The sequence below is a fragment of the Macrotis lagotis genome, chromosome 3, assembly GCF_037893015.1.
Source record: "Macrotis lagotis isolate mMagLag1 chromosome 3, bilby.v1.9.chrom.fasta, whole genome shotgun sequence".
Taxonomy (NCBI): Eukaryota; Metazoa; Chordata; class Mammalia; order Peramelemorphia; family Peramelidae; genus Macrotis; species Macrotis lagotis.
Genome location: NC_133660.1, coordinates 66,902,295 through 66,974,383, shown reverse-complemented (window position 1 = coordinate 66,974,383; position 72,089 = coordinate 66,902,295). Strand labels below are relative to the sequence as shown.

General features: G+C 34.8%; 1 pseudogene; it reads left to right on the top strand.

The window, feature by feature from the left end:
• The first annotated feature begins 21,259 nt into the window (after nt 1–21,259).
• LOC141519130 (cysteine desulfurase pseudogene) lies at nt 21,260–61,092 on the top strand (annotated as a pseudogene).
• Nucleotides 61,093–72,089: the final 10,997 nt, after the last annotated feature.

Genomic DNA, 72,089 nt, shown 5'->3' with positions numbered 1-72,089 from the left:
CTTAGCTGCATTACAAGCTCTCTTGATTTTTGGAATATTGCATTTCAGGTTCTTTGATCCTTTAATGTTGATGGTACCAGATCCTGTGTAATCCTTACTATGGCTCCTTGGTATATAAATTTTGTCTTTTTGGCTGCTTGCAGGATTTTCTCTTTTATCTGATAGTTCTGGAATTTGTCTACAATATTCCTTGATGGTTTCATTTTGGGATCCCTTTCCTGAGGGGATCAATGTATTATTTCAATAACTATTTCACCCTCTGGTTCCATGATATCAGGGCACTTTTCTATCACTAAATCCTGTAATATTGAGTCCTGGCTTTTTTTCCTCTTCAATGTTTTCAGTAAGATCAATAATTTTTAGGTTATCTCTTCTTGATCTATGCTTACATCAGTGCTTTTGCTGATGAGGTACTTTACATTTTCTTCTGTTTTTTTTCAATTCTTTTGGTTTTGTTTAACAGATTCTTGTTGTTTCATGAAGTCATTAGTTTCCACAGACTCCATTCTTTGTTTTTTTTAGGGTAGAATTTTCTTCATTTACCTTTTACAACTCCTTTTCTAATTGGTCAATTCTATTTTTGTAAGTTTTCCATTTGACCAACTGAGGATTTGAAAGAATGATTTTCTTTTTGCATTTTTCCAATTGTCTTTTCTAGGTATTTGTTTTCTTGTTGTAAGCTGTTAATCTTCTCTTGGGTTTCTTTTCCCAAATTTTCCAGTTGATTTTTTAAACTCCTTCCTGATTTCTTCAAGGAAGTCTTTATGTTCTGGAGACCAAATCATATTCTCCTCAGAAGTTCTGTGTCTCCCTGAGTTAAGGTCTTTTCTTTCTAGGAATTTTTCTATGGACCTCCCTTTCTGCTAGTCTTTCTTCATTTTCCTAAGAACTTCTGTGAGGGGAGGGGCTGTTTCACAGAGGTTTAGTGTTGGGATTCCTAGAGGCTTTACTCACTGGGTTTAGTAACTCCTCTTGGGTCAGCCAGTAGTGGGTGCTAGAGGCTTTGCTTGTTGGGAGCCAGGGTCTCTAAGCTGTTTGACACAGTCACAGCAAGAAGACTCAAGGCAGTCACACTGCCTGATGGAACAATATTTCCTTTTTCAATATATACAGGGATTTCATGCATACCAATATTTATAGGTTTATTTTTGATTACAATATTTACTCACCCTAATACTGGAATGACTATAAAGGAGGGATTTCAGAAAAATTTCTTGAATAAAACAGATTGTAAACTCTATTCAAATTTAAGAGGACTGCCTCTCTCTGAGGCATACAAAAGGCTTCAACATTATGAAATCTCTGGAAAACCCAGCACTGGGAATTACAAGGAGCTGTCAGAATATATACAGGGAAAACAGATACAAGATGGGTCAGATAGAATTCCAGGCAATTTAATAGTTTTTCCCCCCTTACCATACACAGAAATATATGAAAAAGATGGTGAGAAAATAGTTAGTACAGGTGACCGATATGTGAACTCCAGCAGCCTTAGTTTCATGGGAAAGAATAAAAAAGTCACAGAAACTGTGGCTTCTGCCAACAAGGCCTGAAAGAAAAATTGGTTATTGTAAGAGTTAATGGATGGGTGGACAAGCATAAAGACCCTCACTATAGATTGTTAAGGAAGTGTATCTAAAAACATTAGTTAACAAAAAATATAAAAATCTTTCCATTAAAAGAATTGTTTAATTAATAATTTTAAATGAATTAACAGTTATACAATGTAGTAATAAATAAGGTAACAGGTTAAAGTCATCATGGTCTGAGTAGGAATAAGAAATCAATTAACTATATGATTATTACTTAAACTTTTAATCACATGATTGAAACTTGTAACCATATGAACTATATGACTGATGATGAAAATTGTACACTCTTGTAACCAAGGAAATGATCTCAGCTTGCTTGCTTGAAACATACATGATCCTTAGACTATAAAAATAAATCCAAGCAGCTGTCAGTCAACCTGCTCCTGCCTTTACCCACTTGTTGACTCAACTCATTTCTCCGACTCAATCCCTCCTGTCTGGTTCCAAGGACCCTGGCGGAGGCTGGACCCCCTCATTTGCTCACTGAGTTTAATATCTTCTCCTGGCCAGTAGGGGTGCTAGAGGCTGGAACTTACCCTCCAATCCTTCTGGTAAGTCCCAGACCATCAGTCCCACTGCCATGCTTCTACTCACTGGTTGTTTCTCACAGCAGTTCCTACAAAGAACACTTCTGGGGCTGATCTTAGGCTAGTCGTGTTCTCACCCTGCCCCTCTAGCTGTCTGCTCTCTGCACTTGGCACACCCATGATCCCTGAAGACAGACCTTGAGGTAGGTGTTGTTCTCCTAGCTTCTCTTTCTGGGTCTTGTTGATCAGAATTCCATTAAGAGGTTTTTTAATATTATATTTGAGGGAATCACAGGGACTGGCTTCTTTCTGCCATCTTGGTTGGAAGTACTATAACATCATCTAGATAGATGGTATTATAAAGAAGATTTTTTTAAATAGTGATATAAAATGTAGAATCATTGAAAGCCCTTGGCAATTGTTCGAAGACAAACTAGCCCAGTTTTTTCCTTGTTCACCTCTGTCCATTAATCACTTGACCAAATGAATTATTTAGAGCGATTAATCATCCTTCTACCTGTCAATTAAGCAATCAGCAATCATTTATTAAGCGTTTATGTTTTTGTTAGGCATTTTGCTAAGTGATTCAAATTACAAAGAAAGAAAAAACAATTCCCGATACTCTTATCTATCTGTGGATCTGTTTACACACAAAGAGATAGTGGTATAGATAAATAGATATTTACATTGAGAGAGAGAGAATAAGACAGACAGAGAAAGAAAGAGACAGAAACACACAGAGAAGACATTAGAGCAGCAGCAGAAAGATCAGATAATAGGCATTATTAAGGTATGAGGTTTTACAGACTAGGAAAAGAAAATCTGGTGGAATGGGGATATGTAAAAAAAAATTCAGAGCTCTTGTGATGAGAGTAGAATTTCAAACTTTTGGATATTGGAGAAAGTAGGCTATTAGAAGATAGTAAATATCCAAGCAGCAATGAAGAACATTTTTGGTATAGAGGCTTGTGAGCATTTGAGAGGCACATACACCACAATCATTAAGATATGCTAGTGGAGACTTAAAAGTGCCCGAGAAGAATAGGGACTATAGTTATCCTTTCTCTTGGCCTCATGAATCGGACAAGTTAGATGCAGTGCTCATCAATAAAAAGTTGAAAGGGATGTGATCAGATCCTCATGAGGTGAAGTCAGATTTTAGTTAAGACAAGAAACTGGTTGGAATATTGTTTGAAAAGTTAAAAGATGTAAGGGAATTTGTTAGTGATAGAAGTTCCAGAAGGAGCAATGGGATGAGCTAACACAGATGAACTAGATAGGAGTGGTCATGAGTAGGTTTAGGAATGATTAGTATAGTAATAAGAGGCCATGCTAGAATAGCACTTGCACTTAATGTGGAGAGATTAGGTAATCAGGATTGGAGAAGCTACTGTATTCTCCTTGGGCAAAATTTAAAATCAATATCCTTTAATTCAAAATAGAATTTTGAACATGGATTGGTAAGTGTCTTTGTGAATTCTTATTAGACTTTCCTTAATGAAGGGTTCAGTCTTCACTTATCTGATCATGTGGCATCAAGGAATTCTGAAAAAAATCTAGCTTAATGTGTGTGTGTGTGTGTGTGTGTGTGTGTGTGTGTGTGTGTTTGTATACTGCATTTTTTTAGATGGGGAATGGCTAAAATAATATCTTTTGTAACTGTAATGTTAACTATTAGTAGGAAAACTTGATGAATGTCACCAACAACAGGAAATCCTTCTATCATTTCTCATGCATTACATAGATCAACTTCAATATATGTCAAGGGCCAGCTCCTCTGAGTGATTTACACATATTTTTGGTGACCTTTGCCACCAGAGCTATGCATGCATTCTTGCTCATTAAATGGATTTGTTGGCTCACCAGTGAACTCTGACCTCATGCATTTTGTGGTGTCAAAGAGGTGCTTGTAGACTTCCAAGGATAAATATTGAAAATTTAACCCAGGAAGCTATGCAGCAGGGTTTCATCTAATTTGTCAAATCTGAGAGCAGTTTTGTTATAAAAGTTATAATAGAATAAAACAAAAGACTTTTCATGTTGGGCATCTCTATTGGACCTGACTCTCATCAATGTTCAGTTCCAAGCACATTTATTATAACTGGAACCTAGAACAGGAACAACCTGGAGGGGAATTAGTCTTGAAAGGAAAGACACTGTTTGGATATCCTGTGGGTCAAAGAAGAGTGCTCTACAAAGACAGCAGGCATTGGAGGTAAATAATTTATAATTTTTTTTCCATCAGGTCTAAAACAGAAAGCATTAATATGGGACAGGGACAGTCTAAGGATAGAGGACATTATTTGAAAGTGCTAAAGCAGATAGTTAAAGAAAGAGGCTTGTTAATAACAACAAAACAATTGGAAGAATTATCGAATGTGTACCAAAATGTGGTCCTTGGTTTCCAGAAGAAGGAGTAGTAAGTACTGAAAAATGGGAAACTGTGGGGAAGCAGATGAGTGAACATTTTAAACAGGAAGGTCAGGAGGCATTTCCTATGGGAGTCTTTTCATTGTGGAATATTTTTAAAATCTTCCTGACCCAACCTGGAGATATTCCTTTGGCTCAGAGGATAGTAAAAGTTGATGTAGATGTTCAAACTATTCAGTAGGAAGCAAAAAAAAAAACAGTGGTAGCTTTTACTTCCAACACCACCTCCTCTTAACTTTAATAACCTACCTTCTGTTCCTTTATGGTCTAAAGAAGAAAATGCTAACAAAGATAAGGGACATATGAATATTGTTCCAAGAGCTGCTCAAAAGGGAGTGGATAAAAGAGAGGAGATTCCATGAAAGATGGAATCTTCACATGAGAGATCTGATTCAAAGAATCCAGGGAATGTTTTGAGAGATTATGATAATCTAAATTTTAATACATTTAAAGAATTAAAATCAGAAATAAGCACATATGGCAAGACCAGCCCATATGTTTTAACTATAATAGAAATACTAGTCAGACAAATATTAGTCCCAGAAGATTGGACTACGACAGCAAGAACTGCTCTTACACCAGATTACTTACTTTGAAAAACTGAATTTTTTGAGAATTATACTAGTCAAGCTAAAAGAAATGAAGCAGCAGGGTTAATAATAACATTTGAAATGCTCACTAGCACTAGTCCATGGGTAGGAGTAAATAAACAAACTGGGTACAGCTTACAAGCATATCAGCAAATATCCATTGCTGAAAAACAGGCATGGCAGAAGTTGCCTGAAAAGGAAGAAGGCAATACTTCATTTACAAAAATAAAACAGAAGTGTACCCTTGGGGCGGGTAAGTGGTGTAGTGGATAAAGCACCAGCCTTGGAGTCAGGAGTGCCTGGGTTCAAATCCAGTCTCAGACACTTAATAATTACCTAGATGTGTGGCCTTGGGCAAGCCACTTAACCCCATTTGCTCTGCAAAAAAACCCTAAAAAAAGTGTACCCTCAACCCTGGGTTAATAATTGATGAAGTCTTTTTCATTGCTGATACTTCAGGTTCCTTCTACATGACCATGCCTTTCTCTTCATGTTGCATATCTTTATTAAAAAATATTTCTGCAAGTGTTAGTTGTTTATCATTAATGTTAAAAATTTCATGGTATATAAGGCATGATTTATGCTCCTCTTTTGTTTCCCTTTTGTCCCTATATAAATATAGTAGCAAATTATTTTGGTCAATGGATAGTTGTATCAATTTCCTTTGTCAAGAAACTATCTCTGTGTTTAAGTCTGAAATGGAAAATGAAAAATTTTGGTGTATGCTTTAAAGGTGCATTGTTTAAGGAGTAATTGCACTATGTCAAATGTTCTATATTGTGAATCAACAACAAATATAGAGAGGAAGCTTATTTTCCCTACTCAATTAGTTGTGACAATCAGATAAGTTTTTTTATAGGGGAAAAAATAAATAAATTTTCATCAAGGATTCCCTTAATGTTTTCATGGACCATTCTTATAAAGATTTTATAATTATAACTAATGTTTATTATTTATAATAATTTAACAATATTTATAATTCTAAATATAATATTTGTATAGTACTTCAAGGTTTCCAAAATGCTTAACATACTTTATCTCATCTGATCTTCACAACCATCTGTGGATTAAATGATAAATATAGTTTTTACAAGGCAGTAGAGTTAAGTGACTTGCCGAGGTCACACAGTTAGGTCTCTGAGGCCAGATTTGAACTCAGGTCCTCCTGACTCCAGGACTAATGCTGTATCCACTGAGCCACCTAGCTACCCCTACAACCTGTGAATTAAGCATTATTATTATTATTATTTCACTTTACAGATTGATTACAGATTAATATGAGACCAAGAGATATTAATACATAGTCTCATACAGCTACAAAGTGTTTAAAAGAGGATTCAAACTCAGATTTTTCCTGATTTTTTCCCCCTGTCCATTATCCTATCTACCTTACTGCCTAAATGCTAGGTGAGACAGAAGATGTTCTTTTATGAATGTCACAATGCCTCCTCATATCAATCATCCTTGCCTAACAACAGCTAGTACCTTTAAATCAGAATGCTCTGTTCTTCCCTGAATCAACAAAAAAAATTTATTAGCTGCATACTTTTTATCAAACACTATGCCAAGAGCTAATGATATAAATATACAAATAATACTTTCCTTGCCCTTGAGAATTTTGCATTTTGCTGAGAATCACAATCCTTGAGCTCAGACTTACAGAGAACTAGGGATGCCAAGAGGAACTGAGGAAGAAGAGTGTTCTAGACATGGGAGACAACCTATGCAAATACATAGAAACAAGCAATAGAGTATTTTATGTAATGAATAGCAAATAGAACAGTTGGCAGTAATATGGAATGTGAGTAATATAAAATAAACCAGGAAAGCAAATCTAGAGCTGGACTGCAAAGGGTGATCCCTCTTGGACCATCTGGGAGAAAGTGATGAGTGACTGAGAATACTATTGTAGATGTGTGTATTTTGTTTAAACATTTATTTGCATTTTATGTTACTTCATACTACTAATGCTTTACATGGCCACTTTTAGTGATTTTAGTTAAGTCTCTAAGTTTACCATTGAAAGAGGAAAAAGAAAGCTTTTCTCATGTGAGAAGAGATTTATAGTATTTTATTGGGATTAGGATGAAGGCATCAAAAAGAGAACTTTATTTTTGAAAATGATATTATTCCAGATATCTTTGACCCTAAAGAGAAAGAGAAGATGGGTCTCTAGCAGAAAGTAGCAGAGAGACAGGGTTGGTGGTGTTTATGGGATTGAAGTAGTTGTCATTTTCTCACATCTCTCCCCATTGAGTTTTCATGTCTACTCATTGTCTCAGTTCCAATCCAATCCTAATACACATTCCTCTGATTGTAGTATTGAATTTATTGAGATTTTTATTATTCTAGGCTCCATGTCTCCCTATCTGGCTTCACCAAACCTTTCCTCAACATCACTGAAACCTAAGAAAATGCAAGTTTCTTTGTATGTCCATGATTAATCTTCATCATTGTAGAGAGGTGTTCCAAACTCTGTGATCCTGGGTTGCAACAACCCAGGGTTACATTCAAGAGGCATTTTTGGACTGATTTATATATTCCTGCTGAACTAAAAAATTTCTTTTCATATTCCAATTGTTTTACAATTCTTTTTGTTTTTAGGTTTTTTTGCAAGCCAAATGGGGTTAAGTGGCTTGTCCAAGGCCACACAGCTAGGTAATTATTAAGTGTCTGAGACCAGATTTGAACCCAGGTACTCCTGACTCCAAGGCTGGTGCTTTATCCACTAGGCCACCTAGCTGCCCCATGTTTTAAAATTCTTATGAAAACCTTTTTCAAACCAAAAAGGAATTTTTATTTTGTGAGATACAGTTTCCATACTTTCTCATGGCCAGTCCCTGAATCATCTGAGATGTCTGGTGCCTGGCAGAAATTTATCATGCAAAAAAGCCAGCATATGTCTTATGTGCTATATTCTTTTTTATTATTAAGAAAAAAGCAACATTTAAAAAACAGTCTGTTCAAAAAATCAACCTTTTTTTTGAAATACCCTCAAAATACTATCCCAGAATGCTTTTAGAGGTATGTGATTTCCAGTATGATTTTCTCCTATATAGTTACGTTTCCCCTCTTAAAAGTCATTACTAATTTTTTTTCACAAAGAACATTGTGAACTAAAACATTTAAATGCAACATTTCAACCATTATTATTAATGAGAAGAGATCAGTATAAAAACATTAATTTCATATATGCTTATAGGCTCCATCTGTCAGGGTCTTGGTACTTTTGGCACATACATACCTGAGGAGGGGCTCAGCAGGTGTTTAGCTCACAGCTTACTGAGCTCTTGAAAATAGCATCATCACTATTCAAACCCAATAGTATATGCAGCAGGCAAAGACTCCCAGTAACTTGCCATCCAGTCTCCTGCAAAATTTCTGAGAATTCAACGCCTTTGCCATGCCAAATAAACATTCAATCCTTTTGCCAGACCAGAGAAGGATGATAGTGAGGGAGAGCACTAATTTGGAATATAAACTTAAAACACTGTGGAAGAAGATAATGGAATTACAAGATTGATATCTCCTAATAAATATGTAAAAACTTTCATATTTCCATATTACTGATATGGGAAGGATTGAGAGAATCCCTTCTTACACTGTAGATCAACAACTTCCATACCTTCATATATTTCTGCTTCCCTTTTTTACCTTTCAGTTACTCTTTGAAATTTACTCTACAATCATTGACCCTATTTCAACCCATCCCCTTTCCTACCCTCAATTTCCCCAGGGGAAAGCTCATTAGTAGAAAATTCACCAGCTTTGGTATCTACATCTTATTAGAACCCTCAATTACCTCTGCCTATAGATTGAGGGACTGTAGGGCAAAGAAAAAACAAAGCAAAACAAACAAAATCAAAACAAAAACAGAAAACCTCCTCCTTCATTCTCTATTGAAAGACTTTGCAGAAGCCTAGAGAATTCTTCATTTCCCCATAACTACATTCTTTGGATTTCAGTCCATGATAAATAATTATGCCCTTGGATCTGTTGCCTTCTCTTTACCTCCTCTTCTTTTAGTTTTATTTTCCTGTCCTTCTTCATATCTGGCCACTGGACCCAGATGGCTCTGAAAGAGAAAGTGAGGCTGGTGATTTAGCCCAGCACCCCACACTAAATCCAGTTCATGTGCTTGTCATGGCATCACCTCCCTGATATTGTAGTCTTCTTTAAAAAAGAATAACAAGAACATCTTTTCCTTTGTTGTCTTCCTCATTAGATGCTAAGCTTCCTGAGGGCAGGCACTGTCTTTTTCTTAGTTGCATCTCTAATGCTAAGCACAATGCCTGACACAGGTTAACAATGTTTATTGTGTTGAATTATACCTTTGTGGTTATTGTTTATTATTTTTATAAATTTTCATAGAGAATTTATCCAATATCCTGGAGGTCTTCTTATGCTTCTTTTTTGACGATTGAAACATACCAAAATATGACATATGAAATGAACTGTTGGAAAAATGGTAGTGACTTGCTCAACAGAGGTGTATCATAACTTCAAATTGTTAAAACTGGTAATAATTATATTCAAACTTTTCTTTTTATTATTATGTCTGTTATGATGATTTGTGAACAGTGACTTTTCATTTTACTATTTAATTATTTTGGGTTGCCACTAATTGCAAATTTATCTGGTAAATGTCACGTGTGATCAGTCATTTCTGTCTCTCCTTCTACCTGAAACTCCCTATTGCCTGAGACACAATGACATTGAAATTAGCTCACTTAATAACCCTACAATGGCTCTTAAGTGTTCAAGTGAAAAAAAAAAGAGAGTATCAATGCAGCAAATTATTGTCTTATTTTAAGATTGGCCACAGCCACTCTAACTAACTTTCAGCAGCCACACTCCAATCAGCAGCCATCAGCAATTGAGGGAAGAACTCTCCACCAGCAAAGATTACAACTCTTAGAGACTCAGATGTTAGCATTTTTAGCAATAAAGTATTTTTAATTAAAATATATAAATTTCTTTAGATATCATATTATTGTTTACTTAATAGACTACAGCATAATGTAAATATACCTTTTATATGCACGAGGAAACCAAAAAAATTGGGTGACTCATTTTATTGCGATATTTGCTTTATTGCAGTAAATTAGAACTGAACCTGCAATATCTCCAAGGTATGCCTGTAAACAGTTCTGAAATAATATGACTTCATAGGAACACAGACTAAGAACTTCAAGGGATCTTAAAGGTCATCTAGTGCACTTTCATTTAGCAGACAAGGAAACTGAATCAGAAAGAGTTTAAGTGACTCTTTCAAATATTATACAAGTCATTAGTGAGTAAGGTAAGATTTTAACTCAGATCTTCCATTTCTATAGTTAGTGTTAGCTTATTGGAATCAAGTGCTAATCTACCTTTTTCAAATGTTTTTCCCTCTTTCATTAGGCATTTAAAAGAACTAGGAGAAGGTTTCCAGTTCATTGAGAAGATCTATAAAGAATTTATGAAAATAAATGAACAATAGTTACAAATATTATAATATTGTGAGGATATATTTCCACTATCTTCCTCCACAAGAGTTTCAAGAAAGTTTATGGTTCAGACTAGTCCTATGCCTCGCTCTCATTTCTTTCTGCTTGGCAACGAAGTTGAGTGTTTACTGACAAGGGCATTTTCTGACTTCTGATACTTCTCATTGTGTTAGCTATTTTCTACTGTTCAATTCTTATTGGACATAATAACAGTTTATTAGACTATATATTTTTGGCACCATATCTTTATCTCTAATCAAATTCTAATCAAATTCACACGGTTGAATTTGCTGGCAAATATTACATTTTGGGTAATTGAAGAAATTTGAAGAAAAAATAGCAGGATAATAGAAAGGAAAAGTTTTTTTAAAAATGGAAAGAAAAAACCACAGGAAGAAAAATTGTGTTTTTTCAACCATACAGAGATCCCTTTTCTTTAAATATATTTTAAAGTCTTCATTTCTGAAAGAGAGGGGCAGATGGAAATATTGAGATTGATTAAAAATGATGATTGATAAATGAATATTTTTTTAGCCCATTTGTAAACCCAAGGTCATGTACATTGCTTTAAAATAATTTAAAAAGACTTCTTTCCCCAACTTGTTTCTTTCTTTCCTTTTTTAAAATAATTGTTGACATTTTTGGTTTTCTGGCTCAGCTAACATGAGAGAGAAAATACCATTAGTTCTCTTGAGCAATAGTTTTGCTATTGTCCCCACAACTCATTCTTGTCCTGCTTCCATAATTCTTACATGGACCAGTGAGGGATAACCCTTCCTCCTTCATGACAGCTATATATTTTACCAGGCAGGATAATGTTTTAGTCAAAGCTAAGAGTGCTCTAGAGATGCTCATCAAGCTAATTGTTCTAAGAACTTAATGGATTTTTCTCTTTGATTTTCAAATCTCAAAGAAACTCGACTCACAGATTTTCCAATAATGGGAAAAGGTAAAAATTAACAATGGAGGTATGAAAAGTGCTGGTACTGTAGAGGGACTTTATTGGGTCTTAATTAAGACTTGTAATCTGCATCTGATTTATTTTCAGTATGTAATCTATCTTACTAACCTGTTAAAATGATTTTTTTGCTTTTTTTTATACATCTCATTGCTTTAAAACATTCCTAATTTCACCTGAGAGAAGCTATTCCTTCTGTATTTTCTAGATTTTTTTTGTTTTGGTCATTTTGATAATTTGGTGAAAACTATGCAGTCCTTACATAAAAGAACACTTTTAAAAATGCATAAAATAAAAATGTATAGGGTGCAAAAAGAATTATTATTATTATTATTATTAATATGTTTTTGCAAGGCAATGGGATTAAGTGGCTTGCCCAAGGCCACACAGCTAGGTAATTATTAAGTGTCTGAGGCTGGATTTGAACTTAGGTACACCTGACTCCAGGGCCCGTGTTCTATCCACTATGCAACCTAGCTGCCCCCAAAAAGAATTATTTTGAAAATTTCTTTATCAAATATTATTTAAGTATTTGGGCAATAGGTTAAAAACCCTTGCTTAACATTTATGCTGATTGCAAGCCTGTTTCCCTATGTCTAAGTAAATGATCTCCATCACTTGATGATCTCTGATCATATGGTGATTTCTGATAATCAGGCTCACTTGATTTGGTCTATCATCATGTCTTTCTAACTGAGTGGGACCAATTAGAACTTTTTTGTTTGTATAGTTTTTAGGAATTTCAAATTCATGCCATACGAGCTCTGATTGGAAAAACTGGAGAGGGTTAACTTGGAGAAGTGAAGACTTAGGAAGAATGTGATTTTTTTTACAGCTTAGTGAACTTTTGTCACTACATAGAAAACTATTAGACTTGAGAATGCTATATAAATTTCATTAAAATTATTATTATGAGTAAAAAAATTAGAAACATTTTATTATCTTCTTCATGAATAGATTTTAATACAGTAGAAAATCATCTTGTTGGGTGAGAATGCCTGAATGTCTGAAGGGTTTTGTTGATTCTTATATTGTTATCATTCTCATACTTTATTGTTAAGCCTTCAGAGAAGTGATAAAAGTAGCCATTGAGTAAACAATTGTCCAGTGGCTCTCTGCTAAAAGAGAATGTCATTGTTCCCACTGCTAAGTCATCTCTTGCTTTGGAAAATTCCAATTGTCAAATTGATTTGTGGTATTCATGTACTAACAATCAAATGTATCATCTGATGGCAGAAAATTACTAATTTTTGGATTTACTCCAAGCTACATCTGTCTCAATAGAAGACAGTTGTTTTAGTTTCACAATTAATATCCTTAAATTTGAAGAGCTTATATTGGAAGAAGGTAGAGTTAGAAAATAAATATTTGTTTTAGAGGCCAAAATAATAATATATATATGAATAAATTTGATTTTTCACAGCCTCTTCTTAGAGAATATTTAGTATTTCAAATGCCATTTCAATTTGAACTGTGCTTTTTTGGAAGTGACTTGGAATTCGGACAACCTAAGTTTTACTTTCTACTCTGTTACATTCAATTATGCAATCTTTATCTTATATTTCCCTCTCTGAGGTTAAGTTTTCTCATTCAAAATTTAATTCACATTTATTAACTTAATAATTATTATGTTATATACAAGGCATTATTTTAGATATTAGAAATCTAAATGTTAAGAATATGACAATGTCCCTACCCATAAAATAATAGGAGGAAACAGCATATGCATAGATAAATATAATGCCAGGTATAATATTATGATGGCAAAGGAGAGATGCAGAGAAAGTTCTCTGGGAAAATTTTGGGAGGAAAGAAATTCTTCATCTGGGCTTCCAGTGCTAAAGTTATAGACATCATATAAATCTTTCTCCCCTTTATATTTTCCACTTAGTCAAAGTGAAAAATTTGTGATCTCCATTCATAGACCCTAAGTTTTTCTATTTCCATTCCTTTCCTGTGCTCATCTTTATGTTTGTGATATTTCTACATTTTGAAATATGATTCATCCTCTAAAATATACTGCAGATTCTAAACTTCTCTCTGAAGCCCTTTCTGTTTCCTTGTAAGGATTGTTTCATTCTTTGTACTTTTACCCCAAACATCTAGCACAGAGGTGACTAGGCCCTTAATAAATACTTTTTGACTCACTGAAAATTGATCTCTCTCATGTATTTGTCATGAATAATTTTGAATTTTTATTACTCATTTTCTGATGCATCTATGTTTTTGATAAATTTATAATTTCATTCAAAATATTCATAAAGCTGACATGTCAGAGACCATTTAACATTTCCCCCCAAGATGCAATAGGCACTTAATATTTGTTGAATTTGCTGTTGAATTAAAATAGAGTTCTTGAATGGAAACAGAGCTAATGACAGGACTGGAACACACGAAAGATTATGAAAATCTTTGATGCTAACCCATTTTAGTATATAAATCATTTAAAATGGTTTTCAAACCTGTTTCAGAATAGTATGTTTTTTAAACAAAGACTTTCTCTCTCCTGAAAGAATAGCATCCTCTTGGAGAATTAGTTCTTCTGGTTTGTTTGATTATACTGTTGCTAAAAGATAATAAAATGCAGAAAGAATAACTCCTTACTGTATACTGTGTAGTAGGCAACTAAAGTTCAGATAGATTTATCAATTCACATAATGAAGGGAAAGTGATAAGGACTAGTTTCTCTTTGCTTGGTATTAGGTGCACTAGAAGATTTTTTTTTTTATTTCTAGCAGTCATTGCCCAGTTAATCAATAATTCTAAAACCAAAGCTACGACTTATATTCTTCTAACATGCAGATCCTCTTTGAGAGTAGTTTCCTTTACAGCTTTGTTTATTTATTAGTTCAGTAAGGTACCATTCTTCTGGATTATCATTCAAATGTTGGTGAATTTTGAGTCATTCTTCCATTTTTCCAAAACTTTGATATTTGAAAATTCATTCTGCAAAACTTCAAGTAGTACATTTCTCATAGTAAAACTAAATTCAATTTATTAAAGGAAAGCATTTTTTTTCTCCATGGGAACAAAAACAATCAATAAGGTACTTAAGATAATTCCTGTAGTTAGCCTCACAATGTTCTCAAACACTCTTTTGTATGTGAAGCTAAATTTAATATTGCTTTAGTCAGGAAAATTGGCAGTGTGTCATAGGAAAATGAAGGGAAAAAAATTAGTCTCCTTGTTTTAAAATAATGGTTTCTACCACACATATGTCTTGTCTATAGCAACTTCAGATTACTAGTTCAATACTTAGTATTTTTAATTCAATTGAATTCAGGAGCTATTTATTAAGTGTCTTTTATATCCAAGGTATCTGGGTGATATTGGGTCAGGAAAAGGAAAGAAAAGATATAGTTAGTTTAAAATAGAGCTTTCTGATGTCTTCAGGGACTAAATCCCAAAGTCCTATAAATACTTAAGGAGCCATGGTTCAAATATCCTGTGGAGATCAGAGACATCTACTTATCTCTCAAAGTTTCACTTGGAATATGTAGCCCACTTTTTACTATCTACCTTATTCTTTACTTATCACTTAAAACTAAAAATAAATAGCTGAAGTTTGCCTTGTGAAATTAGGTGATGCTGGAATTACTCTATTACTTCAAAATCCAAGAATTATCAGAATTAGAAGGGGCCTCAGAATCCATAAAGTGCACCTAAGGACTGAATAAGAACCATTAATAGAACAACTCTCAGTACTTGCTTGAGAAGTAGTCATCTAAACTTCCAAGGCAACTAAGACATATAGTGGTTAGATCTGAGTTCAAATATTACCACAGGCATCTGTGGTTGACTTTATTTAAGTGACTGGGCAAATCAATTAACACTTTCTGCTTCAATTTCCTCAAATGTAAATGTGGAGATCATAAAGATGCAGGACGCTTAGGAAGCCTATGGAGCGGGCCCCACATTGGGTCACCATTATGAAGCCGAGAGAATAGACTCATGGGAAGGGGCTTAAGGATCAATATGGGTTCATTTTGTGTGAAGAAATCACAGGATTCAGAAACCTGGAGAAGAGGGTGGGTCCAACATTTCTAGGGGGCCTAGCCCTGTTCCTGTGCAGGATTGTGATGATCCAATAAGATAATATTTGCAATGCCTGGCACATAGTAGAAGCTTAACAATACTTATTCACTCCTTTCTTTCCCAGTTACTAGGAATATTTTATCTCTAGAAGCAACCCATTTCACTTTATGGATGCTCCAATTGAGTAGCATGTGCTAAATGCTTACCATGTGTAAGCCAATGTGCTAAGCTCTGGGGGGTGGGGATACAAAGAAAGGCAAAAAGACAGTTTTGGTATACAGTATAATTGGGCAGAAACTACAACTCTGTATTAAAGTTTATATAGAAAAACCAACTTAGAGATAACTAACTGAGGAAATTTAACAGTAAGGAAGATCTTAAAAGACTTCTTGAAGAAGGTCAAGAAGAACAAACAATGCCCAGTGGCATTCTTCATGGTAGCATAAAAATCTAAACCAAGCTAACTCAAAATAAAACCCAGAAACCAAATGAATACAAGTTGATTAGAGAATGACCAAACAAATTGTAGTATATAAAATACCATAGTTTTTGTAATTAGAAATGACAAATGCAGAAAATATAAAGGGGAGAATTATTTGAAGTGTTGCCAAATGGACAAAGCAGAAGAAAGAGAAAAATAAACAGACTATAATAGTATAAATAATAACAACACTAAAAAGCAATTGAACAACAATGATCCATAATGAAAATAAGGTATAGATAAACTCTGAAGAACTAGTTGGGAAACAAACCTTCCCTTCATTTGAGAGATTGGGATCTTCACTACCAGATATTGTTTTGTGTCAGTTGTCTCTTCTTAAATGTAGTTTAAAATTTATTATGAGAAATGATTGCTAGCTGTATTATAAGAACAAAGGGTAACAATGAAACTATTTAAAAATCATATCCTCATAACTAAAAATAGATAAAGTATAATAAAAGCAGAGTACAGTAAGATGATAATCTACATTATTCTGACCACCATGCTCAGAAAAGCCTACTTTTTCATCTGTGCTTTGGGTTGCCATACCAGTGATGACTTTTTTTGCTCTTGCAGTCCAAAGTGCCCCTGTCATCCAAACTTTTCCATAGAAATTGTCATGTAGTCACATATTCCCCATGCTGTGCTTATGCAATTAATTATTTGAACATTTACAGGAATTTCCCCTATTCAATTCTATGTTGCTAGACTTGGTTCAATCTTTTGTAGTATTTCCTAATATACAAAACAGACTAGAATGTTGTCTGCAGGCTATATGTTAGCTGCTGAAATATTGTACATTTAGTTTTAAAAGAATTTCAGTGTGACAGAAGATAAATACATTTGAGCAAGGTTGTGAGAAGTTTGAGAAAAAACAAATTATGACTGATCATACACAAAACGATCACATTTCAGCATTGTTGATATGATCATTTCAGTGTCTTTAATGATGGATGGGGAAGGCTACACAGTGGATTTGACTTCAGCTACTTGTATTAATTTTGAAGATAAACACAATGATCTGCTCAGTGATGCAAATTCAATTCTTTTGCCAAAATTAGGCAAAGTCTATAGGGGAATGGGAAAAAAACTTTTGACTTAAGAACTAACAACCTTAACAGAACTTTAGAATCAGAATATGAGAGCTGAATAAAATCTGAGACATCAATTTAGCCAACTTCATCATTTTACAGATTAAGAAACTGAGAATCAGGGTAAATCTTTATATCAAAGTAGTACAGCTATTTAGTGTCTGTCATACCTAAAACCAATTCCATGGAGTGATCTCTCCTTTATAACAGAGGACATGACTTCAACATATTCTCATGCTTTACCAAGAACACTGTTTTTTCCAGTTTCTTTAAGTTTATATGGGAAAGTCAATAGAACTGAGATTCTATGAAATTCTGTCCAGTATAAGCTTAGTTACAGAATCTGAATCTTATAGCCACAACAGATCCCTCAGAGGTCATCTAATAAAAACCCCTCATTCTACAGATTAGGACACTGAGTTTAGAGTGGACCAGTGACCTTTCTAAGGTCACACAGTGAGTTAGTGAGCAAAATCTAGGTCTCTTCAAACCAGTGTCCTTTCTTTTACCACTTGGTATTTTTTGTAGATTTTCCAAAGAATCATGAAAGTTCCTTTAAGACTCATAGAAAAAACAGAGCACATTCTCCTTGTTAGTCAGGGGTCTTTGTTAGAAAAGAATTGTAAATACAAAAAGACACTTGGAAAAACACTCTGAAAGAGTACTTTACTATTAGGAACAAGAGAACATTGTGAGCAGTGAGAAAAAAGGAATAGCTTTTAAACTCAAAGTACTTGCAAATTTTTTTTTCTGATTCTGCAATTTTCAATAGACAAACCTTTCTTTCATTTCCTGCCTCCAATGTTTCTGTTTCTTTCCTCTATAAGGATTCAACCTTCAAAGAATAACCCAATACACTGGACTGTATTAGTACAACCCCATGGGAAATTGTCTTCAGTTGAGTAATAGCAGCTCCCTCATCTCAGAACCCAAAGTCCACCCTCACCCCCACCTTAGAACAGAAAGGAGTCATTTAAAGTAATAGTTAATAAATAACTTTAAAATTGAAATTATTGATACAGAGAAAAGATGTAGAGAATTGTGAATGTAAAAATTGGGTGGAGATATAAAATGACTACCACCTACCTACTCTTGATATGTAAATTGATATGTACCTTGGAAAAGTTATAGAGAATTATGATTGTAACAGAAACAGAATTTGTAATCTTAAAGGCTGTTAATCTTGTCAAATTGGATGGAGATCCCCATTCTTTTTTTTAAATTTTTTTAGTTGATTTTTGAATTTTACAATTTTTCCCCAATCTCACTTTCCTCTCCACACCCCAATATAAGGCAGTCTTTACATTTTTTCCATGCTATACAGTGATCACAATTGAATGTGTTGAGAGAGAAATCATATCCTTAACACATATTATATATATATATATATATATATATATATATATATATATATATATATGAGATAATAAAATTACATAAGATACATTCTTAAAAAATTAAATTCAAGGTAATCTTTGGTCTTTGTTTAAACTCCAAAATTCTTTCTTTGGATGTAGATGGTATTATCCATTGCAGATACCCTAAAATTGTCCTTGATTGTTGCACTGATGAAATGAGCAAGTCCATTAAGGTTGACCATCATCCCCATGTAGCTTTTTAATCAATGAGAAATTTTTTTTTTATCCCAGAAACTGGACTCTTTGGGTTTATCAAACACCAGATTACTATAATCATTTTCTGCTATCTCTACTGCACCTAGTTATTCTACTGGTCCAACACTCTATTACTTAGCCAATTTGAGACAGTTTTGTTGACTGATGTTTTATAACATAATTTTAGGTCTTTTAGGGCTAAACAACCTTCTTTTGTAATTTTTTACATTAAGTCCCTGGAAATTTTTGAGTTTTTATTTCTCCAATTGAATTTACATATAATTTTTCATACTTACTAAAGTAATTTTTTGAAAATTTGATTGGTAGGGCACTAAACAAGTACTTTAGGTATAATTGTCATTTTTATTATACTAGCTCACCCTTTCCATGAGCAGCTGATATTTGTCCAGTTTTTTAAATCTGTTTTCATTTGTGAGAGAAGTGTTTTATAGTTTACAGAGAGCATCTGAGTCTGTCTTTGCAGGTAGACTCTCAAGTATTTTATATTGCCTGAAGTTACTTTGATTGGGATTTCTCTTTCTAGCTCCTGCTGCTGTACCTTGCTAGTAATATATAGAAATCCTGAGGATTTTTGAGGGTTTATTTTATATCCTGTGACTTTGTTAAAGTTGCTAATTGCTTCTTGTACCTTTTTTAGATGATATTTTAAAATTCTCTAGGTATGTTATCATGCCATCTTCAAAGAGTGAGGGTTTTGTCTCTTCCTTCCCAATTCTATTCCTTCAATTTCGTTTTCTTCTCTTATTGCTGAAGCTAACATTTCTAAAACAATTTTGAATAGTAGTGGCAACAACTGGCACCCTTGTTTGACCTCTAATCTTATTGGGAATGCCTTTAGCTTCTCCCCATTGCATATAATGCTTGTTTATGGTTTCAAATAGATAGAGCTTATTATTCTAAGGAACAATCCATTTATTCCTATGCTCTCTTGTGTTTTTATTAGGAATGGGTGCTATATTTTGTCAAAGGCTTTTTCAGCATCTATTGATATAATCATATAATTTCTGGTAGGTTTGTTATTGATATAGTAAATCATATTAACATTTTCCTAATATTGAACTAACCTTGCATTCTTGGGATAAATCCTATTTAATCATAGTGTCTTATCCTACTGATAACTTCCTGTAATCACTTCGTTAAGATTTTATTTAACATTTTTTGCATCTATGCTCATTAGGGAGATAGGTTTATAATTTTCCTTTTCTGTTTTGACTCTTCCTGGTTTAAGTATCAGCACCGTATTGGTGTCACAGAAAGACTTAGGTGGAATTCCATCCTCACCTATTTTTCCAAAGAATTTATATAGAATTGGAACCAATTGTTCCTTACATGCTTGATAGGATTCACTTGTGAATCCATGTAGCCCTGGAGATTTTTTCTTAGGGAGTTCTTTAATGACTTGTTGAATTTCCTTTTCTGAGATAGGGTTTTTTTTAAATATTTAATTTGCTCTTTATTTACTCTGGGCAACTTATATTTTTTGTAACTATTCATCCATTTCACTTAGATTATCAAATTTATTAGCACACAGCTGGGCAAAATAATTCTGCATTGCTAATTTAATTTCTTCCTCATTGGTGGTGAGTTCAACTTTTTCATTTATGATATTGGTAATATGGTTTTTCTACTTTCTTTTTTTAATTAAGTTAACCAGAGGTTTATCAAGTTTATTGGTTTTTTATAAAACCAACTCTTGGTTTTATTTATTAGTTCATTAGTTTTCTTGCTTTTGATTTTATTAATTTCTCCTTTAATTTTTAGAATTTCTAATTTGGTAGCTTTTGCAACTCTTTTTCCATTTGGTCAATTATATTTTTGATGAAATTTTCCATTTTCCCAATTGCAGTTTTGAGAGAATTATTTTCATTTTGTATTTGTCCACTTGAGGGTTTGAGAGAATTATTTTTTTTTTTTGTATTTGGCCAATTGTATTTTTCAAGGATTTGTTTTAATGTTGTGAGATGTTTCTTTTGGGTTTCCTTTCCCAATTTTTCCACTTGATTTTTGAACTATTTTTTGATTTCTTCTAGGAAGTTTTTATGGATTGGAGACCAATTAATATTCTTCTCAGAAGTTCTAGTTCTCTCTGGGTTAGTATCTGTTACTTGAAAGTAGTTTTCAATGGACCCCCTTTCTGCTGGTCTTTCTTCATTTTCTTAGGATCATTTGTTGGGAGAGGTACTGGCTCACAGGGATTTGGTTTTGAAATCTCTAGTAGTTCCAAGTGGGCTGGTCAATAGGTAGTGCTGGTGGCTTTCTCTGCAGTGTCTGTGATCTTGATTTGAAGCCCTCTTTGTAGACCTTGAGTGGGTGGGGTGGGAGGAGCAGCAGGGTCTGAATTATCTTTGAACTATATGGACTGGGCCTTGGAGTGAGGTCGTTAATCTTCCTATTCTGCTTAGGGAGCTCTCCTGCCCACACCTGAGTCTGGGATGGTGGTAGGGGAGCTGTTTTACTGTGGTTTATTCTGTGAAGAGGGCTCTGATGAAAGTATGGAGCTCTTGGCCCCGAGGCAAGTGGATCAATATCTAGCAATACGCTATATCTCTCTGTACTGGAACTCACCCTCAGCTGCACTGGGGCTCCCAGTCTGCTCCTCCCACAGCCAAAGACTCTGTGGCCACGGTCAGTCCTCTGGCTTCACCTTGCCCTAACTGGCTCTCCTGAGACAGACCTTGAGTTAGATGTTCTTCTCCTAGCTTCTCTTTCTGGGTTTTGTCAATCAAATTTCTGTTAAGATGTTTCATATTTTTTTATGTTTTTTTGCAAGGGAAATGGGGTGAAGTGGCTTGCCCAAGGCCACACAGCTAGGTTATTATTAAGTGTCTGAGACCAGATTTGAACCCAGGTACTCCTGACTTCAATAGTGTTCCATGATAAACATATACCACAGTTTGCTAAGCCATTCCCCAACTGAAGGACATTTATGTGATATCCTTCTTTGCCACCGCAAACAGGGCTGCTGTGAATATTTTTGTACAAGTGATGTTTTTACCCATTTTCATCATCTCTTCAGGGTATAGACCCAGTAGTGTTAATGTTGGGTCAAAGGGTATGCTCATGAAAACTATAATTTTAATGACTGGAATTAACATGTATTTGCTTTGAAGGGGTGGTAAGGGAAATATCACAAATATCACCCCTGCTGGGATACATCTGTGGATTCATGCACAACATAATGATATAAATATTATTTTGTAAAATTTAATAACTCATGTTGTTAAATGACTTTGAGTGGAATATTCCCCTCTTAAGAGTTAACATTCCTAGTGAAGTCCTCTCAGGGTTAAAAGTCATTAAAACAAAGACAGACTATTACTCTTAGACTATTCTTAGAAGAGAGGGAGAGGCCTTGCATTCTCAGTTAGACAACCTCCCAGTTCTGCTAGGGAGTGAAACAGTGGACTATTTCCAGAATGACCTTGCATTGATTCTGTTAGGGAGGGAAATAGTGGAATACTTGCAGAGAAGAGACCCTGCTGTCTTAGTTAGCCACCTATTTGATAATAGACTGTGAGAGCAGTAACCTAGCTTCTCTGGTTGGATAAGTACTAACCTAAGAAGATAGTAGAGTTCCTTAGAAGACCTTGCATACTCAGACATTAATTCCTTTAGCAGAAGGTCATTAGAAATCTTCTTTGACCCTCGCCATCTAGATGGTGAAATAATATTTTATGAAAACTTTTTATTCTTCTCTTTGCTTCTGGGTAGATTTTTTGCATAAAGATTGTAACTTTGAAAACCTTAACCAATCAAGTTGGAAGAAAGGGGGCTAGGGAGGGGGAAATCATGCTGAGCTATATAATCTTGCTTCACCTTGGAACATCTCCTTGATCTTTACTATCTTTGTGAGACTTGGATTATGCCTTTTTCTCAAGAAAAGCCAAAATAAACATTGCTATTTCTCAGAGGAATCTCTATATTTTTTAAAGTGGATTTTTATCCCACACAACTGCCCAACATCAAATATGTTAAAATCAAAAGACAATATGCCAATGAAGCCATTTAACCCTATTTGGTTTGAGTTTAAATGCTGCAGATAGAGGAAGTGACCTAGTCTCAACTGGGGTGGGATTATCTTAATATAATCCCTTCCACCACTCATTGTAAAGGATTTTCTGTATGACTTCATAAGGGAACATGCCCTTGTGCCCCTCTCTGCTCTCCAATAGCAAATTTCCATGATCATTCTGGGTGCATCATAATTAGATATGAGAGTGAGCCATTGGAACTTTATCCTCTAAATTTTAACTAATTGGCAATTATTTTTGTCTTGGCCTTTTAACATAGGATGTGACTTTTTACCAGAAGTTCCTTTAAGAAAAAGAAATATCACTCTGTTTATGTCAGGATAATACCTAATTGGTGTATCTTTTTAACTGTTTTAAAGGTGAGATCCATTCTTCATCTAGAATTTTTGTACCTTCTAAACATAACCAATGCAAAATAGAAAATTTTCTTGCAAATTACCTTATGGACATGTGCAGTTTTAAAATGCTTTTTCAGTAGAATTGTTTATACTATTTTGAACCTTTGTTTACAACTTATGTGGCATCCATCAATGAATTTGTGTTACATTGGAAATCATGTTCTTATAAAAGGTATTTTGATACTGGCTTAGGATAATAAAGTATAGATCCTTTATAGACCTTCTGGTTTTTTCCTAATTATTGGACCTCTGTTAAATAACTTTTCTGTTACAATATTTCTGAGTTTTTTTTGCTTGCTCAATATTTTTCCCTTTGAAGTTTGTTTCTCTAGCTATACATCTCTGAGACCAACCTCTGCAGGATGCCAACCAGCTTTGTTAACTGATCTGTTCTCTGGATCCTGTCTCAATGAAGTCCAGGCTGTAATGCATTCATCTCCAAATGGACTCTGAAAGCCCCAGAAGAATCTGGGTCCTGAATAATTTTAAGGGGGGAATGATTCAGAGAATAGATGTAGAGAATTGTGAATGTAGAAATTGGGTGGAGATATAAATTGACTACCATCTTCTCTTGAGATGTAATTTGACTACCATGGAAAAGATATAGAGAATTATTATTATAATAGAAGCAAAATTTTTAATTTTAAATGCTGCTAATCTTGTCAAATTGGGTGGAGATCCCCATTCTTGATGTAAGTTGACTACCATTTATTCATTGTTTAATGTAAAATCCATATACTGATTTCCTTAAGGTTCACCTTCTACCCAATTCTGGGTCCAGTAAGGGAAAGGGAGTTCACCTTTTGCCCTCTAGATAAGAGACAAGACATAAAAACCTGGACTGGTCTCCTGCTCAGGGTTGGCCAGTCTTCTCTGACTTGCTGGTCCAGCCAAGTCCAGCTTGACTGCACTTTTATCTCTATCTTTCTTTACCTACTATTTTTCTTATGTGTTTTAACTTCTTTTAATAAATTTTCATTTTCTTTCCAGCCTTGCTTTCCCGAGTCTGAATAATGATTCCTCACAGGCATATCCAAACTCAAATAGCCAATGTCTATATTAAAAATGTTTTTTAGGATATTGTTTTATTAGCACAGTTCATGGAAGAGTATGAGTCCAGGTGTGTGTTTGTGTGTGTATGTGTGTGTGTGTGTGTGTATTTAACGACTAAAAATTGTCCACAATTCCAAATGGTTTTCATCAATAAATTCAAATATCCAAAATTCATGATTTTGTAATTACTTTCTTTGCTAGTAATCTTCTAACAATTATTTTAATAGTTAAGTAATTTGATACCCATAGAGTAATAAAAAAAGGGAACATATAAATGTTTAGTAAAATAGTAGCAGTACCATGTTTCTTTGGTTTCTTTCAGTCCCTTTTTCTTTTGGATATTTATGAAATATTTTGTTACTATTTTTATATAGTAACTGTTTTTCTGATTTTTTTCCCCTTCCTATTTCATTTTGTAGGTCTTTGACTCACAATATAACTATTTCTTTAAAAAGTATATGACATCTATCACTTTTACCTCTTGTTGTTCAGTCAGGACATCATTTGGGGATTTCTTGGCAAAGATATTGGAGTATTTTGACATTCCATTCTATAGTGCATTTTATAGATGAGGAAACTGAGGGAAAGTAGGTTAAGTGATTGATTCACGATCACACAACTATTGTCTGAAGCCAGATTTAAATCCAGGTCTTCCTGGCTCCAGGTCCAATAGTTCTATTTATTATGTCACCTAGTTGGCCCCTCATTTTATCATTTAAGTGAAACTGTTTTTTCCAAAGTTGCTGATGAATCTTCAACATACCATATCTTATTGTCTCTTCTCAATTGTTCTTGAATTTTCTGCTAGTTTTAGTACTGCTCATCACATTAATCTCAGGTAGTATTTCCCCATTGAGTTTTCATAAAACTATTCTATCTTGGTTCTCCTCTTCTGCATCTGATGCTTTTTAGTCTTATTTTCTGGCTCCTAATTGATATTGTATTACTTAACTGTGGGTTTCAAAAAATTCTATTTGAACCCTCTCTTCTCCCCTTCTCTGTCTCTGTCTTTGTCTCTATCTCTTGTCTTTTTCTCTTTCTCTGTCTCAATCTATTCTTCCTTTCCCTTTCTGTGGCTGTGTCTCTCTTCTTTATCTCCTCTCTTTTCCTCTCCTCTGTCTCTCTTTCCCCCTTTTCCCCCTTTCTCTTTCCCCCTACCTCCCTCTCTCACTGTCTCTCTCTCTCTGTCTCTCTCTCTCTCTCTCTCTCTCTCTCTCTCTCCTCCTCCTCCTCTCTCACTTTCCTTCTTCATTTATTTTTCCTCTTCCTCCCCACCCTCCTCTGCTTTTTTCTCTTCCTTTGTCTGTCTCTCTCTTTTGGTCCTCTCTCACTTTACCAGCTCCCATGGATTTAATTTCCATCTTTATGTTAATGATTTGCAGATCTATTTAACTGACTTGATCTCTTCTCTGAACCTAAATCCCATATATAGCAATCAGAAATTTCAAATGGAGAAGTCTAGGCTAAAATATAAATCCTGTTTTGGGGTGGCTAGATGGGGAAGTGGATAGAGCACCAGCCCTGGAGTCTAGAGTACCTGAGTCCAATCTGGGCTCAGATACTTAATAATTACTTAGCTGTGTGGCCTTGGGCAAGCCACTTAACCATATTTGCCTTGCAAAAACCTAAAAACAAAACAAAACAAACAGACAAACAAAACTATGTAAATCAATAGGAAATATTTACAGAGTAATCTGATTAGCAGGTGGTATTTGAGGTAAGAGGTAGGATCTAAGTAGGTTCTAAGAGGTAGAAGAGAAGACAAGAGAGAACTTAAATCCCAGAAAAGCCTGATTTAAATTCTGTTTCTGATAGATTAATTGTGTGATTGAGCCACTTGATCTCTCAGTGGTCCAGGAAACTTTCTGACTTTGAAATTATAGACATGTTTCTGACTCTCAATGGCATACGAAGTTTCCACATAAGGAATTCTCTACTATGAATCAATTCATAACAGTTTACTGAAGACCATTAAATCTATAAATTTATAAGATAAAATGGAAGATAAGTAATTATCAGATCATTATCAGTTAATATTTATTAAGAACAAGAAAAAAGATGATTTTTATATTTAGATGTCTTTTTAAGTTCTTTGGAATCTTATGAAATATTAATATATTTATATTTCTTGAGCATTCAATGCCACTCACTCAAAATGATTTCTAAGTAAATGTATTTAGACAATACATTTAATGTACAAAACAAATATCAGATATAACATTTCAGATTGTGGGTCTCAAAAATCAGTTTCACTTATAGTAGAGCTGTATGTAAGTGAATTATTTCTGAGCCTCAGTTTCCTTCTCAGTAAAATGGAAATAATAAAACACTGTTTAACTTTATAGGGTTGCTTTGTGGAGGGAAAATACTTTGTAACTGATGCACTATACAGATAAAAACTACTATTATATTGTCAAAAAGACACACTTTGAAGCAAATTATTTTTACTTGAAACTATCAGATCTAGCTGCCATTTTTATCTTTAATAATAATTATTTTCAGTTAATAATGGCAAGGATTTATATAATGCTTGAAGATATACAAAGCAACTGACATACATAATCTTTTTTTTTGAACCTCACAACAACTAGGTGAGCTAGGTATTACAGATTTTATTATCTTTATTTTACAAGGAGGAAACTGAAGTTTGGAGAGATTAAGAACCTTGTCTATATGCATATAGCAGGTAAGTGTCAGAAGTGGGATTCAATAAAAGATTTTTCCTTACTCTCAAAACAATACTTATTTCTCTATAGCTCATTGTCTTTTAATATCTTTATTCTTATAAATGCTGTAATTATTTTGAGGGAAGAAAAACTTAATTGATTATCCACTGATCTTATGCATATTAAAATTTGTATTTTATTTTAGGTTTTTTTTTTGGTAAGGCAATGGGTTTAAGTAACTTCCCCAAGTTGACACAGCTAGGTAATTATTAAGTGTCTGAGGCCAGATTTGAACTCAGGTACACCTGACTCCAGGACTGGTGCCTCTATCTACTGTGCCACCTAGCTGCCTCCTAAAATTTGTATTTTTAATAATTTCAAAAATGTTATATTGGATGTTATCTGAGAGTTCAATCATAGTATACTCATTAACAGTACAAATACTGCCTAATAAAATAAATAACTAATAAAATTAAATTAATTAACTGTAAAACAGAATAGATTTATCTTGAAGTTTTAATGTTTATTTTGTATATTAAGTTCCTTTTACTATAAGTTGGATCATTTCAACTGTGAATTTAGTAAGCACACAGATATCCTATTAGGCAGCAAACAATTTTCAATAGCAATGTAAGAGAGTGCCTCATCTTGGGATTGGGGATCATATGTTAAAGTTTTAAGCTGAATATGAATTCCAGAGGGGCATGTTATAAAAACTGTGAAATGTCTAAAAGTAATTAAAATTCATATATATATATATATATACATACATATACATATATATGTATATCCAAGTGAATTATGCAGCATAGATACTAATACTTAAGAAATATGTTTGTATAGTCTATATATATTAAGCACACTGATTAAAACTGTCTGATTAAGTCTCTAGTAAATGTCCTGGAGACCTTAAGTTGAATATCTCAAGAATTATTATCTCCTTGAAATTATTTGTTAATTTTCTCAAATGCTTCTAATATATTATTTACTTTTCATTAGTCTCTGAGAGCCCCAGAGTGAAGTTATTTGAACAATTTAAAAAAAATACAGCTAGGATCTTACTCATAAAATGATAAATCTTTTCTCCTTCCATTAATCTGTCCAACCTCTCCTAACTGTAAAGCATAGTTAATGGCTATGAACAGATATAGTCAAAGTCCAGAAACATGGCAATCACATGGGGTCTAATTTGAAAGCTCTAGTTCAGACAAAAATTCCCTTTGGCTTTACCACTTGGACCTCTAGCTCTGAGAAGCATGTACAGCCAAAGCCTATTTCAGTCAAAAGAAGCAAGGCAGCCTGCCATAGTGTAAGCAATTCAAGTTACCCAAGGCTTGAGCATTTTGGGAAACAGAAACATATGTCCATTTGGTGTTAGGCCCGGAGAGTCGGGCAGAAGAAACAGTTGTGGTGGGATACACAGTACTCTATATCCACAGAGTTTGGGTTCAGGTCAGCCTCCTGTGAAATTCATTAATAAAATCTATTAGCGTCATAGATGAAATTAGATTTGCGATCTGATTATATTTGGTCCACCACAATTTAAATGAATGTCATTTCTCTACAGTTTGAGTTCAAGGCTATTTTTTTTTTCAACACATTGGCTTTATCTGTATAGCATAAAATGAAATTGAATTTGGCAATTAGGCAAACATAGAGGTTGAAATAATCTGTGTGGTGGGATCTGAGGGGAGTAGAGCTAAGGGACTCAAATGTGAATGTAAAGATTCTTCCTTAACACTTTCATAGTTCCTCCTCAGCAATTTTGAAATCTTTACAAATGTAAAAAACCTCTACCATGCTGACTTAGATGTAAAGGTTGTGATGTAGATGATAAGGAAGATATGAGGAAAATCTTTTGGAAACTATAAGGAACTATATAAAAGAACTTGCCTGTTTAACTGGCATGTTTGAATTTTTAAAGTATTTTGTGATGAAATAATTTAAAATTTATTTGCTTTTAATGGATCATAATCATTTCAAAAGAAGCTGTTCTTATGCTTTATTTAAAAATCTACTGTGTAAGCCTTTTAGTTTCATAAATCAATCCTGATGGTTATTACAGTATTAAAATTGTTGCAAGATTATTATGTTTACTTATATGTTTAATTGACAATTTTTCTTTTTCTATCAGGCTTTCATGGAAGTTCTCATTATTTTAGAATTAAATGTATTTTTTAAGCAAAAAAAAAACTTTGAACAAGTTTTCCCATCTTCAAAAGCTTGCATGTCTAGAAAAACTAAAATCTCTCATTGTTGAACCTAAAATTAATGTAGGAGAAAAAAAAAACTATGTGTTTAGAATGAGTGCTGACAGGGACTTAAGAATGAAAACTAAAAAAAAAAGAATGAAAACCTTTTGAAGTTTGGATAGTTTGCTCATTGTGTGGTCTATGGAATTGTACTTCATCATCTTTGCTTCATTTCACCTGTAGGTAAAGAAGCAATCATTTTTATCCTCATTATCTTGTAAGTGATTTCTTTCTTTCCTTTTTCTTATGTCAATAATGAACTCATTCTTCCCTTGGAAGAATAAGTCTATGTGCTTGGAAAAAAATGATGCTGCTGGGGCCATAGAACAGTCTCTCCTGTCCTTCAGTTACCAGTTCTTTGGAAATGGGAGACTAAAGGGCATTGCCTTGTAGACTCAGCCCTGCTGAAGAGACAAGTTCTAGATTTTCAGACTCTCTAAGAAAAACACCTACTCTCTACTGCCTAAGAAAATGAAACTTAGACATTTCCAGCAGGATATGAAAAAAGACAATAATTGTTGTGGAAGTAGATACAATAATATCTTCATTTTATCAGCTGCCAAAGGCTACAGAGCACCTGTGTTCTAGGATATTCATTTATTGAGGTATCACCTTAATTACAACATGTGCCAGAGGGACAATGTGTTTTAGAGGGTGGTAGCTAAACTCTTGCCTTAGGGACCTGACTCAGATTTAAATCCAGTTGTGTATGGGGGAACTGTGCAAACCTGCATCACTTAAAGAGTCAATCTCCCTGATGTGCCTCTATTCTTTAGAGAAAGGGAAATTAGACCAACTCTACATTATTCTGGAATGGGATTATTATCCAGTGTGGGAATTATGGAGCCCTCTTGTTCTCTTCACCTCCCTATCTTTTGGCTTTCAAACTGTGTGTACGAGGAGAAAGAAGAGGAATAAAACCAAGGAAATGAATTCTGCATATTAATTGCTAGTAAAAGGTTTGGGAGGGGTCGATGTGGAAACTTGAGATTTTTATAATATTTGTCCCTTTCTCCTTTGTATTGACAAAAAAACCTGACCTATTTCTCATGAGGAAACAAAATCAGTTATTTGATTATAATTCAGCACCCAACAATTATCTTACAATACAATGCTATTCTGTCTCTACAAAATGAATTAAGACCAAGATCATTTTCTAAATTGGACTTCCTGGTTTAAAAAACAAATTGTCACTTATAAGTTATCTTAATTTTTAAGCCCTCTGGTTGAATAATAATGCAAGATGAACAACAAAATATCATGTTGCAGTAGACAGAGTGCTGGGTTTGTAATTGAAGGACATTGGTTTAAATCATGTCAGTGTCACTTCTTGCCTCTGTGACTTTAGGCAAATCATTTCACACCTTTGAGTCTCTGTTTCCTCTTCTGTAAAATGAGACTATTCTTTGGTGACGTCAGAGGTCCTATGCATTTCTCCCTTACTGCTTTTTATTTATTTATTTATTTACTTATCTATCTATCTATCTATCTTTCTATCTATTTATTTATTTTGTTTGGTTTAGTAGAGCTCCAATGGAAAGTATCAGCTAAAATTATACATGGTTGACAAGAGGCAATTCACATTTTGGACCATACAAAAATCTCATTCTTTTCCTGCCTGCCTCTTAGCTTTCATCTACCCAACTTCCCTCTTCTTTCCTTCCTTTTTCCTTCTTTTCCTCATTCCTCTGTTCTCTCCTTTCTTCCATTCTTTGCTCCATCCCTTTGTGTTTTTCTTTCTCCCTTCATCCCTTCTTTCCTCCATTCTTTCTTCCCTCTGTTCCTCCCTTCTACTTATCCCCTTTTCTCACTTTCTTCCTTCTTTTCTCCCTTACATGTTCCTTTCAACCCTTCTTTTCATTCTCCCCCTTCCCTCTCTTCCTTCTGCCTTTTGAAAGTCTTACTTATTTCTTTTGTTTTCATATCAGTCATTTCTGTGAAATAAAACTGCTAAATTAATTTTACCTTTTATTTTGGCAAGGCAGTGGGGTTAAGTGGCTTGCCTAAGGCCACACAGTTAAGTAATTATCAAGTGTCTGCAGCTGGATTTGAACTTAGGTACTCCTGACTCCAGGGCCCAGTGCTCCTTCAGTTGTGCCACCTAGCCACCCCAAATTTTGCCTTTTAATAAAGAAAAAAGTTCCACAAAACCAATTGAATCATCAGCAAGCATAAGTGAAAGTGGTACAAACAACATTCCAAACCCGTTCTTCCGTACTTCTCCACCAAAAAAGAGGGAAGTGTATTTATTTATCCTCCAGAAAAGAGACCAAAATTGGCCATTATATCTGCACAGGAGAGATCTTCATTTTATTTTTATTTGCATTGCATAGTTTTATATGCACATATATGTACATATATACATATATTTGTTAAAATATATTTCAAGATTTTGCTTATTTACATGTAGTTCATTTATTTATTTATTTGTTTGATTTTTTTTTTTTTAAGGTTTTTGCAAGGCAAATGGGATTAAGTGGCTTGCCCAAGGCCACACAGCTAGGTAATTATTAACTGTCTAAGACCGATTTGAACCCAGGCACTCCTGACTCCAGGGCTGGTGTTTTATCCACTGTGCCACCTAACTGCCCCTAGTATATTTATTTTTTAATAGAACTTCATCTTTGTTCATCTTTGAATATATTTTTCATTACCTGGACATTGTTGTATTTTTTGTAGGGATCAATAAGACCCTGCTCAAAAGAAGAATCATAAGTTAGATTCCTTTAGGTTCTTTCTTTTGTAAAATGAAATTCTTTTTTATGCTGAATGGAAAAACATTAATGTTATTGTGTATCTTAAAAAAGGAAGATATACAGAAATGTAATTTAAAGATATTTTAAAAATCTATGCTTAATGGGATTCCATCCGGCACAGAGTTCTGCTCATTTGTACATTTAATTAATGCCTTTTAATGATAAAAGAAAATATTGCTTTAACTATTAAATGGATAGAATTGTCATTTAAAAACAGATCAGGCACATTCCCAGGAGGACATAGCACCCTATAGAGTGTTCAGAGGTAGTAGGTCATCCTGTTCCTTGATGTCAGAGGATAAAAAACTCAGAGCATAAAAAGTATAGCATCATCCACAATTCACTTGGCAAATGCCTAATTGCTCTCTGCAGTTGTAGGATGGTGGGTAAATTGTAAAGCACAGAATAAATAAGGCAATGAAAAGTTCAACTTTTCCTTGCCACCTCTAGCACAAATCACTGATAGGATCAATTTAATTTGTGAGCTCTTTCTGGCTAAATTCTACCTAAAATTGGAACTGTCTATTGGAATAAGTATGGGGGAGATTATCCTTTACGTGGAATCTTTGACCTTGAGTGATTAAGTGCTTGAATGATGGAAATAAATAACATAGCTTTTTGGAGTCTCAGTATCTTTATCTACAAGATGAGTGTGTTGGAAGTACAAGTACAGAAGATGAAAGCAAGAGCATGTAATAGAGTATGAACACAAAAGTGGGTCTTGATCTTGTAAGAATAGTGCTAAGATCAGAATGAGCTAAGGTAGCAGAATGACTAAAAGTCATAAGAACATTTTAAAACTATATAGTGGGGAAAAGAAGAGGTTCAAATAAGGGATCAGATTGCTCCTTCAGGTATGTGGGATGAGGTTAATGGATGACAGAAAGAAGGCAAACCTGTTCAACCCTAATTTTGCTTCTATTTTCTCCTGCCTGTTATATCCTGGAAAGGATATAACAAACATGATTAATGGGGTTAGTAGCCAATAGAAGTAGAGAGATAAGAGACCCTAGCTGCTCAAGATAAGTTCAAGTTAACAAGAAACTAGAATAAACAGTGGATGGGATTGCTGAGCAAAGGTTGAAGTTCTACGATAACTGACATCTAGATAAATATGTTGTTATATGATTTTATTAACTGTTAATTATCAGAAAAAACTCATTGCAACCACAATCCTGTTTCCATTTAAAAAGTTATTAATAAATTGCTTGACTGTAATTAAAAAATACTCTCATAATTGACTACAGAGAATGGCAAAGACTTCCAAGGATTGGATAAGGGCAAACAATCAATCAATAAACATTTATTAAACACATAACATATCATTTAGCTTCTGAAACTACAGTTAAAATAATTGAAATGTTAATGCTAATGTCCTTATTTTTTTAAAATGGAAGAATGTAGAAGCTTAATCCTATAATCTAGTAAATTTGTTTTCGAGTCTTGATGGGATTCAAGTCCCACAAAAGATGATTAATGAACTTCTAAAAATGTATAGTTTTGATCCGCAGAGACCAGAATGGTTCTCTCCATCAAGAATTGATCTTGAGACTTCCAGCCAAGGTAGTGGAGAGAAGACAGATGCAAATCTAAAATCTCCTGATCTTTCCCCATATATGATATGAAACAAAATCTTAACAGAAATCCAATCAACAAAACCCAGAAAGAAAAGCTGGGAGAAAGAACATTTACCTCCGGATTTGTCTTATGCAATTGTGGGTGAGTCTGGGTGCAGTGGGTGGACTCTGCCAGGAGCATGGGACCGGGGAAGAGCCTTGGAGGCTGGACTGGCTGCAGATTAGCCTGATTAGCAGTGGAGCTGGAGCGCAGGGGCTGAAGAACTAGACCAGTTTGATCAGCACTGGGGCTAGATCTTGGTTGATCTCGGTGGCTTGGATCAACTAGGGAGCAGAGGCATTGGTACTGGCGCTGACTCTTGGGAGTTTGCCAGCAGGGCTAGAAGGAGACTTCTGGTGTGGGAGAGCTGCAGACACCATCCCTGGGCCCCTCTGGTCAGGAGAAACTCAGAATCTAGGCCTCCATTTCAGATGAAGCCTCTTCTCAGAGCAAAAACAACTAGACCACCTCTGCCCCAGACAGCAGGCCTGTGAGCAGCAGAACCACTTGAACTGACAATAGGGAGAGTGACCACCTCATCCCAGGGCATAGCCCACTATTGATCAAAGAAAAAAAGTATTTAACAGCTTCAATTACTCCCTCCAGGACAAGGGAGAGGCCTCAATCAAAGTTACACACACTCCAGAGAAAGCAACCACCACCCCCCTACTGGCCAGTTGTAGATATTACACTCAGTGAGCAAATCCTCTAGCACCACCTACTGGCCAGCTGGAGATATTACATCCAGTGAGTAAAGCCTCTAGGGATCCCAACACCAAACCTCTGTGAACCAACCCCTTCCCAACTTAAGGTCTTAGTAAAATGAAGAAAGATCATTGGAAAGGAGGGTCCACAGAAAATTTCTTGGAAGGAAATTCAGAGACCTAGACCTCTGAGGGGAATATGATCTGGTCTCCAGCACAGAAAGACTTCATTGAAGAAATAATGAAGGAGTTTAAAAATGAATTGGAAAATTTGGAAAAAAGAAACCCAAGAGAAGATTAACACATTGCAAGAAGAAAACAAATCATTGTAAAATACAACTGGACAAATACAAATGGAGAATAATTCTCTCAGACCCTCAATTGGGCAAATGGAAAGCACTTTCAAAAACAGAACTGACCAACTTAAAAAGGAGTTGCAAAAAATAAATGAAGAAAACTCTTCTCTAAAAAAATAATGGAGTGGAAACTAATGGTTTCAGGAGATAGCAAGAGCCTGTTAAACAAAACCAAAAAATAGAAAAAAAAAAAATAGAAAAAAATGTAAAATGCCTCATCAGCAAAACCACTGATATAAAGAACCAATTGAGAAGGGACAACCTGAGAATTAAAGGTCTTTCTGAGAACACTGAAGAGAAAAAAAGCCTATACTAATATTACAGGATTTAGTGATGGAAAACTGCCCTGATATTATGGAACCAGAGGGCAAAATAGTTATTGAAAGAATACATTGCTCCCCTCTGGAAAGAGATCTTAAAATGAAAAACCAAGGAATGTTGTGGCCAAATTCTGGAACTATCAAATAAAAGAGAAAATTCTGCAAGCAGCCAGAGAGAAACAATATAGACACCAAGGAGCCACAGTAAGGATTATGCAGGACCTGACTGCATCAACATTAAGGGATCAAACTGCCTGGAGCAAGATATTTCCTAGAGCAAGGGAGCTTGGAATGCAGCCAAGAATCCACTATCTGGAAAAGCTAATGCTTCTCTTTCAGGGGAAAAGATGGTTGTTTAATAAAATGGAAGACTTCCTACAATTCCTGATGAAAATCCAGAGCTAAATAGAAAATTTGGACATCAAACAGGAGGTTCAAGATATACACAAAAAGGTTAAAAAGCGGGGGTAAAGAAAAAAAAACTGTCATCCAATAAGATGAATATCAGAGAGAATATACTTAGCCAGAAATGATGGACACTTATGATTTATTCGAGACTGCTACTAAGTGGGAGGAAACTGGCTAAATCCCTACCTGAATGAGAGACTCTAATAACTCTCTACAATTGTAACTCTATTAGAGAGAATATACTTAGCTAGAAGTGATGGATATTGATAATTTTCAATGACTCAGATAGAGTGATTTAAAAACACTTCCTCCTTAAAAAGGGGGACAGGAAGCAGATGGGAAGAGGGAGGGGATTGAATGGGGGTAAATCTCATTACATTAAGAGGTACAAAACATATGGTAATAGAGAGGAAGAAGGGTGGAGATGAGAAACACCTGAATCTTCCTCTAATCAGACTTAGCTTAAAGTTAACTCGCAAACACTCTCAGTTAACTTAAAAAAATCTTACCTTTCAAGGATTGAAAGGGGAAAAGGGGAGGATAGAAACAAGGAGGTGGAGAAAAAAAGGGAAAAAACAGAAGGCAGGGAAGGAAAAAAGGGAAAGGGGAAAGAAAGGGGAGGGGTGCATATAGGAGGGCAAAAACACTGAAGGGGGTAGTATTCAGAAACAAAATACTGGGGAATATGGATAAAGAGAAAAAAGGGGAAAATACAAACAGAGAGAAGATAACATGGAGGGCAATAAAGAGTTAGTAATTATAACTTTGAATGTGAATGAAGGGAACTCTTCCTTAAAATGTATGTGAGTAACAGAGTTCATTAAAAACCAGAATCTTACAATATGCTGCTTACAAGAAACTCATTTGAAGCAGAGAGATACATATAGAGTGAAGGGAAAAAGTTTGAGCAAAATATGTTTTTCTACAGCTGAAGTGAAAAAAGCAGGTGTAGCAATCCTTATCTCAGGCAAAGCAGCTGCAAAAATAGATAGCATTAAAAGAGATAAGGAAGGAAACTATACCCTCCTAAAAAGGGCCATAGACAATAAAATGATTTCAATACTGAATATAAATGCACCCAATGGGACAGCATCCAAATTCTTAGAGGAGAAGCTGAAAGAACTATAGGAATACATAGATAGTAAAGCACTACTAGTGGGGAAACCTCAACCTCCCACTCTCGAATTTAGATAATTCAAATCATAAAATAAACAAGATAGAAGTTAAGGAGGGAAATAGATTGTTTGAAAACCTAGATATGACAGACTTAGGGAGGAAACTGAATGGGGATAGAAAGGAATATACATTTTCTCTGCAGGACATGGCACTTATACAAAAATTGACCATGTACTAGGGCATAAAAACCTAATAATTGCAGAAAGGCAGAAATAGTGAATACATCTTTCTCAGATCACAATGCAATAAAAATCATATGCAATATTGGACCAGCGAGACATAGACCGAGAACTAATTGGAAACTGAATAAGCTCATTTTAAAAAATGAGTGGATCATACAACAAATTGTAGAATAATTATTTTTTCCTAGATAATGACAACAATGAAACAACCTACCAAAACCTATGGGATTTACTCAAAACGGCTGTCAGGGGATATATTACATCTTTAAATGCTTACACGAATAAATTAGAGAAAGAGGAAATCAATGAACTAAATATGAAGCAAAAAATTTAAAAAAAGCACAAATTAAATACCCCCTATTAAATATCAAATTAGATATTCTAAAAATTAAAGGAGAAATTAATAAAATCTAAAGCAAGAAAACTATGGAACTAATAAATAAAACCAAAAGTTGGTTTTATGATAAAAACAATAAAATTGATATACCTTTCCTAAAAAAAGAAAGAAGAAAACCAAATTGATAGTATCATAAATGAAAAAGGTGACCTCACTACCAATGAGGAGGAAATGAAAGTAATAATTCGGAATTATTTTGCCCAACTCTATGCCAATAAATTTAACAATCTAAATGAAATGGATGAATCTTTACAAAAATATAAATTGCCCAGTTTAAATGAGTAAGAGATTAAATATGTAACCCACTCAATCTGAGAAAAAGAAATTCAACAAGCCATCATTGAACTACATAAGAAAAAATCTGCAGGGCTCGTTTGATTCACAAGTGAATTCTATCAAACATTTAAGGAACAATTGTTTCTAATTCTTTATAAACTCTTTGGAAAAATAGGGGAAGATGGAATTTTGCATAAGTCTTTCTATGACACCAATATAGTGCTGACACCTATACCAGGAAGAGTTAAAATAGAGAAAGAAAATTATAGACCTATCTCCCTGATGGATATAGATGTAAAAATCTTAAATAAAATCTTAGCAAAATGATTACAACAAGTTATCACTGGGATAATACATTATGATCAAGTAGGATTTATCCCAGAAATTGAGGGTTGTTTCAACATTAGGAAAACTGTTAGTATACTCAATTATATCAACAACAAACCTATCAGAAATTATATGATCATATCAAAAGATGCTGAAAAAGCTTTTGCCAAAATACAGCATCCATTCCTACTAAAAAACACCAAAGAGTATAGGAGTAATTGGACTATTCCTTAGAATAAATAGCAGTATCTATCTGACATCATCAACAAGCATTATATTCGACTTCCAGTCAAGATGGCAGAGAGAAGACAGGCACAGTTCTAAAGTCTCCTGATCTCTTCTCCATCTATCACATGAAACAAACCTCTTAAAAGAAAGCCGAACCAGGAAAACCAGAAAGAAAAGCCAGGAGAGGAAGATCTACCTCAGGATTTGTCTCCCACAGCAGCCTTGGCTGAGTACCCGTGGGTGAGTCTGGGCTCTGAGGCAGAAACAGCCTGGGATCAGCCAGACTAACAGCTGAATTGGAACTGGGAGTCTGAGGGCCGGAGAGGTGGACCTGCTGGATCAGCGGTGGGGCTGGATGAAAGGGGCTTGGGTCCTTGGAGAAGCAGAGGCACTGGTGTTGGTGCTGTCCCCCTGGAGCTTGGGGAAAGGGCTGTGGGGAGAGGTCTGGAGAGCTGCGGATACCAACCCTGGGCTCCTTCCATCTGAGAAAGTCTGAGCCCACGCCTCCATTGCACTGACACCTCCTCCAAAACAAACAATTGCAAACTACTTCTGCCTCAGGCCCAGGTGTGTGAGCAAAAGAACCAGCCCAGCTGAGGAATGACCTCAGGCCAGGGTAAAGCCCACCATTGATTGAAGGCAAAAAAATTCAACAGCTCCAATTCCTTAGCTCAAGCAAAGGGAGAAGGCCTCTAAACCAAGGTCACAGACACTCCAGAGAAATCAACCAGCACCTCCTACTGGCCAGTCTGAGAAACTACACTCAGTAAAGCCTTTGGTGATCCCAAGCCCAGGTGAACACTCCCCCCCCCCCCCCAACTCAAGGTCTTAGCATAATGAAGAAGGGCCAGCAGAAAGATGGATCCATAGAAAAATCCCTGGAAGGGAAAGAACCTAACTCAGAGAGACCTGGAACCTCTGAGGAGAATACAATCTAGTCTCCAGCACAGAAAGACTTCCTTGAAGAAATAAGGAAGGAGCTTAAAAATTTGGGAAAGACAATTAATACCTTGCAAGAAGAAAACAAAACCTTAGAAAGTACAATTGGAAAAACACAAAAGGAGAATAAATCTCTCAGATCCTCAAATGAGCAAATGCAAAAAGAAAATAATTCTCTCAAAACCTCAATTGATCAAATGGAAAGATCTTTCAAAATTAGAATTGACCAATTGGAAAAGGAGTTGTAAAAGGTTAATGAAGAAAACTCCTACCCCTTAAAAAGAACGGAGTCTACAGAACTAATGACTCCATGAGACAGCAAGAGTCAGTTAAACAAAATCAAAAAATAGAAAAAAAATAGAAGCAAATGTAAAATACCTCATCAACAAAAACACTGACCTCGTGAATAGATCGAGGAGGGGCAACCTGAAAATTATAGGACTTCCTGAAAACATTGAAGAGAAAAAAAGCCTGGACTTAATATAACAAGATTTAGCGATGGAAAACTGCCCTGATATCAGGGAATTGGAGGGCAAAGTAGTTATTGAAAGAGTACATCGACCCCACCAGAAAAAGATCCTAAAATGAAAACACCAAGGAATGTTGTGGCCAAACTCCAGAACTATCAGATAAAAGAGAAAATCCTGCATGCAGCCAGAAACAATTTAAATATCAAGGAGCCACAGTAAGGATCATGCAGGACCTGGCTGCATCAACTTTAAGGGATCAATGAGCCTGGAACGAGATATTTCAAAGAGCATAGGAGCTTGGAATGCAGCCAAGAATCTGCTTTCCTGCAAAGCTGAGCCTTCTCTTCCAGGGAAAAAAATGGACATTTAACGAAATGGAAGAATTCCAAAAATTTCTGATGAAAAGACCTGAGCTAAACAGAAAATTTGGACATCAAACAGGAGGTTCAAGAGACACATGTAAAGGTAAAAAAAAGGGGAGGCAGTAAAAGGAAAAAAATGCAATCCAGTAAGTTGAAACTGGCTATATCCCAACATGGGGGGGGGGGACTCTCATAAATCCTGAGAAATGTAACTCTAACAGAGAGAATATACCTAGCCAGAAATGATGGACTTCCATGACCTATACATGAGACTGCTATCTAATGGGATATAACTGGCTTTAACCCCACTTGGGAGAAAGACTCTAATAACTCTCAGGAATTTTGACTCTATTCAAAAGAATATATTGAACTAGAAGGGACAGACACTCAGAATTTTCTATGACCTAGATAGAATGATCTAAAAAAAATACACTACCTCCCTAAAAAGGGGGACAGGAAAGAGATGGGAGGAGGGAGGGGATTGAAATGGAAAAATCTCATTACACTAAGAGGTACAAAAACCTATGGCAATAGAGGGGAAGAAGGGAGCAGAGGAGAAACACCTGAAACTTCTTCTCATCAAACTTGGCTAAAAGTCAACCTACACATACTCAGTTAACTTATAAAACATCTAACCTTTCAAGTATTAAAAGGGGAAAAGTGGAGGGGGGAATGGAGAAAGGGAAGAGGAGTGGGGAAAATAAGGGGAAATAACAAAAGGAAGGGAAGGGAAAAGGAAAAAAGGGAAAGGGGAAAGAAAGGGGAAGGTGTCATATAGGAGGGCAAACACACTGAAGGGGGTGGTATTCAAAAACAAAATACTGGGGAATATGGATAAAAGGGTGGGGGACAGGGGGAAAAATACAAACAGAGGGAAGATAGCACAGAGGACAATAAAGAATTAGGACTCATAACCTTGAATGTGAATGGGATGAATTCTCCCTTAAAACATAAACAAATAGCAGATTGGATTAAAAACCAGAATCCTACAATATGCTGCTTACAAGAAACTCATTTGAAGCAGAGAGATACATATAGAGTAAAGGTAAAATGTTGGAGCAAAATATATTTTGCCTCAGCTGAAGTAAAAAAAGCAGGAGTAGAAATCCTTATCTCAGACAAAGAAGCAGCAAAAATAGAAAGCATTAAAAGAGATAAGGAAGGAAGATGTATCCTCCTAAAAGGTACCATAGACAATAAAGTCATTTCAATATTGAATATATATGCACCCAGTGGGACAGAAACCAAATACTTAGAGGAGAAGCTGAAAGAATTACAGGAAGACATAGACAGCAAAACTCTACTAGTGAGAGACCTCAACCTCACGCTAGCAGATCTAGATAAATCAAATCATAAAAAACAAATAAGAAAGAAATTAGGGAGGTAAATAGATTGTTAGAAAAATTAGATATGGTAGACTTATGGAGGAAACTGAATGGGGATAGAAAGGAATATACCTTTTTCTCGGCAGTACATGGAACTTATACAAAAACTGACTATGTACTAGGACATAAAAACCTAATGATCAACTGCAGAAAGGCAGAAATAGTGAATACATCTTTCTCAGATCACAATGCAATAAAAGTCATATGCAATACTGGGCCAAGGAGATATAGACCTAGAACAAATTGGAAACTGAATAACCTCATTTTAAAAAATGAGTGGACCAAAAAACAAATTATAGAAAGAATTCACTATTTTATCCTAGATAATGATAATATTGAAACAACATACCAAAACCTATGGAATTCATTCAAAGCAACTCTCAGGGGATATATTATAGCACTAAATGCTTATATGAATAAATTGGAGAAAGAGGAAATCAATGAACTAAACATGCAACTAAAAAAATTAGAGAAAGAAGAAATCAAAAATCCCCAATTAAATACCAAATTAGAAATTGTAAAAATTAAAGGAGAAATTAATAAAGTCGAAAGCAAAAAAAAAACTATTAAATTATAAAGAAAACCAAAGGTTGGTATGAAAAAACCAATAAAATTGATAAACCTCTGGTCACTTTGATTAAAAAAGAGAAAGAAGAAAACCATATTGCTATTATCATAAATGAAAAAGGTGAACTCACCACCAATGAGGAGGAAATTAAAGTAATAATTTGAAATTATTTTGCCCAACTCTATGCCAATAAATTTGATAAGCTAAGTGAAATGGATGAATATTTCCAAAAATATAAGTTGCCCAGGTTAAATGAAGAAGAGATTAAATATCTAAACAACCCTATCTCCGAAAAAGTAATTCAACAAGCCATTATTGAACTCCCTAAAATGAATCTCCAGGGCCTGATGGATTCACAAGTGAATTCTACCAGACATTTAAGGAACAATTGATTCCAATCCTATATAAACTCTTTGGAAAAATAGGGAAAGATGGAACTATGCCTAACTCTTTCTATGAAACCAATATGGTACTGTTACCTAAACCAGGAAGAGTTAAAATAGAGAAAGAAAATTATAGACCTATTTTCCTGATGAATATAGATGCAAAAATCCTAAATAAAATCTTAGCAAAATGACTACAAAACGTCATCACTAGGATAATACATTATGATCAAGTAGGATTTATTCCAGAATTGCTGGGATGGTTCAATATCAGGAAAACTGTTAGTATACTCAATTATATCAACAACATACCTATCAGAAATCATATGATCATATCAATAGATACTGAAAAAGCTTTTGACATAATACAGCATCCATTCCTATTAAAAACACTAGAGAGTGTAGGAATAGATTGACTGTTCCTTAACATAATTAGCAGTATCTATCTGAAACCATCAACAAGCATTATATTCAATGGGGAGAGGCTAGAGGCATTTCCAATAAGATCAGGGGTCTAACAAGGGTGCCCATTATCACCACTGCTATTCAATATTGTATTTGAAATGTTAGCATCAGCAATTAGAGAAGAAAAAGAAATTGAAGGAATTAGAATTGGGAAGGAAGAGACAAAACTCTCACTCTTCGCAGATGACATGATGGTCTACCTCGAGAATCCCAAGAAATCTTCTAAAACACTACTGGAAGCAATTAGCAATTTTAGCAAAGTTGCAGGTTATAAAATAAAGCCTCATAAATCCTTAACTTTTTTTTATATATGTCTAGCAAGAAACAGCAGGAAGAGCTAGAAAGAGAAATCCCATTCAAAGTAACCTCAGACAGTGTAAAATATTTGGGAGTCTATTTGCCAAGACAGACTCAGAATCTTTTTGAAAACAATTATAAAACACTTCTCACACAAATTAAATCAGATTTAAATAACTGGGCAAATATCAACTGCTCATGGATAGGGAGAGCTAATATAATAAAAATGACAATTCTACCAAAACTAAACTCTCTGTTTAGTGCCCTACCAATCAAAATTCCAAAAAATTACTTTAATGAGTCAGAAAAAAATGTAAGTAAATTCATATGGACAAATAAAAAGTCAAGAATTGCCAGGAGCTTAATGAAAAAAAAAATGCAAACGAAGGTGGCTTAGCACTACCCGATCTAAAATTATATTATAAAGCATCAGTCATCAAAACTGTTTGGTATTGGCTAAGAAATAGAGTCGTGGACCAGTGGAATAAGACTAGGTATAAAAGCAGGAGAGGATTATAGTAATCTGCTGTTTGATAAACCCAAAGATTCTGGCCATTGGGATAAAAACTCCCTCTTTGATAAAAACTGCTGGGATAATTGGAAGTTAGTATGGAAGAAATTTAGATTAGACCAACACCTCACACCCTTTACCAAGATAAGATCCAAATGGTTACAGGACATAGACATAAAAAACAATACTATAAGCAAATTAGAAGATCAAGGACTAGTCTACCTGCCAGATCTATGGAAAGGGGAACAGTTTATGACTAAGGAAGAGTTGGAGAACATCACTAAAAACCAATTAGATGATTTCAATTACATTAAATTAAAAAGCTTTTGCACAAATAAAAATAATGTAATCAAGATCAAAAGAAAAGTAGTAAATTGGGAAACAATCTTTACAACTAATGATTCTGACAAAGGACTTATTTCTAAAATGTACAGAGAACTGAGTCATAATTTTAAAACAAAAAGCCATTCCCCAATTGACAAATGGTCAATGGATATGCAAAGGCAATTTACAGATGAGGAGACCAAAGTAATGCATAGCCATATGAAAAAATGCTCTAAATCATTAATTATTTGAGAAATGCAAATTAAAGCTTCTTTGATGTACCACCTCACACCTCTCAGATTGGCCAGTATGACCAGGAAGGATAATGATCATTGTTGGAAGGGATGTGGGAAATCTGGGACACTATTACATTGTTGGTGGAGCTGTGAACTCATCCAACCCTTCTGGAGAGCTATTTGGAATTATGGCCAAAGGGCAACAAAAATGTGCATACCCTTTGACCCAGCAATACCACTACTGGATGTATACCCTGAAGAGATGAGGAAAAAGGGTAAAAACATTACTTGTACAAAAAATATTTATAGCAGCCCTGTTTGTGGTGGCAAAGAATTGGAAATCCAGTAAATGTCTCTCAATTGGGGTATGGCTTAGCAAACTATGGGATATGTATGTCATGGAACACTATTGTTCTATTAGAAACCAGGAGGGATTGGATTTCAGGGAAACCTGGAGGGATTTGCATGAACTGATGCTGAGTGAGATGAGCAGAACCAGAAAAACACTGTACACCCTAACAGCAACATGGGAGTGATGTTCAATCTTGAAGGACTTGCTCATTCTATCAGTGCAACAATTGGTAACAATTTGGGGCTGTCTGCCATGGAGAGTACCATATGTACCCAGATAAGGAGCTGTGGAGTTTGAACAAAGTACAAGGACTATTCCCTTTAATTTGGGAAAAAACCCCGATAACTTATTGTCTGATCTTGTTACCTCTGAGAATTCTGTTCTCTTTAAGGATATGATTTCTCTCTCATCACACCCAAATTGGATCAAGGTACACCATGGACACAAAATAAAGACTGATGGAGTGCTGTCTGTGGGGTGGGGGTGGGGGTTGGGAAGCAAGATTGGGGGAAAATTGTATAACTCAAATAATATCTTTAATAAAAAGAAAAAAAATAAAAAAAACAAAAAAAAACCAAGAATTATATTCAATGGGGAGAGGCTAGAAGCATTCCCAATAAGATCAGGGGTGAAACAAGGATGTCCATTATCACCACCACTATTCAATATTGTATTAGAAATATTACCTTCAGCAATTAGAGAAGAAAAATTAATCGAAGAAATCAGAATTGGGAAAGTAGAGACAAAACTCTCATTCTTTGCAGATGACATGATGGTCTACCTAGAGAATCCCAAGAAATCACCCAAAAAACTTCTGTAAACAATTAGCAATTTTAACAATGTATCGGGATATAAAATAAATCTCATAAATCCTCAACTTTTCTGTAATGACTAGCAAGATACACCAGGAAGAACTAGAAAGAGAAATCCCTTTCAAAGTAACCTCAGACAATATAAAATAACTTGGAATCTTTTTGCCAAGTCAGACTCAGAAGCTTTTTGAAAACAATTACAAAAAACTTTTCACACAAATTAAAACAGATTTAAATAACTGGGTGAACTTCAATTGATCATGGATAGGTTGAGCTAACATAATAAAAATGACAATCAAAATTACAAAAAATTACTTTAATGAGTTAGAAAAAGTTGTAAGTAAATTCAAAGGAAGAAATAGCAAATCAACAATTTCCAGGGATTCAATGAAAAACAATGCAAAGGAAGGTGCCTTAGTCCTACCTGATTTAAAATTATATTGTAAACCATAAGTCATCAAACCTGTCTGTTATTGACTAAGAAATAGAATGGTGGCCTGATGTAATAGACTAGGTGCAACAGCAGGAAACGATTATAGCAATTTGCTGTTTGATAAACCCAAAGAGTTCATCTATTGGGATAAAAACTCTCTTTTCAATAAAAACTGCTGGGAAATTTGGAAGTTAGTATGGAAGAAACTTAGAGTAGACCAACACCTCACGCCTTATACTAAGATAAGATCAAAATGGATAGAGGATTTAGACATAAAAACAATATTATAAGCAAACTGGAAGATCAAGGACTACTTTGTCTGTCAGATCCATGGAAAGGGGAGCACTTTATGACTACAGAAGAGATGGAGAACATCCCTGAAAACAAACTAGATGTGTGTGCTTACATTAAATTAACAAACTTTTGCACAGACAAAACCACTGTAGCCAAGAACAAAAGAAATGTAATAAATTGGTAAACAATCTTTACAACTAATATTTCTGACAAAGACTCATTTCTGAAATATACAGAGAACTGAGTCAAATTTAAAAAAAAGCCATTCCCCAGTTGAATAATGGTCAAAAGTATGCAAAGGCAATTTACATATGAGGAGATTGAAACAATCCACAGTCATATGAAAAATTGCTCTAACTGATTACTTATTAGAGAAATGCAAAATAATGCTTCTCTGAGGTACCACCCCACACCTTTCGGATTGGCCAATATGACCAGAAAGGACAACGTCATTGTTGGAAGGGTTGTGGGAAATCTGAAACACTATTACATTGTTGGTGGAGCTGTGAACTCATCCAGCCTTTCTGGAGAGCAATTTTGAACTACATCCAAAGGGCAACAAAAATGTTTATACCCTTTGATCCAGCAATGCCATTATGTGTCTATACCCTGAAGCGATGATGAAAAAGCATAAAAACATAGCTTGTACAAAAATATTCATAGCAGCCCTGTTAGTGCTGGATATATGTATATGTATATATATAATATATATATATATATTATATATAATATATATATATATATATATATATATATATATATATATATCTGTAATGGAACAGTATTGTTCTATTAGAAATCAGGAGGGATGTGAATTTAGGGAAGCCTAGAGGGATTTGCATGAACTGAGGCTGAGTCAAATGAGCAGAACCAGAAAAACATTGAGCACCCTAACAGCAACATGGGGGTGATAATCAACCTTGATGTACTCACTCATTCCATCAGTGCAATAATCAGGGACAATTTGGGGAAGTCTGCAATGGAGAATACCATCTTTATGTAGAGAAAGACTGTGGAGTTTGAACAAAGACCAAGGGCTATTACCTTTCATTTAGAAAAAAAAAAAACATAGCTCATTGTCTGATCTTGCTATCTCTTATACTTTATGTTTCTTTCTGAAGGATATGATTTCTCTCTTATCATATTCCATTTGGTCCCATGTATACCATGGAAACATTGTAAAAACTGGCAACTTGCCTTCTGTGGGGGGGGGGTGGGGAGAAGGAAGTAAGATTAAGGGAAAAATTGTAAAACCCAAAATAAAATCTTTTTAATTTAAAAAAAGAATTGATCTTGGAGACTGCTGTCTCTTTTTTTGATAAGGTTAACTGTTTTATCAAGAAATATTCTAGAGAAGTTGTATTTGACTTAAATAGAAATAACCTATATAAATGAGGATTTCTGTGGGACACATATTGACTTAGTATTATAATGCAATGATATCTTTTTATTTGAATTTTTTATTTATTTTGTTAAATATTTCTCTTATATTAAAAGATTTCCTTAACTGTTCTAGCAGGGTAAATTCATTCAACAGGTATCAACATCAACTTCCCCTTTATGTCAGGGTTGGTATAGTTATCTTTTGAGGTTCTTTGCAAACTTATTTTCTATTATTATAGGTCCTTTCCAGTTAGTGCTCCAGGAATTCTTAACTTGTAGTCTGTGAATTTAAAACAAAACAAAACCCTTTTGCAATATAATTGGTTTCCTTAGTATTTTTTATGTGTTTTATTTATGCATTTAAACCATTATTCTGAGCATTCATAATGTTTATCAGACTTTCAAAAGGGTTCATGATTCATATTACTTGCATGATATAATGAAGAACAAAATAAGCAGCACTAATATTATATATGGCTTCTTTTTTAAAATTTTTGCAATGGGGTTAAGTGATTTGCCCAAGGTCACACAACTAAGTAATCATTAAGTGTCTGAGGTCAAATTTGAACTCAGGACCATCATGATTCTATGGTCAATACTCTATCCACAGCATCACCTAGCAGTCCCTCATTGTATATGGTTTTAAGCAATACTGTTTTAAGAATGTCTAATAGCAAATAAGTAATTTTAATTATTTTAAATACCCAAACGAACTATGAAAAGGTATATGAAGAAAGATGCTATCTTCACCCAAGAAAGAACTGATAAGTAGAAGCATTTATGGAATAAATTTGAGCATGTGCACACACACATGCCTATTTCTAGCTAACAGTAGCTATCTCTTGGATGGTGGGAAGAAAAAAGAAAAAATAAATTTTCATGATAACATTATTATATTTTAGTAGGAATAGAAAATTGTATATTACAGATTTGCAGTTTCATTTGCAGTCATCTTTTACGTTATAGAAATGTTTGCTTTATTCCATAAATTAAAAAAGAAAAATGACCCCAGATTAATACATATAAAAATTGTTATTGATAAATAGCAGAATTTCTCACCAAAGAATCTCAAGAAGAGGCTTTAATCTATAAACATTTTTGACATTTGGGATTAATGGGTTCACTTGCATGTCTAAGGTACTTTTTCTGTCAAGTCTTTCTAACCTATTCTACCCTAATTTCTTGGCCCTTTTTCATAGACCTCTGACCAGACAATTTCTGGTAGGTAGGTCGTACACATCTGACAATTCCAGCTCATATAACACTTTCCTCATATAATTTACCCCTAATCATCCCTTTCTGTCCCATATTCCTGAATCCTGGAATGGAATGGAAAATAAAGAATAAATTCAGTGAATGTGGTTTTTTGAGGATAGGGACTGTTTTATTTTCTCTTTTGTCTCTCTCTGGCCTATCATAGTGACCGGCATATAATTAACCACAATAAGTGATTTTGAATTTTATCTAGTACAAGTATCTCTAGTAGTGGGTGATATGGCAATCAGAAATGCCAAGCGATGCAACTGTGAGAAAAGAAGGCAGACATTTAGATTTTAGAGCTCTAAGTAGACCTAAGATGGACTAAAATCCGTTTTCTTTGTGGCTTTCCAAAAGCAGCCCTTGAAGCCATGGAGAGCCTGGAATTCAGTAGTGGTAGTCCTAAAATGTGATATTAGTAATAGCCATCATTTATATACTGCATAAAGGTTTCCACAGTACTTTATGTTTATTATCATACTGATCTTCATTCTCAGTAGCTCTATGAGAAGAAAACTGAGGGTGAAAAAAAGGTTAAATGAATTTGTTTAGATAAGTATCTGAGGCTTAATTAGAATTCAGGTCTGCCTCAAAGTACAGCCTTTTGGTTACATCAAAGCCTATGACTTTATTCTATGACTATAAAGCTGATTTAATCAGAAAGAGCAGAAATATCTCTTGGCAATTTTCCCTTTTTTTATTCCATTTTTTGTGTCTCTGTTGTGTGTATTCCTTTTATGCTGTAATATATTTGGAATCCTAACTACAGAATATGTTGAAGGGTTAGCCAAAGATCACTCTATATCACAAAGTCAGTGATAAGTTGACAACATATTGTGAGCTCTCCCCCCAATTTTTAATGTATGCCTGTGTCTTAGGCCAAGAAGCTTAATCTGGATGCCAGTCGGCAGCTTTGCAAGTAGTCTTTCTAGTAACTAGCACACACATTTGGTGGTTAGAAAGCCCACCTGAGGGTTATCTGATTAGTGAAAGCTTTGGGACAATCATACAGCAAGCTAAATTACATTTTTTCAAAATAGTTGACTGATTGTACAGAACCAATTGGACCCATGCATTCCACGATGGGAAAATTTCACTACTAAAAGGGAAGTGGTGTTGATGTATTGACAGGTTCTAGCAAATCTTATGTTGGCACTATGATGCTATATGAAACTTTTGTGGAGTCACATGTGCTCCAAATGCTCACTCTACTCTGCCCTTAATTGCTTTGTTCCAAAGCATGACTAGCATAGAACTTAAAAAGACTTTATAAAGGAAACTAATGTCTCAAATGTTTATCTTTCTTTTCTCTTTTGGTGGCAGCATGGTTCTAAGAATAATTTTGAAAGTAACTTTGGTTGGATAAATCATTCCTAATGTTGAATGTTTTATTTCTGCCATAGATATGTTAGGAAATAGACTAAGATATTGGAGTGTCTGATTATTATTTTCCTGTGGGAAGGGATTTAAAACTAGCTATGGTATGGGGGAAAGATGCTGGGTGCTTCATTTAGAATGAGAGGACATGGTTTCAAGCATGAGCCCTTTCACTTAGTATCTGGAATAAGTCAATTCTTATTTTTGGCTTGTTTCCTAATCTATGAAATGAAGGGATTAGATCTGATGACCTCTGAGATCTCATTTATCCCTACATCTATGAACTGATAATTCTATAATTGTTGCATTGTAATATTTGACCAAAAACTTAATTTGGAATGATAATGTAATTTATTATGGCTTTATAGTTTCAATTTGGGAAAAAATATAAGGTCTTGCCATACTTCCCTCATATACTCTGCCTCAAATTATTTCTTTTTCATTGTATGTTCCTGAATCTTGCTATGAAGCTCCTCTAAGAAAAGAAAATCAGGAATAATTTGAGTGACTATAAGTGCCTTGAGGACAGGGTTTCTATTTCATTGTTGAGTTTAGATTTCTAGGTCCTAATACAGTGGATGGTACAAAATAAACATTTGATAAATGAATTTTCCATATTTTGTGCATAATTTTCTAGAAAACAAGGGGGAGGGGCAGATTATATATATATATATATATATATATATATATATATATATATATATACCTGTCCCTCCTCTCTATTCACTTCTCCCTCCTCATCTTCATCACCTGGCTTCCTTTCCCTATCATACTTAATGCTTGAGCCTTCCCTCTGAGATTTTGTGAGTTATTCTGTACTCATATCTTTAACAGTGTCTTCTGTTGATATAAATTTATTTTTTTCTATTATGCTGCAAGTTCCTTGATAGTAGGGACTGTTTTGTTTCATCTTTGAATTTTTTATATCCTCACTGCCAGAAAGATTGTAGGCACCTATTAAATTGTTGTTTATTGTTGACTTGAGAAGAGTTTTATCACTCTTCTGTGACTAAATACTATGGACATTCATGCTACATTTGCTCTTATTAGTTCAATACTGCCTAATCACCATTTCCATCCCATCTCTTACCGCTACACATAGATATTTCTCAAGTCAAACTCAATTTTTTCCTCTTGACTTCCTTAGATCCTTGGGCATAGGTGTCTGTGCAATCAATCATCAATTTCTTCAGTAGTTCTTTTCAACATATCAAAAGACCCTTTTTGTGCCTCATTTCAACTCTTTATCCCATGGAAGAAAATACAATAAAATTTACTAACCTAAAAGTGCACTTTCTTTCCCCTTTTCTGCATCAATATGCATCTCTTCCTTTATTCTTTTTTATCATTTAATCTTTAATTATTTGAAGTTGGGGAATTGACTTTAATTCACTAGATAACTGTCATCTCCTTTCTTTTTGATGATACAATATTATCCATGATTGTATAGAACCACTCTTTTCTTTGAAGTAAAATCTATGCATTTCTATAATCTGTGAACTCCAGATGTTTATATCCACCCATTTCCTCTCTGAATTTCTTGTAATATCTCTATTCTATTCTTTTTTTCTTTGTGTGATCTCTTCCTTTTGTTTGGTAACATAAGTAAGTGGGAAGCAGTACTATATTCAAAATCAGTTCCTGACAGAAAAGGAGGCCCCACATTCTCCAGGAAAACACTTTCAGAGTTTAACTATATGATTAAGAGCATTAATTAATCTTCACTCATAAAGAAATGCTGTCAAATCAAGGAGCGTTTGAAGAGGTGTTTTCAAAGACACCACTTTCATATATACACACAAACATACTTTATTTTGATCTATTTTCCAAATGTATTTATTTATTTTTTGAGTTATAAAGATTTTATTTATTTTGAGTTTTATAATTTCCCCCTAATCTTACCCCCCCACTCCCCACAGAAGGCAATTTGCCAGTCTTTACATTGTTTCCATGTCATACACTGATCCAAATTGAATGTGATGAGAGAGAAATCATATCTTTAAGGAGATAGCAAGATCAGACAATAAGATATCAATTTTTTCTAAATTAAATTTAATAGTCCTTGGTCTTTATTCAAACTCCACAGTTCTTTCTCTGGATACAGATGGTATTCTCCATTACAGACAGCCCAAAATTGTCCCTGATTGTTGCACTGATGGAATGAGTGAATCCTTCAAGGTTGATCATCGCCCCTATGTTGCTATTAGGGTGTACAGTGTTTTTCTGGTTCTGCTCATCTCACTCAGTATCAGTTCATGCAAATCCCTCCAGGCCCTGAATTCCCATCCCTCCTGGTTTCTAATACAATAATACTGTTCCATAACATACATATACCACAGTTTGCTGAGCCATTCCCCAATTGAAGAAAATTTACTTGATTTCCAATTCTTTGCCACCACAAATAGGGCTGCTATGAATATTTTTGTACAAGTGAAAATGTACTTTATTTAGACAAACCTATTAAGTACATTCCCTTCCAGGTTAATGCATATAACAAATGACAGAGTAGAAAGAGATATCTAAAGAACATTGTTTTAATGAACAAAAGACATGTTCTTTATTCTCTGGAATTATGGTGTTGTTTAAAAAATGCAAAGTGTGGAGGAGGTGATTATGATGGAGCTTATGAGACTGATTAAACAAAGGATGACTTTTAGGTTCAATTGGTATCAAACTTCCTCTAGTGAGATGACCGATACCAATCATAAAGAGGGAAAGAACAATAATGTAGTTGTTTGAGTTCCTATAGCTTGTCTAATTAAACAAAATTGTATTAGACATATATGATATACTTGGCACAATGTTTGCAATGCTGGGATTATAATGATGTAAAACAATATAGTCCCTATCCTCAAGGGCATATTAAATTCAAGTTCTGGAATTTCAGACATCTTCTAATCTAATCCATACCTGAGCAGGAAGTGTGTAAGGAACATTATTGGCAAATCCAGGCTTTATTTGGATTTTTCCAGAAATGGGAAATATCACTTTCTATTGAGGCATTCCATTTAGAATTTGGTCATCTCTAATAATAATGGATATTTACCTCACCATTTGTAAATTCTACAAAGTTATTCCTACTTTTGCTCTTGGAAGGTTAAATAAGATAAATCCAATCTTTCTTCCACATGACAGAAGGTGGAAGTCCATCTTCTTTTCTCTAGGTTAAACATCCCAAGTTGTTAAAATTCTCATAGTGCATTGTTTTGACCTTTCTTACAATAGGGATCCTCTTCTGGACACATTTCATTTTATCAATTCAGCAGTGGGTGTGAGACAAATAAGTAATTATAACATAAAATGAATTTTGATTAGGTGCACAGGAGTGGTAATGATCACACAAATTTGGGATAGTAACTATCTCATTTCATACTTTGACAATCTTGGAAGGCATCATTTTGAAGGAAGAAGGCATCAATAAATGATGTGGGACATGAGGAAACCGTGGAAGTAGGAGATGACAAAATCAGATTTTTAGCTCTCCATCTTTTGCTTTTATGAATTCATTAAGGTATCAGATATGTCTGTAATGTAATACTAACATCAACAATGATAATTAAAATAGCATTGATCTATTATTTCAAGGTCTGCTGTCTTATTTGATTCTTCTTCATTTCAATCTTTCAGGAGCTTTATGGTCCTTTGTAGACTCATTGCAGTATCACCTTTTTTGCCAAATCTTCTCTGATTGATTCAATAAGCAAATGAATACTTCTTTTTCTGGAAGTTTGACAGTGGAGAGGAGAGAAAGATACAAAGATAATTTTGAGTTGGAAGAAAAATAAAGGGTTTTTATTGTTGCTTGTAAAGAGAGGAGGAGCCTGTAGAGAGAAAGGTTGGAGATCAGAGGGGCAAAAAAGGAGGCTGGTGGACATGGTTCCATGCCCTCAAAGCCATTTCATGCAAGTTAGTTTTTTCCTAACAAGCAGTAAAAGCTGTTCCCAAGACCTGAATGACCCAAGCTAAAACCACATTTAGAACTTCCCTTTGGCCCCAGGCCACATATGGCTACCTGTTCACAGTTAAATTCTTACAGACATTAAAAGGCCCATTCACAGTGAATCTGTGCCCTTCCAGCATGGTGATGTCTTGAGGTGATGGGAGGCAACAGACCCCATCATATTGACCAAAATGTGTTTTTGTTCAGAGATAGAGGCAAGAAGGAAGGCAGTATATCTGTCTGAGATAAGTTCTATATCAACAACAATTCTGTTATGGAATGTTAAACTCCTTTTTTAACTATTAAATAATGTAAGTGTCTCTTTTATTCCAATATCCATATCCATTATCTCAGAGGCAATGTTCCAGACCTACTTTTTAAATCAACAAAACCACAATTTATGAAATATATGTGACATGGGACTGGGCTAGCAAAAATTTGTTCTGCAAGGATTCCCACCTTTTATATTTTTATTCCCCAGCAGAGTTCCTCCTGAACATCTTTTCAGTATGGGCTACCTTGTTGGTAGGTTTGTCTGAATAAACCATTCATTGTTGTTTACTTATATTAGAACATGAATAAAGGTACAAAAGCCCTAGTCCCAACTCAGCTTCAGTAACTTATTGTGACAGATATCCTTAGCTTGTTCTACAAGTACCTCATATAGTTTCAACAACTTAAATCTCTAACACTCAATTGGTAAATAGATGTTATGAGGAATTCAAGAATAAAGAATAACAGTTATCCTTTTTAGATAAGTAATATAGACACTTGCACATAAGACTCTTCTTTCCTTGTTTAAACTATTATTAAATATAAATATATTAAATATAAATCATAGTAATAGATAAGTAGAACATAGCAAAATCAAAAGCAAGTATCTTCTCAAGAATTTCTAATGCCTAGGTGACAATTTTAAATTCATTCTTTATTAGCTTTCATTATTTTTTTCCATTTCCACCCTTTGACGTATTTTTAGAATGGTTTAAGAAGCAATGGGATTAAGTGATTTGCCCAAGGTCACACAGCTAGGTAATTATTAAGTGTCTGAGACCAGATTTGAACTCAGGTCCTCCTGATTCCAGGGCTAGTGTTCTATCCACTGCACCACCTAGATGCCCCTACCCTTTGACTTTTTAAAAAAAACATGCATTAATTATTCAATGTCATACTTATCTCTTTGAAACATACTACAGAAAACAAACTTTCTGCTTATATAGCCAATTAAAAACCTCATTTTCTCCTCTACTTTCCCCCCAATAAGTCCAAAGGGAACTTGAATTTGTTAGGATTTATGGAGAGAGATCTGTCAGCTTTTTCTTCTTTACTTAGACTATGGGATATAAATTGAATCTGGATCTCTCTCTCCTTTAGAATAAGTTACTTGTTATCAAATAAATTCATGTTAGTGGATCAGGCATGGATAAGTTGTTTTCTATTATAATATAGTGTTCTGAGTTCTTTTATAATGGTTTCCTTTCTGTGTAAACTTGGGGAATGGCTTTCATTTTTGATTAACTCATTTGTGTTGCTGGATAATAGCTGCCTCTTCAAACAGAACGAATATACTGTTATGCAGCTGATGCACAAGTTTTGGCTATCCACAATAGATTGGAACTGCTATGTGCTCAATTCACCCACAGTGATCAATCTCTGTAAAATAAGAAGATAGTTCAATCATAGTTTTATAGAGCTGTAAGGGACCTCAGAAATCCTCTAGTCTAATCACTTAATTTTATAGATGAGTCAACTGGGGATTGGAAAGACTATGATTCTGCAGGTTAGTAAGTAGCAGACCCAGGATTCCTATCAAAGGTTCTCCAATTCCAAATCCATTGCCTTTTCTGCTTTTTGTTGCTATTAAGTAGCTTTTGTATGTAAATTCTGTATTCACAGTTGATTACTGAGGAATACTATAGGGGTGGTGTCAAAAAGGAAGGCAGCTCTTCCTTTCATTGTTGAAAGAGAAGACTATATGTAGAGAGCTACATACATGGTGAAACAAAGAAGATGTGGATTTGATTTTACTGAACTTTTAAAAAAATCTTTGTCATGTGACAAAGCTTGTGATCAAGGGAAGGATATATTTGGAAATAAATGTGATGTAAAAATAAAATGCCATTAACAAATTAAAAATGAGGAAAGAAGGCATAGAGGATGAATTTTTTGGGTCAGGAAGAATTAGGTTCAAGTCCTATCTTTGACATGCATGAGCTCTATGACTCAGGGCAAGTAATGCAAAATTTTAGTATTTCAGCCAGCTAGCTCTCTATGATTATGAAATATAGAGGAGCTGCTAATCTGTATTGGTAAAGGGACTTTCCTGAGGCAAATTCCTTTTATCAATGAATTTGTAGGTTTGAACCAACCCCCATCATTCCTAAAATATGAATGTAAAACTTCTTTGAAGAATGTAAATTTTGTTAATTTGACAAACTAATAATATTACTACTAATAAAATGTACATATTCTCTTATTTGTTCCTTACAACCACCCACATTATCCCCATTTCATAAAAGGAAATTGAGTGGTATGTTGGGTATTCAGAAATAATGAGAACCTCTGTTGTGAAGCCTTGCTGAGCTTTTTTCTGGGCTACTCATTCATCTTTGGGTTTCCCCTTTTACTCATTTCTCACTTTTGACACCAAGAAGTTGTAGAATGTGCAGTGGCAACACCCTATCTCAGCAGATAGTCTGACAGACCCAATAGAGCTTAAGTTGGAATAAGGAGGTGTCTATCCCAAACATGTGTGAAGATTTTTCCTGGAAGAACAGGTGGACCATGAAAATGGTTGAAACAGGCACTGTGGAACACTTGGAGCTTGGTCAGACATCAAAGATGCCAAGGGTTGCCATTCATCTTGACTTTTGTCTTCCCACTGGACTTCCATGACTCTGAAAGAAAGAATGAAGCTGGTGACTTTGTGCAACTCTGACTCACTTGAATCCAATTCATGCATAAATCAAGTCATGACTCTGGTGATGCCATAGGTCCTTTTCAAAATGAAAGAGCATACAGAAGTAAAATAATTTGTCCAGGTCTTAGAGTTAGTGAGAGTAGGAAACAGGATTTGAACTCAAGCTTTCTTGTCTCTAAGTCTATTGGTTTTACCCACTATACTACCTAGCTGCCAATTTGCTGTGTTTTGCTTTGCCTTCATTTACCCAAAAATGGTTCTATAGAAATATGAAACATCTTTGTCTTACTTTGCAATGAAATCATTTCTGACAACTCTAGTCATATTTTGTTGCAGAGTTTGCCTGCTATTTTCACCAATATGCTACTTCTCTAGAGCCTTTAGCATGAAAGTTTTTTAAAAAGGAAAAAATTGTTACATACACTCATAAACATACTTATATACACACATGTACATATATGTATGTTTGCATGTATGTGTATTCCTTCCATTCAGTGAGTCTTCCTTTATGTCCCCAAAACAAAACAAAATAATACAACTTGTAGTACTACCTCATATTCAGTATTCTGGACCTTTAGTCCACCACCTTGTCAAGAAAAGAGGGGGGAAACGGCTTTTCTAGTTTCCTTTCCTCTGGGCTCAAAATCAATAATTGTAATTATAAAATGTTTAATTTAATTTTTGTTTATATTTCACTTTCATTATTGTAGACATCTTATGTTTTTCTCCCTGTTACTATTAAATTCACTTATTGTTAGTTTATGTTTATTTGAATTTTACATATATTTTTTAATTTTTTAATTTTTTCTTTTAGGTTTTTGCAAGGAAAATGGGTTTAAGTGGCTTGCCCAAGGCCACACAGCTAGGTAATTATTAAGTGTCTGAGGTTGGATTTGAACTCAGGTACTCCTGACTCCAGGGTCCATGCTCTATCCACTGCACCACCTAGCCTCCCCTGAATTTTACATATATTTTTAAAAAGAAATAATGTTTCAGCATATTCATGTGTGACAATTTATTCAGTTATTAACTGGTAGAGGGGAACTCACTTTGTTTCCAGGTTTTTGTTTCCATATAAGGCTGCTGTGAATATTTTGCTGTTTATGGGACCTTTCTCCCTATTTTTCAATTCTTTGGCATCTATATCCAGAAGATTTATAGATTAAAGAGTAGAAATAGTTTAGTAACTTTTGTCCTATTGCTTTAAATAATATTCCAGAATTCACAGTTCTAAAAACAGTTATTAATGTGCTAATAAAACTGACAATGTAAATGAAGTGGATGGATATTTTCTTTATCTCTATCTCTATCCCTATCTCTATCTCTATCTCCATATGTATATATAAATTGTCCAAATTAACTGAGAAAATAGAATACTTAACTTAACTTAGAAAAAGAAATTGAAGAAGACATAATTGATTTACCTATGGGAAAAAGTTCAGGGCTAGATTAATTTAAAGGGAAATTCTATCCATTGTTTAAAGAATAATTGATATTGAAGAATAATAATATAAACTTGGAAAAATATATGTCTCGTCAAATTCCCTCTATGACACAAATATAGTCTCCTTATTTATTTATTTGTTTGTTTTCTAATTACATGCAATAATAGTTTTTAACATTCATCCTTTTGCAAGCTTTTGAATTCCACATTTTTCTAACACTCTCCCTTTCCACTTCTTCCCCATGGCAGCAAACAGTCTGATATAGATTGTACATATAAAATCATGTTTAACATATTTCTATATTAGTCAAGCTATGAAAACAGAACTAGTACTAAAGGGGAAACTAAGAGAAAGAAAGAAAACCTTAAAAGAAATTTTAAAATGTAAGTATAGCATGCTTTGTTCTACATTCAGAATTCATAATTTTTTACTCTGGATATGGATGGCATTTTCCTTAACAGGTCTCTCAGGACTGTCCTTGATCACTGAATTGTTGAGAGGAATTGTTTCAATCATTGATTATTATCTCACAACATTGCTTATAGTGTGAATATTGTTCTCTTATTTCTATTCACTTTACTCAGCATTAGTTCATGCAAGTCTTTCCAGGTTTTTCTAAAGTTGGCCTGCTCATGATTTCTTACAGAACAATACTACCTCATAACATTTATTTGTTCAGTCATTCCCTAATTTCAATTTCCAATTCTTTGCCACTACAAAAATAACTGTTAAAATATTTTTGTAAATGCGGGTCCTTTCTCCTTTTCTTTGTCCTCTTTGGGATACAGATCTAGTAAGTGATATTGCTTGCATAGCTTTGGGGATATTTTCAAATTGCTCTCCAGAATGGTTGGATCAGTTCACAACTCTACCAATAGTGAATCAGTGTCCCAATTTTCTCAAATCTTCTCCAATTTTGATTATTTTCTTTTTTCATCATTTTAGTCAATGTGATAGGTGTGAGTTTTTTAACTTTCATTTCTGTAATCAATGACTTGGAACACCTTTTCAAATATCTATAAATAGCTTTAATTTCTTCATCTGAAAACTGTCTTTTCATGTCCTTTGAGAATCACTCTTTATGCCTAATCCTGTATGATGACAGAAAAGTAAAATGACAAATGAAGGTGATATGGGAAAATAGTTATATTAATGTTGGTTGGAACAGTGAATAAAACCAACCTTTCTGAAGAGAAGTTTGAATTCTCAACAAACTATAAAACTCTGAAATCTTTTGATCTACCATTATTGCACCTATACAGCAAAGATATCAAAGGAAAAGGAAAACAACTCATATGAATAAAAATATTTAGAATATTTCCTTGTTATGTCCAAGAATTGGAAATCATGGGAATTCCCATCAATAGGAGAATTGCTGTAGAAGTTAATGGTTTATGAATACCATGGAATACTATTTTGCTCTAATAAATGATAAAGGGGATGGTTTCAAAAAAGCAAACTACTGGGCAGACTTTTATCAAGTGCTATAAAGTAAATTGAGAGGCATAAATAGAACACTGTACACAATAATAGTAATATTTCAATGATAACCAACTGTGTAAGATTTAAAAATATTGATAAATACAATGATCCATCATATATCCAAACAACTCATGATGAAAAATGCTATCTAGCTCCAATTAGAGAATTGATGTCCTTCCTCCTTCCTTCCTTCCTTCCTTCCTTCCTTCCTTCCTTCCTTCCTTCCTTCCTTCCTTCCTTCCTTCCTTCCTTCCTTCCTTCCTTCCTTCCTTCCTTCTTTGTTTTCTAGCTTTCTCTATCTTTTCTCTCTTTTCCCTCCTTCCTTTCTTTATTTTTTCTCTTCTTTGTTTTTTGAAATAGGAACGATATGAAAATATATTTTGCCTGACTTACCTCTCATTTCTTATCTTCTTCTTGGTAGGGGAAAGGATAGAGGAAGAGAGAGAATTCAGAACTCTAAAAAAAAAAAATGAATTTAAAAGTTGTTCTTGTTTAACTGTAGCCCTTCTAATAATCAACTACTTTTATACCTTTTGTAGAACTTTAAAAAATTTACTTACTAATAGGGTATAATTCTTTTAGAAACTTCATATCCTTTAAAATTCACTTATGTATTTCAGAATAATTTTTAATCTAACATTTATAGTGTTTGTTTTTTATTGTCTTGAAAATCAGACTTTAATTGGAAATATTTCATTCTAAGATTTATTTCTCCTATCAACTATATTTCTTCAAAATAAACTATATTTGCTTTTGCCTCCAGGATGCAGAGGACAAAATATTGGAGTGGGCTATGTGGAGACCATTGATAAGAGTCCTGATCACCAATCCTCCTCCTCAGGCATTGCATTTATGTGGTCTAGAGAAGATACCTCACTGACATGTCTCCTTAGATGTGATCTCTCTCCTGGAGGAGATAGTGTTATGACTTCTACATGGATGCGCAAATAACCATCCCCTTTGTTCCTTGGGTATGGGATGCCATACTCCCTAGTCTGGTGAATTACTATGGGAACCCCTCCCTCCCTGGTCCATCCCTATGGCTGCAAGTAGCATCATTAATTGCAGTTGACTCCAATGAGGTGATCTTCACCAGTAGAACCACTGAATTAAACAATTTAGTAATTAAGGAGGTTTTCAGAGTCTACAAGTTATGGAAAAAGCAAATGATCACCACAAAGAGTCCAAATGTATGGTGGACTTATGTTCATCTCTAGAAACTAGTATCACTTACCTGAAATAAGTGTAGAATCACTTATCTGAAGAAATTGGAGTCAGCAATTCAGCCTGGCAAAAGCCTTGTTGTCTTTGTCATGACTGTGAACAATTAAATTAGAATGCAGCAGCCTAATGAAGACATTGGACAGATTTGCAGTTCCTGAAAATTATATTTCCATACAGATTAGTCCAGGAAGCTGGAAATATCCCACCCAATTTGAATGATATGAAAGTTGATCTCATAAACAATGGTTATACTTTATAACTCAAAAGGAGTTAGAACAGAATCCATCTGTTTTTGGCGCCAGTGTGTTTGAAGGCATTGTAGAATGGAGGGGTCAGGAGCTTGGTATGCACTCTAGGTAATTTACTATACTCTTAAGGACTAGGCTGGAAGTTATTTGTGAAGTGGCACATAAAGAGATGGGGAATGATCTGGTAACAAGGCTAATGAGCAACCTTCCAGATATGATGATGAATGGGCTACTTAGTGACTCTATTCAGGTTGCATCTATTTGTCCTTTTGTCTTCTGATGGCATTCTATGATAATAGATCTGTCTTGATTATGTACTTGAAGTTCTGCATCTCTGAAACCACCCTATGTGCTTGGAGTCATTAACAAAGATGAAGACCTTATCATCTCCTTTATCAGTTTTGACACTGGTCACTTTATCACAGAGGACAAGGGCCACACAACTGAGAAGTACATCAACCATGTTAAAAGACTATGAGAAAAAAAAATCCCACTCTGGGAAATGGTAAAAGACAGAATTGACCTTAAAATCTCCAAGAGGTCATAGTAGTAAGAATACATGTGACTGTGCATTGTTCTTGATCCTTCCCACTTCGTTGTCCTGAGAACCATCAGATAACCTTTCTGTTACCAAACTACAGAAGCCCACAAGATTCACTTTAATCCAGTGTATCTCAAAATTATGCTATCTTTGCCAAAACTTCAGAAGGTTGACCTCCATATCCTAAATTATTAAAAAACCCTTGAATAGGAGTTAATTATGCTGCCAACATATTGAATCAGGAGAAGGGAAGAAAGAGAGCTTTTTTTGCAGGACTGATCTGGTAACACCATAAGTCAGTTCTGCTGCCCAGTTATTTTTGTTTCTTCATGAAATAATATGATCAAGTTATATTTCTGTTGAATGGCAAACAGAGGCAATGCCCCTGTTGACTGTGAGCCAAAAACTATTTTATCAGAGCACACTCTGTTGCCTGTTTTTCCTGTTGCTAATCACAGATAGTAATAATCTATATCAACCCAAGTTATTCTTTTTATTTATTTACTTTTTTAATTAAAGATATTATTTGAGTTTTACAATTTTCCCCCAATCTTGCTTCCCTCCCCCACCCCACAGATACCACTCCATCAGTCTTTACTTTGTTTCCATGTTTTACCTTTATCCAATTTGGGTGTGATGAGAGAGAAATCATATCCTTAAAGAGAATAGAATTCTCAGGGGTAACAAGATCAAACAATAAGATATCTGTTTTTTTTTCCAAATTAAAGGGAATAGTCCTTGTACTCTGTTCAAACTCCACAGATCCTTATCTGAATACAGATGGTACTCTCCTTTGCAGACAGCCCAAAATTGTTCCCAATTGTTGCACTGATGGGATGAGCAAGTCCTTAAAGGTTGAACATCACTCCCATGTTGCTGTTAGGGTGTACAGTGTTTTTCTGGTTCTGCTCATCTCACTCAGCATCAGTTCATGCAAATCCCTCCAGGTTTCCCTGAAATCCCGTCCCTCCTGGTTTCTAATAGAACAATAGTGTTCCATGACATACATACACCACAGTTTGCTAAGCCATTCAACAATTGAAGGACATTTACTCGATTTCCAATTCTTTGCCACCACAAACAGGGCTGCTATAAATATTTTTTGTACAAGTAATGTTTTTACCCTTTTCCCTCATCTCTTCAGGGTATACATCCAGTAGTGGTATTGCTGGGTCAAAGGGTATGCACATTTTTCTTGCCCTTTGGCCATAATTCCAAATAGCTCTCCAGAAGGGTTGGATGAGTTCACAGCTCCACCAACAGTGTAACAGTGTCCCAGATTTCCCACATCCCTACCAACAATGATCCTTATCCTTCCTGGTTATACTGGCCAATCTGAGAGGTGTGAGGTGGTACCTCAGAGAAGCTTTAATTTGTATTTCTCTAATAATTAATCATTTAGAGCATTTTTTCATATGGCTATGGATTACTTTAATCTCCTCATCTGTAAATTGCCTTTGCATGTCCTTTGACCATTTGTCAATTGGGGAATGGCTTTTTGTTTTAAAAATATGACTCAGTTCTCTATATATTTTAGAAATGAGTCCTTTGTCATAATCATTAGTTGTAAAGATTGTTTCCCAATTTACTACTTTTCTTTTGATCTTGATTACATTGGTTTAATCTGTGCAAAAGCTTTTTAATTTAATGTAATTGAAATCATCTAATTGGTTTTTAATGATGTTCTCCAACTTGTCCCTAGTCATAAACTGTTCCCATTTCCATAGATCTGAGAGGTAGACTAGTCCTTGATCTTCTAATTTGCTTATAGTATTTTTTTTATGTCTATGTCCTGTAACCATTTGGATCTTATCTTGGTAAAGGGTGTGAGGTGTTGGTCTAATTTAAATTTCTTCCATACTAACTTCCAATTATCCCAGCAGGTTTTATCAAAGAGGGAGTTTTTATCCCAATGGCCAGAATCTTTGGGTTTATCAAACAGCAGATTACTATAATCCTCTCCTGCTTTTATACCTAGTCTATTCCACTGGTCCACGACTCTATTTCTTAGCCAATACCAAACAGTTTTGATGACTGATGCTTTATAATATAATTTTGGATCGGGTAGTGCTAAGCCACCTTCGTTTGCATTTTTTTTCATTAAGCTCCTGGCAATTCTTGACTTTTTATTTCTCCATATGAATTTACTTACAATTTTTTCTAACTCATTAAAGTAATTTTTTTGGAATTTTGATTTGTAGGGCACTAAACAGATAGTTTAGTTTTGTTAGAACTGTCATTTTTATGATATTAGCTCTCCCTATCCAGGAGCAGTTGATATTTGCCCAGTTATTTAAATCTGATTTAATTTGTGTGAGAAGTGTTTTATAATTGTTTTCAAAAAGATTCTGAGTCTGTCTTGGCAAATAGACTCCCAAATATTTTACACTGTCTGAGGTTACTTTGAATGGGTTTTCTCTTTCTAGCTCTTCCTGCTGTTTCTTGCTAGACATATATAGAAAAATTGAAGATTTATGAGGGTTTTTTAATAACCTGCAACTTTGCTAAAATTGCTAATTGTTTCCAGTAGTTTTTTGGATGATTTCTTGGGATTCTCGAGGTAGAACACCATGCCATCTGCGAAGAGTGAGAATTTTGTCTCTTCCTTCCCAATTCTAATTCCTTCAATTTCTTTGACTTCTCTAATTGCTGATGCTAACATTTCTAATACAATATTGAATAGTAGTGGTGATAATGGGCACCCTTGTTTTACCCTTGATCTTATTGGGAATGCCTCTAGCCTCTCCCCATTGAATATAATGCTTGTTGATGGTTTCAGATAGATACTGCTAATTATTTTAAGGAACAGTCCATTTATTCGTACACTCTCTAGCGTTTTTAAAAGGAATGGATGCTGTATTTTGTCAAAAGTTTTTTCAGCATCTATTGATATGATCATATGATTTCTGATTGGTTTGCTGTTGATATAATTGAGTATACTAACAGTTTTCCTAATATTGAACCATCTGTCCATTCCTGGAATACACCCTACTTGATCATAATGTATTATCCTTGTGATGAATTGTAGTCGTTTTGCTAAGATTTTATTTAGGATTTTTGCATCTATATTCATCAGGGAAATAGGTCTATAATTTTCTTTCTCTGTTTTAACTCTTCCTGGTTTAGGTAACAATACCATGTTGGTCTCATAGAAAGAGTTAGGCAGAGTTCCATCTTTCCCTATTTTTTCAAAGAGTTTATATAGGATTGGAACCAATTGTTCCTTAAATGTTTGGTAGAATTCACTTGTGAATCCATCTGGTCCTGGAGATTTTTTTTTAGGAAGTTCAATAATGGCTTGTTGAATTTGTTTTTCTGAGATAGTGTTGTTTAGGTATTTAATCTCTTCTTCATTTAACCTGGGCAACTTATATTTTTGTAAATATTCATCCATTTCACTTAGCTTATCAAATTTATTGGCATAGATTTGGGCAAAAGAATTTCAAATTATTACTTTAACTTCCTCCTCATTGGTGGTGAGTTCACATTTTTCATTTATAATACTAGCAATTTGGTTTCCTTCTTTCTTTTTTTAATCATATTGATCAGAGGTTTATCAATTTTATTGGTTTTTTCATAATACCAACTTTTGGTTTTATTTATTAATTCAATAGTTTTTTTGCTTTTGCTTTTATTATTTTCCCCTTTAATTTTTAGAATTTCTAATTTGGTATTTGATTGGAGATTTTTCATTTGTTCTTTCTTTAATTTTTTTAGTTGCATGTTTACTTCACTGATTTTCTCTTTATCCAATTTATTCAAGTAAGCATTTAGAGCTATAATATATCCCCTGAGAGTGGCTTTGAATGAATCCCATAGGTTTTGGTATGTTGTTTCATCATTATCATTATCTAGGATAAAATGGTTAATTCTATAATTTGTTTTTTGGTCCACTCATTTTTTAAAATGAGGTTATTCAGTTTTCAATTTGTTCTAGGTCTATATCTCCTTGGCCCAGTATTGCATATGACTTTTATTGCATTGTGATCTGAGAAAGATGTATTCACTATTTCTGCCTTTCTGCAGTTGATCATTAGGTTTTTATGTCCTAGTACATAGTCAGTTTTTGTATAAGTTCCATGTACTGCCGAGAAAAAGGGATATTCCTTTCTATCCCCATTCAGTTTCCTCCATAAGTCTACCATATCTAATTTTTCTAACAATCTATTTACCTCCCTAATTTCTTTCTTATTTGTTTTTTATGATTTGATTTATCTAGATCTGCTAGCGTGAGGTTGAGGTCTCCCACTAGTAGAGTTTTGCTGTCTATGTCTTCCTGTAATTCTTTCAGCTTCTCCTCTAAGAATTTGGTTTCTGTCCCACTGGGTGCATATATATTCAATATTGAAATGACTTTATTGTCTATGGTACCTTTTAGGAGGATACATCTTCCTTCCTTATCTCTTTTAATGCTTTCTATTTTTGCTGCTGCTTTGTCTGAGACAAGGATTTCTACCCCTGCGTTTTTTACTTCAGCTGAGGCAAAATATATTTTGCTCCAACATTTTACCTTTACTCTATATGTATCTCTCTGCTTCAAATGAGTTTCTTGTAAGCAGCATATTGTAGGATTCTGTTTTTTAATCCAATCTGCTATTTGCTTACGTTTTAAGGGAGAGTTCATCCCATTCACATTCAAAGTTATGATTACTAATTCTTTACTGACCTCTTTGCTATCTTCTATCAGTTTGTATTTTCCCCCTTTCCCCCCTTTTATCCATATCCCCAGTATGTTGTTTCTGAATACCACCCCCTTCAGTGTGTTTGCCATCCTATATCACACCTTCCCCTTTCTTTCCCTTTTTCCCTTTTCCCTTCCCTTCCTTTTGTTATTTCCCCTTATTTCCCCCACTCCACTTCCCTTTCTCCGTCCCCCCTCCCTTTTTCCCCTTTTAATACTTGAAAGGTTAGATGTTTTGTAAGTTAACTGAATATGTGTAGGTTGACTTTTAGCCAAGTCTGATGAGAAGAAGTTTCAGGTGTTTCTCCTCTGCTCCCTTCTTTCCCTCTATTACCATAGGTTTTTTTGTACCTCTTAGTGTAATGAGATTTGTCCCATTCAATCCCCTCCCTCCTCACGTCTCTTTCCTGTCCCCCTTTTTAGGGAGGTAGTGCATGTTTTTAGATCATTCTATCTAGGTCATAGAAAATTCTGAGTGTCTGTCCCTTCTAGTTCAGTATATTCTTTTGAATAGAATCAAAATTCCTGAGAGTTATTAGAGTCTTTCTCCCAAGTGGGGTTAAATCCAGTTACATCCCATTAGTTAGCAGTCTCATGTATAGGTCATGGATGTCCATCACTTCTGGTTAGGTATATTCTCTCTGTTAGAGTTACATTTCTCAGGATTTATGAGAGTCTCTCCCCCCTCCCCCCATGTTGGGATATAGCCAGTTTTAACTTATGGATTGCATTTTTTTCCTTTTACTGCCCCCTCCCCCCTTTTTTTACCTTTTCATGTGTCTCTTGAACCTCCTGTTTGATGTCCAAATTTTCTGTTTAGCTCAGGTCTTTTCATCAGAAATTTTTGGAATTCTTCCATTTTGTTAAATGTCCATCTTTTTCCCTGGAAGAGAAGGCTCAGCTTTGCAGGGAAGTAGATTCTTGTCTGCATTCCCAGCTCCCATTCTCTTCAAAATATCTTGTTCCAGGCCATTCAATCCCTTAAAGTTGATGCAGCCAGGTCCTGCGTGATCTTTACTGTGGTTCCTTGATATTTAAATTGTTTCTTTCTGGCTGCGTGCAGGATTTTCTCTTTTATCTGATAGTTCTGGAGTTTGGCCACAACATTCCTTGGTGTTTTCATTTTAGGATCTTTTGCTGGTGGAGATCGATGTACTCTTTCAATAACTACTTCACCCTCCAATTTCCATGATATCAGGTCAGTTTTCCATCACTAGATCCTGTAATATTAAGTCCAGGCTTTTTTTCTCTTCAATGTTTTCAGGAAGTCCTATAATTTTCAGGTTGCCCCTCCTTGATCTAATCTCAAGGTCAGTAGTTCTGTTGATGAGGTATTTTACATTTGCTTCTATTTTTTTCTATTTTTTGATTTTGTTTAAGTCACTCTTGCTGTCTCATGGAGTCATTAGTTTCTGTAGATTCCGTTATTTTTTGGGGGGGAGGAGTTTTCTTCATTAACCTCCTGCAACTCCTTTTCCAATTGGTCAATTCTACTTTTGAAAGAGCTTTCCATTTGATCGATTGAGGTTTTGAGAGAATTAATTCCTTTTTGCATTTGCTCATTTGAGGATCTGAGAGAATTATTCTCATTTTGTAGTTGTTCAGCTGATGATCTGAGAGATTTATTCTCCTTTTGTGTTTGTCCAATTGTACTTTCTAAGGTATTAATTGTCTCTCCCAAATTTTTAATCTCCTTCCTTATTTCTTCAAGGAAATATTTCTGTGCTGGAGAAAAGGTTTTATTCTCCTCAGAGGTTCCAGGTCTCTCTGAGTTGGGGTCTTTTCCTTCCAGGAATTTTTCTATGGAACCACCTTTCCGCTGACCCTTCTTCATTATGCTAAGACCTTGAGTTGGGGCGGGCGGGAGCTGGCTCACCTGGGCTTGAGATCGCTAAAGGCTTTACTGAGTGCAGTTTCTCTGGATGGCCAGTAGGAGGTGCTGGTTGCCCTCTCTGTGGTGTCTGTGACCTTGGTTGAGAGGCCTTCTCCCTTTGCCCCAAGGCAGGAGTTGGAACTATTGAATTCTTTTGCCTTCAATCAGTGGTGGGCTTTACCCTGGCCTGAGGTGATTCCTCGGCTGGGCTGGTTCTTCTGCTCACACAGCTGGGCCTGAGGCAGAAGTAATTTGCCTTTGTTTGAGGTGAGGCCTCTGTGCAATGGAGGTGTGCCCTCAGAGTTTCTCAGACCCGAGAAGCCTGGGGATGGTCTCTGCTGTTCTCCTGCACCAGAACTCTTCCCCCAGCCTGGTCCCCAAGCTTCAGGGGGGACAGCACCAACACCAGAGCCTCTGCTTCCCTGTGGACCCAAGCCCCTTTCATCCAGCCCCACAGCTGATCCAGCAGGTCCGGCTCTTGGGCCCTCAGACTCCTGGTTCCAATTCAGCTGTTAATCTGGCTGATCCCAGGCTGCGTCTCCCTCGGAGCCCAGACTCACCCGTGGGTACTCAGCCAAGGTTGCTGTGGGAGTCAAATCCTGAGGTAGATCTTCCTCTCCTGGCTTTTCTTTCTGGGTTTCCTGGTTTGGCTTACTTTTAAGAGGTTTGTTTCATGTGATAGATGGGGAAGAGATCAGGAGACTTTAGAACTGTGCCTGTCTTCTCTCCTCCATCTTGGCCGGAAACTCCCAAGTTATTCTAATATGTGCTTCTTTATGTGAAAATCACTAATTTTAGAGAATTAAAAATTTCTCATATTTTTAAGGCAGCCCTTTGTCATTCCAAATGTCCGAATGTACCTATATGTGTTTCAGTCAGGTCTATTTTTAAAATTTTATGAAATAGACCTTTTGCTTGATGTGCTTTGCTGAAAGTAAAGTCTTGATTATTTTTGTTTGTTTCTTTGTTTTTTAGGTTTTTTTTGCAAGGCAATAAGGTTAAGTGGCTTGCCTAAGGCCACACAGCTAAGTAATTATTTGCATTTGAACTCAGATACTCCTGACTCCACTACCAGTGTTGATTGTTTTTTTATTAAAAAAAAACAAACAAACATGAAATCAACATCATTGGTTTTATTTCTGGAAGCAAAATTGCATATTTTTTTTTTATTTGGTTAAAAATTCTCCCAGTAGTTGATAAAGAATTTCCTTTATTTTTTTAATATTTTGGGTCACTTACAGTGTAACTTTAGACAAATTACTTTATATCTCAGAGTTCCAGTTTGCTCAGAGTAGAGACAAAAATTGGACTGAATTTTATTTAAAATCATTTCCAATTATAAACCACTTCAACTGATTTTCATTCAGTATAGTTTCTATTTCTTTAACTTTCTAGTGACTCTCTTTTACCCACTTTCCACTTCAGCATTTCTTAAAATATAGAACTCAGAAGTGAATCTAATATGCCAGTTGTTGTCTAAAAAGGACTATTACTTCCTTACAATGTCTCTCTTAATTAGCCTGACATCCTGATAAAGTTTATTTTCTTGTCTCCCATCATCCTTAAATTATATTAAACTTAAAATTCATTAAAACATCATCTTGAAATCATTTATAGTATTTTGGGAAAAACTGCATCATTGGAGGAAGTATACATGTAGGTGAAAGTAATATAACTCTCACATTTTAAGAAGTCTTCTTTCCTCCCCATAGCCTGAATGGGAGAACAGTTAGCATTTTTGAAATCTTAATTTTGGTGCAGTAATAAATCTATTTGTCCTTATCTTGCATATTCTTTGATCCTTTTTCTCTGAATTTTGGCTTTCGCCAAGAGTGAAATACCAAGAGTATGAATGGAAAGATTAACAGACTACCTTCTGTGGGAGGTGGGGGGTTGGAGGGAGGGAAGCAAGATTAGGGTAAAAATTGTAGAATTCAAAATAAATAAAATCTTTCTTTTATTTAAAAAAGAGTCAATATATGAATGAATAAAGTCAGTCCCTTCACTACTTTTTTTAAATGAAAAAAATTCAATTATATTAAAAGATAGTTTTCAATATTCATCTTTGTAACTTTTTGAGTTCTCCCTCTCCTTACTCTCCCTCTCCCTACTATCTCTGACAGATAGTAATCAGATATCAGTTATTCATGTACAGCCATGTTAAACATATTTTCATATTAGTCATGTAATGAAGGAAGAATCAGAACAAAAGGGGAAAAAACCATGAGAAGGAAAAAATAAAACAAATTTTATTTTTTTCAATTATTTAAGGCAATGGGGTTAAGTGACCTGCCCAAGGTCATACAGGCAGACAATTATTAAGTGTCTGAAGTCAGATTTGAACTCAGGTACTCCTGACACCAGGTGCCCTATCCAGTGCATTACCTGACTGCCCCTTAAAACAACTTTTAAAAAGCAAGAATTAATCCTTTTTTCTGCATTCAGACTCCATTGTCTTTGTCTAGAAGTGTATTATATGTATTCCATCACAAGTCCTTTAGAATTTTCTTTGATCACTGTACTGTTGATAAGAGCCAAGTCTCTCATATTTCATCATACAATGTCAACATTAATATGTACAATGGTGCTAGTTTTTGTTCACTTCACTCAACATCAGTTCATATAAATCTTTCCAGGTTTTTCTATAATCTACCTGCTCATGAATAATAGCAGAACAGAACAATTATATTCCATAACCTTTATATATCATAATTTGTTCAGACTTTCCCCAATTTATGGGTATTCCTCCAATTTCCAATTCTTTGCCACTTCAAAAAAAGCTGCTTTGAAAATTTTTATACACGTGCATATTTTCCACTTTTTTTTTATGATCTTTGGGATATAGACCTAGTATTGGTATTTCTGGATCAAAGGCTATGTATAGTTTTATAGTCCTTTGGGCATAGTTCCAAATTACCCTCCAGAATGGTTGGATCAGTTCACAACTTCACCCACAAGTTCATTAGTATCCCCTCTAACATTTATTATTTTCTTCTTTCTCAGTTTAGTCAATCTGATAGTTCTTTCATCAGTTTCAACCAATAAACCATAAAATAATAAAGGGTATTAAAATAGTCAAGGAACACATGTTTCTGTCTCAGCTGCTTGCAATAGCATTTTAAATCAAGAACAAATCTAATGAGGTCTTAAATCTGCCTTTAAGGAGGACTGCATCTTAATGATTACAAATAAGAATATGGTTAAGAAATTCTTAAGTACCATTTTCATATTTACTTCTATTCATGATGTATCTACAAAGTTAAATGCCATCGTTAAACTGGGATCTCCATAAAAACTTAGAGCTTTAAGAGAAGGGACTTTCTCATCTCTCATATCATCAATGCTGCATTCTAAAGAATGGGTCCCAGGATTTCTTACTACCACAGGCATTGTACAAGGATGCTAAGAGAGAAACATTAGGCCTCCTCCAAAATGAGTTATAGACAGCAGATCTGAACAAATGCCACAATGCTCACTACCTCTTTGTATAATTTAGATTTTGGAGAGGGGGTAGGGGGAAACAAGAAGGTGGTAGAAAGAAATGGAAGATAAAAGTAGAGGGGAAGAAAATTAATAAAAATTATACTATATATCTAAAGTAAATTATTCATTTGTTAATTCCAATAGCATCTAATACAAAATTAAAAATAAAACCAAAAACAGCATTTCATACTTATTTATAAAGAAATTGGGGTAAAAGTAGAGACTTCTTTAAGGCCATATGAAAGAAGGTTAGATTAGAATTCATTTTTTCATAGTTTCTTTTACAGTTATATTTCCCAATGTATGAAAAAATAGCTAAAATTTAGAGTTTTTAGCAATTACTGGAATGCAAGGTTAAGATTCCAAGTTTGTATTATAGACCTCTTAGCTGGAGAAAGAATTGAATTTTTGAATTTTTAAGTATCTCATT